At 49.6% G+C, this 71727-nt stretch overlaps 2 protein-coding genes across 3 annotated transcripts; one reads left to right on the top strand and one right to left on the bottom strand.

Annotated features, from left to right (window-relative positions):
- Nucleotides 1–42733: 42733 nt before the first annotated feature.
- LOC125537221 (xyloglucan O-acetyltransferase 3) lies at nucleotides 42734–45548 on the top strand. Its single transcript, XM_048700527.2, has 3 exons — nucleotides 42734–43238; nucleotides 43867–44159; nucleotides 44766–45548. The coding sequence occupies exons 1-3, from the start codon at nucleotides 43034–43036 to the stop codon at nucleotides 45546–45548; spliced, it is 1281 nt and encodes a 426-aa protein (XP_048556484.1). The 5' UTR covers nucleotides 42734–43033.
- LOC125538531 (GCN5-related N-acetyltransferase 5, chloroplastic-like) lies at nucleotides 45175–49585 on the bottom strand. 2 transcript variants are annotated; one of them, XM_087544268.1, is made up of 3 exons: nucleotides 48890–49585; nucleotides 46007–46286; nucleotides 45175–45639 (listed from the first exon to the last, which is right to left on the bottom strand). In XM_087544268.1, exons 1-2 carry the CDS (start codon nucleotides 49510–49512, stop codon nucleotides 46043–46045), a joined length of 867 nt encoding a protein of 288 aa, XP_087400394.1. In that variant the 5' UTR covers nucleotides 49513–49585; the 3' UTR covers nucleotides 45175–45639; nucleotides 46007–46042. The 2 variants fall into 2 exon arrangements, with proteins under 2 accessions (XP_087400394.1, XP_087400393.1); XM_087544267.1 differs by lacking the exon at nucleotides 45175–45639 and having other exon boundaries at nucleotides 45877–46286; nucleotides 48890–49584.
- Nucleotides 49586–71727: the final 22142 nt, after the last annotated feature.

The following is a 71727-nucleotide window of genomic DNA, read 5'->3' as shown; positions in this document are numbered from 1 at the left end:
TGTTGCAGGAGCAACCATGTTTACTTCCCTGTTAATAACCTTCAACCGACTTTTGCTTTCAACATCAGCAAAAATCATCGGTGTGGAATTGACATTGGGAAAACCATTATCATCTTCTTCCCTATCCTCACCTCCGTCCGACTCATTTTCCTTTTCCTTGGGTTGTTTCTCTCGGAACTGCTGGATCAGGAGACGACACTGTCGAGTGGTGTGTTTAGGGTAAATGATGTTTCCCTCTTCATCTGTTTTGGTATGAATATGGCATGGAAAATCCAACACATCATTCCCATCTTTATCCTTAACTTTTTTGGGAGTCCAGGGCCCTTTGGGCTTTCCTTTGAACTTTCCTTGGGCAACAGCTAAAGCTTCACCAGGAGCAGCTGGTTCGGCCTTTCGCTTCTGTTTCCGACTGGAATTCCCCCCTCCAGTTTCTTGGGCGACTGTTTTGTGTTTGCCACTCCGGAGTCGGTCTTCCTCTTCACCATTGGCATATTTGGTGGCAATCGCCATCATCCAAGTCAGAGTCGTATCTCCTGTCCGACCAAATTTCAGATTCAACTCCCAATACTTAATGCCTTTCTTGAAGGCATAAATTGCTTGGTGATCAGACACATTCTCCATTGTATGGTGCAACGTGATCCATCTCTGGATATAATCCCTCAAAGTGTCATTTGGTTTCTGGACACAACACTGCAATTCTGTCAACCCTGCCGGCCTTCTGCAAGTGCCTTCAAAGGTCCTAACAAACACTTGAGAAAGTTCCTCCCAACTATATATGTTGCCAGGAGCCAACTGATTCAACCACGCTCTGGAAGAGCCCTCCAACATTAAGGGGAGGTGCTTCATGGCCACATCATCATTGCCACCACCAATCTGCACAGCCACTCAGTAATCCTCAAGCCAAGTGTCTGGCTTGGATTCGCCGGTGAACTTGCTGACTCTAGTCGCCAACCTGAAGTTGGGAGGAATCACTGCTGCTCTGATGGCTCTGCTGAAACACTCGGGTCCTGAAACGTGTACCCTGCTTCCAGTCGGATGATCTCTATCGTGGCCTTCTCTGTGGGCTCTGTTTCTATCAACCAGACCTTGAACGAGGATAGACCTTTTATCAAAGCTTGACTCTCTGGGGTCAAATGGAATTCTTCATTCGCCGCTGTGGGGGCGCCTGTCATCTTGCCGCCGAGGCACGTATGACCCACTCCTCGGAGGAGGTGTGGGCACTCGACGACGGTCATCATGGTCGAGTCGATGATCATACTGCTCACGGTTCCTGTACTGATCTTGCTGGTACCCACGTCCCTCACGCCGCGGAGGCGATCTCGGGCTATGGGCAGACTAGACAGTATCCGCCACCACAGACCTGCTATGAATCCTATTCCGCGACTGAGATACTGCTGTATTCTGCTCCCCCGCTACTCGGAGTAAAGCCCGGATCTGCATCAAACCTTGGCCAGCTTCTGACTGGGAAGGTTGAATTGACTCTGCTATTCGAGCTACAGATGTGAGATTCTGGATTGGAGTTCGGTATACCTGAGTCGGAGGCGGAAAAATTTGTCGTCGACTGGACTCGGGAATCCGCTGCCGAGCATGCTCGTCGAGTGCACGCTGGAGGTTCTCCAGTCGAGTGCGCTCAGCCAAGTTGGCCAGGCGCGCCTCCTCCAAGGCCTGGGACTCAGGGGTTTCTCCAACGATAGGAGTGTGAAGTGCATCCATATTACGGCGATGAAGATCTTCCCTCCGCTGCAAAGAGAGGGGTTCGGGGAGGTACTCCTCGTGAACACGCGACGGATCACCGCCGCCATCGCCACCGCCTTCACGGGTGAAGCCAGGAGGACTGCGTGGTCCATTGACCATCAAGACTTCCGGCGCGGGGTCGCTGTTGTCGCATTCGGGCGCAGTCTCGATGGAGCCAGTCGAACAGGCCGTAGAGAGTTTCATCAGGCTCGATCGCCGCGATTTGTGGGGTGGCCGATTGGCGAGACACCGCATGCCTCACCCACCGCTGAAGTCGCGGCCGACCGGATCGCTGGTGCCGGCGAACAACGGAGAGGGAGGTTGCCGTAGGAGCTGACTGATACATAGTTGATGGTTGCCGAAGAAGGACGCCGCGAATGCATGCGCGGAAGTGCGTCGCCCCGCGGACGAGAAGCGCCTCAACGTAGAGTGGAGCCTTGTGGAGCCAAGCGGAGTCGTCGGCGATGAAGACGAGCGCGCCAAGACGGATCTCGCGGCCATCAGCCAATCCTCCGCCGGAAACCGTGATGATGGGAATCGGAAGAATCGCAACTTCTCCAATAAACTGCTAAGACACCTGCCCCATGGTGGGTGCCAACTGTCGTGGATCTAAGACTGACAGTAGAATGGGGGGTAGGTATGAGGAGGCAAGATCCTAGCTATGGAGCAGTTGTACACACAAGTTTTACGAGTTCAGGCCCTTCTCGGAAGAAGTAACAGCCCTACGTCTCGGTGCCATGAGGCGGTCGACTAGATTATATGTGTGTGAGTTTACAAAAGATGCGAACCCTTGTGCCAGTGAAGGGGGTGGCTTATATAGAGTGCGCCAGGACCCCAGCGAGCCCACGTTACAAGGGGTTTAAGGTACATTAAGATGGGGCATTACTGGTAACGCTAGTAATTAAATGACATAAATGCCTATTAAGTCTATGAAGTAAACGTCCGGCCGTTGTCGTGCAGAGTGACTTTAGGTCTTCTGTCTGTCGAGTGATAATTGTTGCGGTCGAGTGACCTTGAATCTTCCAAGTGGAACGACTTGTAGTTGGTGGATGATGACTCTTCTTTGAATGCTTCTGGTTTAAGGGTGACGTCCTAGGGGAGGGTGCCTAGGTCAGGCCTATGACCCTACCCTAGGTACATATCTTCATCACCACCCTAACTTCTGTTTAAGAGGCAGAAAACGGTAATTCTTCTCTAACATGAGGACTGTTGATCCGACATTGATGTTATCCGATGAATGTAGGATGGCTTTGAGCCGACGCACCCAATGGGTCGTTGATTCACCTTCCTCTTGGGCACAGGCATCTAAATCCACAATTGACATGGGTTGTTTGCATGTATCTTTAAAATTCTGGATGAACCGGGCTTTTAACTCATCCCATGACCCGATGGAGTTGGCAGACAGCCCCTTTAACCAAGTACGAGCCGTCCCATCCAGCATCATGGTGAAGTATTTGGCACATGCAGCATCGCTAACCTCTAGCAGCTCCATAGCCATATTGTAACTCTCAATCCACGCCTCAGGGGGTAAGTCGGCTATGTAGTTGGGCACCTTACGAGGTCCTTTGAAATCCTTGGGCAGACATTCATTACATAGAGCCAACACTAAACATGGTACACCCGTGCTTCTAGAGGTCACACCTGCCTGCACCGAAGTTGTCGGATGAACCGGAGATGGTTCATGAACCGCGTACTAAGCCACCAGCTTAGCCTCCCAACGTGCCCTATCCTGATCCATCAGGGCCTGAGTGTTATGGGGCGGGTCATGTCCATGGGGCGGGTTACGATGCTTCTCACTGCTTGACACTGTCGGGAGTCCATGTGTCTGCTATAGCTCCGGCTTGGGCGAGGAGTTGAATGGATTGTCTCACGACTGTAAGAATAAGCCTCCTGTTGCACCAATGCTGTCTGAAGAAGCTCTCTAGCCCTCCGTGTTTCAAACGCAGCTGGAGATTCACCTTCAATTGGGAGAGCCGCCAATCACGATGCCGTAGCAATCATGTTATCCAAAGGGTTAGAATAATGACCCGGTGGCGTTGGCACATGTTGTAGTAGGATATTATTCTGACATGGCGGGTCCGTCATGCGTGGTTGAGCCAGTGCTCCGGTCACAGGTGCAGCCATCACCCGGTTTACCCCTGGTGGGTCACTGGTCCCTGCACCAGGTGTGTTGAAGAGGTTCCTCGCCTCGTAAACCGGGGGTAGACGACTTCGGTGCCTTCTCCTCAAGACGTCGTTTGAAGCGTTCTGATCCAACAAGAGCTGGAAGGAATCATCCTGGATCTGTTGTGCCTGAGCATCCAGAGCGGCTCGCTCCGCAGTCATCCTTGCGTCCTCAGCTACCAAATCTTCCTTGGCCTGAGCTATCTCATCTTGTAGCTTTGCAACGTCCACGTTGTGCTAAGCTTGATTTGTCAGGTTTACCTCTGCTGTCAACAATGTTGTCAACGTGTCCAATAAGCTGGACATGACCTGAGCCGGCGGGCGCGCAGGGCCTCCTGCCCCGGCCGCTGTCACCATTGCTGCTGCAGTCGAAGAATTCTGCACTGATTGTGTACCGGCCATGAAGATCGCAACCTGGCTTGACGGCTCATAGGGGTCCGGAATACTGTCACCATCGGAACAGCCCCCAAGCCCGCCGTCTTGCAGCTGATATAATGAGGTAGTCTCGCCTGTGGACGACTCATCATTAGAATAGATGGTCGTCCCACCGCCAGACACGGATCCTTCCTCAAATTCCGCCCCATGGATGAATCCAACGAAGGCATGTTTCACGGCGGTTTGAACCCGGGCGGGTCGTGCATGCTGAGCCATCTTGATGATGTCGGTGCAGATGTCTGGCTCAGGGCCCGGTTCGCCGATCTTGCCGATGAAAACATGAATTCCGCTGAAGGGGACCCGATATCCGTACTCAATTGAGCCGGCCTCGGGGCCCCAGCCTGCATCATCGATGTAGAGCTTGCCGCGGCGACTCTTGGTCATCCGGCCCACAGCGTGTCCCTTGATCCCTTCAAAGTTTCCCTTTAAGAACTCGAAACCACCGTGCGTTGGCCCCACGGTGGGCGCCAACTATCGTGGAATTGTCATGGCAGATGCCCTAGTGTGAGGACTTATTCATGGAGCCATCACACTAGGTTAACTTAAAGGGGTTAAACGGGACAAAGGACACAAGAGTTTATACTGGTTCGGCCCCTTGCGGTGAAGGTAAAGGCCTACTCCAGTTGAGGTGGTATTGCTTATGTCTCGATTACCAGGGAGCGAATACGCTTGACCTAGCTTTCGATATGTTCTCTCTTTCCCTAAACCGTCGTTGGGTCATCCCTTTATATACACAGGTTGACGCCCAGCCGCTTTACAGAGTCACGGCCGATTCATATAACGTGTCCGGCTCGGTGACCTAATACGCATGCCTTACAATACAAGTCATACATATAAGGCAGTTTACGCTTTATGGGCTTTAAGCCGCCTCTGGGCCTAGGGCCTTTTAACGAATCTTCATAGTGAAACGCCATCTTCAGCGTCTTTATGGGCTTTATCTTGATAGATCGTTGTGGCTTAACCCGTCCCCTCCTGGGTGGGTTAACCCAACAGTTACATCCCCAACATGTAATGCTATAGCATCCTCATCCCCGTCATACGCACTAGGTAAGGTATTTGTCGGCGTTTTGGGAATGGGGGTCCCCAGACTTGCCTGCCTGCGGCCTGCGGCGTGGCTCAAAGGGGGCCCAGCACGGCCCATCTTCACCAACACAGACCCAAGACCCTCGCGAGGGGCCAAGCCTCGCGGGGCGGACGACGCGGAGCTTCCTCAGGCACGGCCTCATCAGGCTGGCTCGCGAGGAGGCGGAGAGATCAAGGCGGGGTACCTCACGAGGTGCCCGTGACGCAAGCCATGACGACTCAGGGCGCCAGGCGGGTGCCAGCCCGCACAGCGTCCTCCTTTCCACTTTGGTGCAAAGGGAACAAGCGCAGCCGCAGAGTACCGAGGCATCAGGCAAAGGTTGCCATTTCGTTGCAAAAAGACCAAGACCAGGAGGACTGCAAGACGGAGGTCACCGTGGAGCCCAAGACGGCGTCACCGCCAGAGCTTTGTGCAGGCGAAGACTACTTTTGTCAGGATAGCTGGTACCAGCTGTCCCCTTTCAAATTAGCCCGCCATTGTTGGCTCCCTTCCCGCTCGATATTTGGGAAGAGGACCAGGGCCTCTATAAATAGGACCAGCCACCCACCGAAGAAGAGGAGAGTTTTTCCGGGAAGCAACCAGAGAGAGAGAGAGAAGGGAGACCGAACTCCTCCCAGCAGTTCAGATCCCCAGCCAAGAACGAACCCTCGCGAGGCTGTTCTTCCTTGTATTGTTCATCATCATCAGCCCAAGAGGCAATCCACCACACACTGGAGTAGGGTATTACACCACAACGGTGGCCCGAACCAGTATAAACCCTGTGTCTCTCGTGTTGTTCTTTCCATAGCTTAGATCTTAGCGAGGCGGAGGGGTGCAGGTAGGTAAGAGGCGAAATCTCCGCGCGCACCCTAGTGTTCAAACCCCAAGGGTATGCCGGAACCCGAAATCCGACATTTGGCGCGCCAGGTAGGGGTGCACCGGAGTTTTCTCTTCCGCCACCGCCACGGCCGGCCTCGCGATGAGTAGCGCGTCGCCCGCTCCGGCCGCCGGCGCCAGCATGGGGGCCAGGGGGCTCCGCGCCCCGGCCCCAGCCCTGCAGCGGGTACGGTGGCCGGGCAAGTTCAAGCCAACGACGCTGCCGCGCTACGGCGGCGCGACAGATCCGCTGGCCCTCTTGCTGGCGAGCGAGGAGGCCTTCCTCGAAGCCGGAGATGACGATAGGGTCATGGCCAACTGGCTCCCCATGGCCCTCACCGGCGCTCCACGCACATGGCTGCCCCACCTGCCGGCAGCCTCCGGGGAAGAGCCCCGCGGCCTCTTCCCCGCCCGTCGCGCTACATCAACACCCCTGGTCGTCGCGGCCCTCCTGGGCGGCTCGCAGGCGCCGCCTACAAGTCACCACGTCGAGCCGTTCGTCCGCCGGGTCAGCGCCGCTTCCACGTGGCAGGGGGCTCTCCCGGACTAGGCGACGCCCAAGGCCGGCCTGACCTTCAGCTCCGAGGACCACCCCTCCAACTCAGCCTGCTCGGGTGCGATCCCCATGCTATGCACCCCCACCATATGCCAGGTGGCCGTCACCAGAACTCTCATCAATGGCGGTGCGGGCCTCAGCGTGCTCTCAGTCGAGGCCTTCGACCTCCTCTGCATACCCCTGGAACGGCTGCAGCCCAGCCGGCCCTTCTCAGGCGTTGGGGGCAGGTCATCCAGCTCCTTGGGACAGATCCGGCTCCCAGTAACCTTCGGCACCTACAACAACTTCCGCACGGAGCTGGTCGACTTCGACATCGCCCCCATCGGCCTCCCCTACAACACCATCCTCGGCTACCCAGCGCTGGCCCAGTTCATGGCCGCGACGCACCCGGCGTACAACCTCATGAAGATGCCCGGGAGCAGCGGTGTCCTCACCGTACACGGGGACACCGGAGACGCGTTGCGGGTGCTCAAGCTCGCCTTCAAGACGGCGGCGCCGGCACAGCCCGCCGACTTGGAGACCCCCGAGCCCAAGGGGGTTGCACCCGCCAAGAAGAAACGGTTGTTCACCCAAGACAAGGCAGAAACCAAGCAGATACCCGTCGATGAGGACGGGTCCACCAACGCCACTTTCACCATAGGCGCCAACCTCGAACCCGGGCAGGAGGAGGCCCTGGTCGGGTTCCTGCGCGCAAACAAGAAGGTATTCGCTTGGGAGCCTGACCAGTTGGCAGGGATCCCTAGGAGTGTAATCGAGCATCACCTCAACGTGTGCCCCAACGTGCGCCCTATGAAGCAGAAGGCCAGGCGGCAGTCCACAGAAAAGCAGGCCTTCACCGTCCAAGAGACCCGCAAATTAGAAGCCGCCGGGGTCATTCGCGAGGTCCGATACCCGGATTGGTTGGCCAACCCTGTCGTTGTGCCAAAGAAGGGAGGGAAGGAGCGCATGTGTGTCGACTTCACCAACCTCAACAAAGCATGCCCGCAAGGTCCATTCCCGCTCCCCCACATCGACCAGATCGTCGATTCCACCGCGGAATGCGACCTGCTATGCTCCTTGGATGCCTTCTCTGGGTATCACCAGATCAAGATGGCAGTAGAAGACGTCGAAAAGACAGCTTTCCTAACCCCGTGTGGGGTGTACGGCTACACATGCATGCCATTCGGGCTGCATAACGCAGGGGCGACCTTTCAGCGGCTGATGCACATCACCTTGGGCCCGCAGCTCGGGAAGAATGTTGAAGCTTACGTCGATGACATCATGGTAAAGTCTCGGGAGGCCAGGACCCTGATACAAGACCTGGAGGAAACATTCGCGAGTCTCAACACAGTGAACCTACGGCTCAACCCAGAGAAGTGTGTGTTTGGAGTCCCCTCGGGCAAGCTCTTGGGTTTCCTCGTGTCCCACCGAGGCATGGAGGCTAACCCGGAAAAGGTCAAGGCGGTGGAAGACATGAGCCCGCCAAAGACCCTCAGAGAAATGCAGAAGCTCACTGGGCGCGTGACCGCGTTGGGGCGCTTCATCTCCAAGTTGGGGGAACGAGCGCTGCCCTTCTTCCAGCTAATGAAGAAAAAGGGGCCCTTTGAGTGGACAGAAGAGGCCGACAAGGCATTCCAGGATCTCAAGAGATACCTGACCAGCCCACCGGTCATGGTGGCGCCGCGCCCTCAAGAGCCCCTGGTGCTTTACCTCGCCGCCACTCCCTACTCCGCCAGCGCAGCCCTGGTGGCGGTTAGAGAGGAGCGTCAAATCAAAACCGTGGCAGCAGCCCGGGACAAGGCAGAACAGGAACAAGGAAGGCCTGCAGAAACCGCCACCGCGGCTGAGGAGGATCAGCCGCCGCAGAGGAGTGCACTGGAGGCGGAAGAGGCCCCTCTCCCAGATGGCCAGCCTCAGGAGGCCTCATCGCCTTAAGAGGCGCCAGGGTCTCCGGAGGGAGCCGCCAGCACTGACGCACCCAACCTCATTGAGCACCCCGTGTACTTCATCAGCATGGTGTTGCGGGATGCGAGGGCACGGTACCCCATGCCTCAGAAACTCCTCGCGCTACTGGTGGCCTCGCGCAAGCTGCGGCATTAGTTTCAGGGTCACCCCATCAAGGTCGTCTCGTCATACCCCCTGGAGAGAGTGCTCAGGAGCCCTAACTCAGCTGGAAGGGTCGCTGAGTGGAACGTAGAACTACAAGCGTTTCAGCTCGAATTCAGCACGACCAGGGTCATCAAGGGAGCAGCGTTGGCAGATTTTGTGGCAGAATGGACGGATGCACCAGGCCTCAAGGCCGACGAGGATCGGTCCCTCTCCTCGGGAAGTGAGGCGCCAGAAGGCTGGGTCGTGCACTTCGATGGGGTGTTCTCCAGGCATGGCGCTGGGGCTGGGGCGGTGCTTATATCGCCTACTCAGGACAAGCTCTACTACGATGTGCAGCTTTGTTTCCAGCGAGGTGAAAAGGTCTCCAACAACATAGCGGAGTATGAAGGTTTAATAGTGGGCTTGAAGGCCGCTACTGCCTTGGGAGTGAAACGCCTCACCGTCAAGGGCGATTCGCAGCTCCTTGTCAATTTCTCCAACAAGGTGTACGAGCCAAAAGATGAGCACATGGAAGCCTACCTTGCGGAGGTCCGCAGGATGGAGAAGCAGTTCTGGGGGTTGGAGTTGCAGCATGTGCCCCGTGGCACCAATCAGGAGGCCGACGACATCGCCAAACGGGCGTCCAGGCGGTTACCTCAGGAGCCTGGCGTTTTCGAGGAGCGGCTCTTCAAGCCCTCGGCCCTGCCGTCAATGTCAAACACAGGTCAGCCTTGGGAGGAGCTCCCCCGGCCACCTGCCTCGGGAGCTCCGACCTGCGGCCCAGCCTCAGGAGCACGCCTGCTCCTAACAATGGAACCTCAGGAGGGATGCTGGATCACAGAGCTCCGGAGTTACCTAACGCAGGGGACCCTGCCGGAGAAGGAGGAGGCAGCGGAGCGAGTGGCACGCCAGGCCACGGCATACTGCATCAAGGATGGAGAGCTCTACCGGAAGCGACCAAACGATGTATCCCTGCGCTGCATATCCAGGGAGCAAGGGAAGGAACTGCTGGAAGATATACACGATGGAGACTGTGGACATCATTCATCATCACGGACCCTCGTCGGCAAGGCATTCCGCAGTGGGTTTTATTGTTCCACCGCGCTCAATGACGCCGTCGAATTAGTGAAAGCTTGTGAGGCCTGCCAGTTCCACGCCAAGCAAATCCATCAGCCAGCAGGAGGCTTGCAGACTATACCCCTTTCGTGCCCATTCGCAGTCTGGGGGCTGGACATCTTGGGCCCGTTTCCACGGGCGCCAGGGGGCTACCGCTACCTCTACCTCTACGTCGCCGTGGACAAGTTCACCAAGTGGGCTGAAGTAGAGGCCGTCTGCACCATTCCCGCGGGTTCCGCGGTCAAGTTCATCAAGGGCATCGTGAGCCGGTTCGGGGTGCCAAACCGCATCGTTACGGACAACGGTTCGTAGTTCACCAGTAACCTCTTCAAAACATACTGTGCTAATCTTGGAACGTAGATATGCTACGCTTCGGTGGCGCACCCCCGAAGCAACGGCCAGGCCGAACGGGCCAACGCGGAGGTCCTCAGGGGCCTCAAGACCAGGACGTTCAAGAAGAAGCTGGAAGCCTGCGGCAAAGGTTGGTACGACGAGCTTCAGTCCGTGTTGTGGTCCATCTACACAACCGCGACCAAGCCGACTGGGGAGACCCCGTTCTTCCTGGTCTACGGAGCCGAAGCGGTCCTCCCTCGCGAGGTCAGACGTCGCTCCGCGCGGGTCCTGGCGTTCGACGAGGCGCAGCAGGACGCCATGCGGGGGATGGACCTAGTGCTAGGGGAGGAACATCGCCGAGAAGCCGCGCTGCGAGCGGCGAGGTACCAACAAGCGCTGCGGCGATATCACTGCCGCAACATCCGCCCCAGAACTCTCGAGGTAGGAGACCTCGTGCTCAGGCGGGTTCTCTCCAGGGAGGGGCTGCACAAGCTCTCTCCCATGTGGGGGGGCCCGTTCAAAGTTGTTCATGTTTCCAGGCCCGGCTCCGCGCGCTTGGAGACCCAGGAGGGGGTGCCAGTCCAGAACGCATGGAACATCCAGCATCTCCGGAGGTTCTACCCCTAAAAAGGCCCAGAGCCTGTGAAGAAGGCGAATGCATGTGAAGCTATCGCGTTTTGGAAAAGGCCCGGAGCCTGTGAAGAAGGCGAATGCCTGTGAAGCTATCACGTTTTGGAAAAGGCCCGGAGCCTGTGAAGAAGGCGAATGCCTGTGAAGCTATCGCGTTTTGGAAAAGGCCCGGAGCCTGTGAAGAAGGTGAATGCCTGTGAAGCTATCGCGTTTTGGAAAAGGCCCGGAGCCTGTGAAGAAGGTGAATGCCTGTGAAGCTATCGCGTTTTGGAAAAGGCCCAGAGCCTGTGAAGAAGGCCAACGCCTGTGAAGCTCACCGCCCGTGACACTCTCACGTAATAATGAGTTGGAGCTGTACACACCCCGGAGTCTCAGGAGCGCCGGCCTCAGGCCCTGGGGCTCCCTCCCACGCCTAGTGGCAGCACTTAGCTCCGCGCTGGTGAGCAGACGTCGAAGACTAGATTAGGTGCCGGACGTGGCTTTTCATTTGCTTTCCGCAGTTGGCTTGTTCCTTCTCATTCGAGGTTTTATTGAAGATGTTGTCGTCTTTGGCTTGTGGTTCTTCGGCTTTTCGCTCTCCTGCCTCGATTTCTCTTATGCAAGGCCTCGCGAGGGAGGGGGCAGTCGGGCGCCCTCGCGAGTGTTCCTGTCCTAGTCGTCAAAGGGTTCTCAGCCTGGGTCCATCACAGGAGCACCCCTCCAGTCCGTGCCCCACGGGCACCGCGACACGAACACAGGGCCTAGGTCGGTCGCCCCCCATGGCTGGGGCCGGGAACTATCCATGCGCAGGCACGTAGCCGGAAGGCACAGTAACGGAAGCAAAACGATGATTAACAAAAATAACCCAAACATGCCCCCGCGGGGCTCCACACTACTGTCTTTTTGCGTAGGAAAAAGGAAAAGAGAGAACAAATCAGGCGCGGCTCGCCTCACACCGGCCTGCAGGGAAGACTCGAGCTGCCTCCGGGGCTCAGGCAGACTCCCTCTCACGCTTCACCAGGGCGCGACGGCGGGCGGACACGCTACCACCTCCCAAGCAGATACGGCGGCGTGGAGGCTGACCGCGGCCACCGCTGGAGGAGTCGCCGCCTGAAAAAGAACCGGAGAATCTTGGGGAACCCCGGACGCCGCCAGTCATGCGAGCGCTGTCCTCTTCGTCATCGCCGGATCTGGGTTCCCGGCCGCGGTCATCGTCCTCGGGGCAGCACCCTGCGCCGCGACCATCTTCCCCAAACACCCTCACGTAGAGGGTGGCATCACCGTCAAACTTGAAGTGCAGGGTGCACCGACGGCCCAGTCCATGTGCGCGGGCAAACGTCTGCCAACCGCGAGCCAGGGCCAGGCTCCCGGCTGCGAAGACCTCCAGTGAAGCCCATGAGGCCCGGCTGCAGCAACTGTCGGCCTGAAGCCAGAGGCCGCCCGGGGCGCCGGCTGGGAGCTCGCCGAGGAGGAAGCGAGGAAGTGGAAGCCGGGTGCTAGTCGGCCCCGCCGACCACACGACGAACTCCGGCAGCACCTCTGCAGCGCGAAAGCGCGGCCTAGGGGAACGCGCGACCGGAGCCCACCCCCCGGTCACAGCAATCCGCCCGTCACCGTGCTGGAAAGCGTCTCCGCGGCCGCGGGGAACTGCCGTGGTGGCCACAGGATGTTTGCGAGGGCGCCCTCGGCCGCGCTTGGGCGGGGGAGAAGCATGCTCAACCTGGCAAGCCTTCCCCTTCTCCATGGCCGAGAACCTCCTCGACGGGGCCATGAAGAAGAAGGAGAAGCAAGGGGAGATGAACTGGAAGGGCGCGCATTGATCAGTACTTATAGCTGGCGAGGGCCAACCGACGGCCCCCATGATCGCAGGTAATCATGACCCGCTTTGCATGCAGGGACTTGTCCAATCCGTGCAGTTGCCGAGGCGCCATGGGGAAGTGGAGGCGCCCACGTCCAGTCAACCGCCACGCGGCGCCCAAGGCCGCAGGCTGTTAGGGCCCGCGGCGCTTCGCTCTTGCCCTTTCGCCTCCCTACACAGCCAAGTCCGGGCGCGCCTTGGGCCCGAGGGCTACTGTCGACGTTCTGGGAACGGGGGTCCCCAGACTTGTCTGCCTGCGGCGTGGCTCAAAGGGGGCCCAGCACGGCCCATCTTCACCAACACAGACCCAACACCCTGGCGAGGGGCCAAGCCTCGCGGGGCGAACGACGCGGAGCTTCCTCAGGCACGGCCTCATCAGGCTGGCTCGCGAGGAGGCGGAGAGATCAAGGCGGGGTACCTCACGAGGTGCCCGTGACGCAAGCCATGACGACTCAGGGCACCAGGCGGGTGCCAGCCCGCGCAGCCGTGGAGTACCGAGGCATCAAGCAAAGGTTGCCATTTCGGTGCAACAAGACCAAGACCAGGAGGACTGCAAGACGGAGGTCACCGTGGAGCCCAAGACGGCGTCACCGCCAGAGCTTTGTGCAGGCGAAGACTACTTTTGTCAGGATAGCTGGTACCGGCTGTCCCCTTTCAAATTAGCCCGCCATTGTTGGCTCCCTTCCCGCTCGATATTTGGGAAGAGGACCAGGGCCTCTATAAACAGGACCAGCCACCACCAAAGAAGAGGAGAGTTTTTCCGGGAAGCAGCCAGAGAGAGAGAAAGAGAAGGGAGACCGAACTCCTCCCAGCAGTTCAGATCCCCAGCCAAGAACGGACCCTCGCGAGGCTGTTCTTCCTTGTATTGTTCATCATCATCAGCCCAAGAGGCAATCCACCACACACTGGAGTAGGGTATTACACCACAACGGTGGCCTGAACCAGTATAAACCCTGTGTCTCTCGTCTTGTTCTTTCCATAGCTTAGATCTTAGCGAGGCGGAGGGGTGCAGGTAGGTAGGAGGCGAAATCTCCACGCGCACCCCAGTGTTCGAACCCCAAGGGTCTGCCGGAACCCGAAATCCGACAGTATTTGACCCACTAGCTTCCTCATGGGCATTAAAGCTGGCACATCCCTGTCTCCTAGTAGAGTAATTACCCATAGGAACGCGAATAACGGTTAACCATTGCCAACTTGATGCACGATGCTATGGATCCAACCATGAAAGTGTCACGCGGCCGCTGGATGCACGATATTCATATGAGACTCCCAATACGGAAGGTCCATTGGATCATTGAAAAAAATCTTAAAAGGGACATCCTCGAAATCACTAATTAAGGAGTACTCTTTTCAAAGATCACTCTCATCTTTCTCAGGTTGTGACAAGTGCACAGAAAGTCTTTTCTTTTTTCATACATCTGTTTACTCAAAACGTTTTGTCTCTTAAACCGCGTCCAAATCTCGAACCGTTTTCAGCATAGGAGTCCTCGCGCCAAGATCTTCAAAATTAGATCCCATGTTAATAGCTTTTGGTGAACATTTTTTCACGAGAAAAACGGGTGGAAAAACCGAACCCGAAGCATTTTTTCCTTTCTGAAAGAGGCAGGCCGTGTCTCTCGCGAAAAGTACAATCGTGCCTCTCACAGAAGGAAAAAACATAAAACACATTTTTTTCGTTTCCGAGAGGCACGCCCGTGTCTCTCGCGGAAGGAAAAAACAGAAAAACTCATTTCCCCGTTTTCAAGAGGCATGGCCGTGCCTCTCGCAGAAGCAAAATTGTGCCTCTCACGGAAGCAAAAAAAGGAAAAAGAATGCGTTTTTCGCCCAAATTCTTTTTGTCCAAAAGTTAAGGAAGACTAGTGGGAAACCAAAAAGTCAAAAAAAACTCGAAAGAACCCGTCTAAAAAGCTAAAAACACGTGCGAAAAAAATTAGAACGCGCCAAGTGGCGCGCTCTCAACCCATCCCCAAGTGATCGTTGTGAGGCTCCCGAATGAGCGCTCATCAACTAGTTGCTCCCGGACATCTCAGGCCAAAGAGGCACCATGGCGTGAATGACCTTTGGGCCATCAAAAGAGAATCTTTGTGACATGTATGGGCCCAATGCTAGGCGCTCGTGTGGTTTTCAGCTTTCTACCATCCCAATCAAGGGCAAAAGGATGTCCGAGTATATCGTCGTGTCATTACCCTTCACACCATCACTAGAGTGGGGGTGACAATTCGCCCTTCTTTCTCATCTTCATCCTACCGATTATGAAGTAGTATCTGATAACAAAAGTTACAACTTAAAAAAGGCAAATCACTAGCATCGATCAAATGTTCAAACCAATTTGGTCTTAGAACTTGATGCCATGACTCAGTGTCGGAAAAAATGGTATATGTCCACAACAAAAGAGTATATCTCACTAAGAATGCGTGCACCAAATAATAGAAAACTAGTACCGTGTTGCTAGATGTGTGCAAAAATTTACTTACACAAATGCACCATCAAATGCATGTTTGCAACACATCAACAACTTCTGCAACAAATTTATCAATGCACTCAATGAAATTGATGCAACATGCATCTTGTTGTAACACATAGCAAACATCTTTTGCAATGGAAATCGCGAGCATATACATGTCCTGTTAACCGGCAACACATGAAAAGGAGATACATGCTTTGAAACTTTGTGATTGACCTCCCTAGACTAGTACTAGATTGGACGTCTATCTACGTTTCCATAAACCTACTCACTTTTCTTGCCGGTATTCGCAATAGGTAGGGCCTGTTTAATCCACAAATTTTCTACAACATGTTAACAGAAAAACACATTAATAAAGTATCATATCATATTGAATACTAAGTGATTGCATGAACATTTGCTTCAACACAAAAAAAATCATACTTTTATTCACAAGAGGTTAGAATGAAAGGCAATTTTTCTATAAAAATATGGTGCACATAAATCTTAAGACCCTCTTTGTTCAAAAGAAAAGTGGAGTAAAAACATAGGAATAGGAAACTTTTCTATGGTATACCTCTATTCATGTATTTGGTTCAAAGGAACGGAGCAAAGAAAATTGGAGGAATTTTTTCCTTTGGTCTCAGTTTGTAACAGCCCGAAAATTTGGTTATCAATTTTTGTGCTGTTATTCCTTCCTGTCACTCATATTCAAAATTTTCTCCTGAGTTTGCTGAATGACTCTCAGAAATTTTGTCATTTCCAACCTTTCAAAACCTCGCTCATGTCTTTTTCAATGGGCAAGACCTCATTTGCATCATCTCAAACCCTCTCAAACCCTAATTCCAAATTTTTGGAAATTGGGTATGCCCTTTGTGCTTACAAAGGAGCCATCATTTTCCTTGATCTGTTGATCATTCCAATTGTTCCCAGAGACCATTCTACCTTTATGAACCTTGGATATGTAAAACTATTGCTAAGTCCCATGCAATATTTTTGAATTGTGATTTATTCCTTTTCTTGCTTTTCTGAGGAATAAAATCCAAAGGCATAACTAGCCATCTCCTAAATTCATGAGAATTGGTGGAGTTGATACTTATGCCTAATCCAAGCTCTGGCAAAATATATTGGCCATAATAAAATAAGGAAAATTGCTTTTTCCTATTTAATGCCAATATTTCCTTTCTGCCAGTTTCCAAAGGAACTACTATTTTTATAGCAGGGAAAATTCCCACATAAGTTGTGGAGCTTGTCCTTGATATATAATCACTAGTTCCATCCTCATCTCATGTTCCTCAGGTCAAAAATTTTGCACATGATCCAATGCAAGTTTCTGCCTTCTCTGAAACTTTGCAAAGGAAGTGCTTTATTCCTAATTCCAATGGGGCTGCAATTTGTCAGGGTGATTAACCTTGATAAATTCCCATGTATGACAAATATGTGCTCAATCCATTCATCCTAGCTCCCTGTGCTATTTTTCAAAGTTTCTGACCAGAATGCAACTTTGTGAAGGAAGTACCTTCATAGAGTTTCCAAATGGGATGAACATTTTCCATCCTCTCAAATATCTCAAATCATTAGCCTCCACCAAAATTAAGTTCATTTCATTGAACTATGTCAGCACAGGAGCAATTCTTGATTTCTGTCCAATTTTTCAGATTGTGAAGAAAGTGCATTTTATCTTGCTCCATTATGGCTGAAAATATTCCCAGGGATTCTCAGATACATATAACCTATCTCCACAAGATTTTGGCTCATTTCACCTAGCCAATTGCCCTGAGAATTTTTCTGAAGTTTTTGGACAGAAATGATAACTATGAAGGAAGTACCATTTTGGCAAGTCCATTTGGTATGAAATTTTTACAGCATCATTAAATACCAAAATCATCAGGCTTTGCCAAGTCTTAGACCAATCCAACACTCCTAGTGAGTGCTTGTTCATCATTCAGTTTCTGGGTCAGATTTGGTAGTTGTACAACAACTATGGTAAATAATTGTCCAAATTACCTCAAAACTCCCAGGACCGTAGTCCTTTCTACCCTAAGCCTACCAAAGATCCATTTTACCTTTTACCCTCTCTGGTTTAATCTCTAGAGCGTGGTAAAGTTTACAGCAGCAAACTTGTGGAGCTTGTTTTACTCAGCTCCATTTGTCTCTGCCAAGATCCTTTATCGTAGTAACACTCAAGTTACGAAGGCCTACGCGGTAGACACGAGATTACCTAAGTAAAAACCCCGGAGTGCGCATTGTCCGTGGTGACCACGAGTGTAGCCAGCCAAAACGGTGGTCTAGCCACTGTTGTCGTCGGCAGCGCTGCTCCGACCAGCTGTGGCCTCGCCATTAATGTCCTACGGTTCCCCCTCACCGTCGGCTTCCCTCTGGACCTCTAGCCCGCTTCGTTTTCTTCTCCGGCGAGCCGTGCCAACAACCGAACAGTGCGCAACTATGGCCATCGTCATCCTCCTCACTTCTGTCTTCTTCTCCCTCTCGTCCGCAAGCGTTGCTCGTCTCCGTGAGCCTCTGGCGCTCGTCCGCTTCCCTCCTCATCGGCTTCCCGCGCCTCCCCATGACTGCTGCGGCCAGCAGAGCCGTGGCCGGACTTGCTCGGCGGTGACAGGCTTGGTGCTCCCTGCCTCATCTATATATAGCCCGTCCGCAACCCTCCCCGAGCAAGCCAGCCCCCTCCCCTCTCCCTCTGGAGCCCTCTCACACCCGTGCCCGGCCGAATCCCTCGCCGGAGCCCGGCAATTTAGCTGGAGTTCGCCCTCGGCCCCTGCACCCAACCCCCCTCTCAGGCCATCCCCTGCCCAGTCCGAGCCCATGGATGGACACGCCACTCTCCGGCGACCCTTCCCGACCCGCCGCCCCTCCATTTCCCTCACCAGAACCCCGTGTTCACCCGACGACCGAAGCCCTGCTCCGCCGCAAGCCCTGCTGCGGCCGCTGTGAACCTCTCCGGCAGCATTAACCCCCACCCCGAGATGCGCCTCTCCCTCCTGTGCATTTTGGTAGGTCGCACACCACGAGCGGTGGCCGGAGTCGCCGGCGCTCCTCGTCGGGGCGATCCCCTGCCTCGGCTCGTCGCGCCCCCGAGCGGGAGGAAGAAGAAGGCCAGGCGGGCCCCGCCCGGCATTGACCCTGCCTCTAGGCCCCGCCTGTTGGTCTCTGCACGCAGGCCGGGCCGGCTCGCTAAGCTGGCATAAGTGGAGACGCCCCGCGCGAATGCGCTTTCATTTCTCGAAAGCGTACTTTGTCGCGGCTTCGGAGAGAAATGTGTTTTCGTTTTCTGAAAACGTACTTTCTGTCGCCTGCGGTCAGTAATGCGCTTTCCCTTCTCTGAAAACATATTCTCCTTAGTGCGCTTTCTGTTTTAACCGACAAGGGCCTGTCTGTGAATATTTATTTTATAGATTAGTCCCTATCATTCAAACGGCCGTAAATATCCAACCACAACTCCGATTGAGGTGATTCCAGCGCTCGCGTTCTCTGTTTGTCGAGCTCTTTCCGTTGGTGTCATTTTCATAATGTTTTCACATAGTGAAAATGACCATTTTTCCCTTGCATGTAAACAGCCCCCTCCGAGAGAGAACTGTTTCCGGCAAATCATTTCGCGATCGTTTTACACTTCTCCCTGGAGTATTTGTCGACCCTAAGCAAGCCAACCTCTTATCATGAGCCCCGAACTTGCATGTTGACTTTTCTTGCACCTTGTGTGTGTGTAGTTGCAGTTGGTTCATATCGTTTTCGTCTGTAGTTATTCCGTTATGAGTATCATGCATGCTTGTGTTTTCATGATATCTTTGCCATGCTAATTAGAATGTATTTATTATTAGTAATGCCATGTCACTACTCTACTTTATTTGCATGTCATCGTTATAAAATGTTATGAGGATTGTAATGCACCGTTGATATGCTATTACTTGGTATTGTCATGTTCTTTATGCTATAGTTGTGCACTTAAGAAGTTCAATATTTTGTTCATGCATTTGTATGCTTCATGCTCATTGCTGCATTAATGTTCATGATGATGGAGAAGGTAATAAAATGACTCAATAATAACAAACCTCCTCCGTCATCGATGGGATCGAGTCATAGTGCCACCAAATCGAACTTTTTCAGTGCAACCACATTTGCCTTTACAGGAAGGCCTTAATGCGATCTATTGTCATGCCTCTCGTCGGTGCCTCCAGCTAGGGAAGGTTATGGGCATGCTTACCCAGATCAGGTAGGCGAACATAACCTTGTGTGCCCGTTGTTGAGATTTTTGGTACCGGTCCCCGTGAGGGACATTTTGGCCATGACGGTGGCCGTTGTGTCTTTGGTAGACACGGGGCCACCCAAGACTAGCCCAGTTGGGAGTGGGCCAGAGTGGCTGGGAGAGTGTCATGGTAGTAGGTCAGTTTCGTCGGAATGCCGTTGGTTCACCCGAATGGGATGACGAGGCCATGGGTTCCGTGGTGTGGGTACAGTGTGCTACCTCTGCAGAGTGTATATGAAGTCTATCGATAACAACATAGTTCGTAGTAGATCCTACTATCAGGTCTTGGTCAAAATGGAGGATAAACCTGAAATAATTAAGTTGGTATATAAATATGTGATAACAAGAATATGGTGATTTGGACTATGAGATAGTTGTGAGAAGTCACGGCGATGTTTTGGTAGTGATCGTCGGAAGGATCACGGTTTGAGGCCAAGTGTTGGTCGTGGTTGTGATCGCCGGAAAGATCACTGTTGGAGACCAAGTGTTGGTCGTGGTTGTGATCACCGGAAAGATCACCCTTTGGTTACAAGGCCACCCGTTGGCAAGAGAGTCCGAGGGACTCGGTACACAAGTTTGATTGCATTGCATGAGTAATATGTTGCATTTAAAAACCAAGGCAGAACAGAAGATTGTTGCATAAAGTTAACATGCTATGTCTGCATTGAATATGATCGGTAATTTATTTTCAGCATAGTTTCATGATGCCATGCCATGCTTTGATTGACATGTTAAATTATGCCATGATTACTGCCATGTTAGTAGATGCTATGATGTTGTTCATGCTTAGTTGATCTTTATCATGCCATCTTCAGTAATTGATATGAGATAAATTGTTGCATGCGCCTGGTTCTTGCCTTGTCTTCTGCTTGTTTGGATGCTATATAATTGGTTGTCTTGCAAGTACATTCAATGTACTGACCTGGCGTGTCATGCCAGTTTTGTAGGTCATACCCGAGTTGTTCGCTTGATCCGTCGTGCTAGGCCGTAACCTTGCCAGTCCTGTGAGTTGTGGAGCCCAGCCAGAGTTGTTATGCTGCCAAACCAAGACTTTCGCCGCCATTTTAAATAAGCTTTCGTTGCCATTTAAATAGCCGTAGGGCTATGCCAGATGATTGTATTCATCAATGATGTAATCTTATGCACATGTATTTGATGAATATTATTGTACCTGGAATGCTGTATTATGGACCTGTCATGCGTTAGGTGTTATCCTGGGCTGACGTGCGAAGGCCCCCCTGCTCCATGTGGATCGGGTGCCACAGGGCATGGTATCAGAGCAACCAGGCTGGCATAGGCTATCCTAGCATTAGATCACCGCTACCATTAAACCGTAATTACCCTAAGGGATTTGACTCATCTGTGGCATCCGGCATGGCCACTGTTAATCCACAGGTGGCGCGGTCGGGACCGACACGTCCTCACCCCGCTGTCCCCGCCTAGTTATCCGTGGAGCAACTAGCAACCACATCCTTTCTGGTCGGCCGCACCGCTTGCCCTTCGCCATTAAGGGAAAGGGGCCACATCATGTGGGCATGTCCCGCATAGCTGCCTATAAAAACCCCCTTTCCGCTAGCCGCATCGCTCACTCCTCATTCAGCCATATCCCTACAGAGAAGCCTAGCTAGTAACACTCCAGTCATGGCTAGCACCCTCAAAAGTACCAAGTTCCACAGCCGCACAAGCGCCGTCAACCTTGCTGGATTTCCACCCCTTCTTGCTGAGATGCTCACCCAAGCCTTTGGCTATGATGCTAGCCCCGACTATCTGGTGTTCCAGTCAACACTCGTTCCTCACCTTCATCACTATGATGCAAGGGTGAACATCAGCCCCGGTCCCGCAGCAGATGGCCAGTCGTTGGTTTTTCAGGGTAGAGCCATGCCTACCACCGAATTGGCCATCCAGGCCGCTGCTGTGGAGGCAATCCTATACCTCCGAACCAAGTTCCCGCAAGTGGCAGATCGAAGGGAGTTTTGTTTCTTCCCCATTGCTACAGCGTCAGGAATTCAACCATCCCCCTCTATCCAAGGGAATGACCTCGCAATCGCTTGCCTGGTGCAGTATATCACTGCCCAGGGAATGATGATTTCAAAGATGCTTGCCGAATTCAGAACCTTGGACAACGATGCGGTGCGAGTTTTCAAGGAAGCTTACCGTGAGGCTTGTAAGTTCGCATCTCAAGTGGTTCACCCAACGCTATCCGAGCCAGTGCTACCCTCTCAGTCGGTGTTGTGTCCTCGGCCAAACATCATCACCCTCAACAAGACTCTTTTCCGGATCCACAAGCAACATATGCTTGGATCAATTTTAGCCACACCCCCAGTAGCTGAACCCCAACCCATAGTGATCTCAGATGATGAAGATGGAGATTGGCTCAGTCTTTGTCCTCCCGGAGAGCCCCAGCAAGGCAAGTCCTCTGCATGACCTCAGTCAAGAAGTGAGATGAGCAGTCTATCGGTTCATCCCCAGTATGAGGATAGAGCTATGTATCCCGGTATGAGTTGTTTCGCATAGAGCGTTCATGCTTTGTTGTATGCTGGTACTGTTGTGATCCGTATGTTGTGTTCTATGTATGTTTTTGTGCGTTTGTTTTGGTGTTTGCTTGTCTCTCTGTCAAGCAGAAATGTTTGACAGGGTTGACACCGTGTTGCTAACAAAATTTTAATCAGTAGAGCACCTACACTAAAAACAACATTGACTCGTCCCGAGTCTTTAATAAAATGCGTGCTGGTTTAGGTATATATATACCAGGATTATATATATACCCACTAGCATTCAAACACCTTAGAATGATTTGTCTGTTGTGTTTTTCATTGCATGATTTTTGTCTCTGTCTGTATGTTAGCTTAGATTACTACATAATACACGCATACCCGTGTAACGCCCCAGACATACTTTCCATATTTGTATCCAACTCTTGCCGTTTCCGGCGTTAAGTTATATTTATTTCTCGGGTTCGGGTCTTTGTCTCCGTGTGTTGTTTTTCATTTTCATGCATCTCATATCATGTCATCATGTGCATTGCATTCGCATACATGTTCATCTCATGCATCCGAGCATTTCCCCGTTGTTCGTTTTGCATTCCGGCGCTTCGTTCTCCTCCGGTGGCCAAGCCGTACGAGGTCTTTTGTGATGCCTCTCTCCAAGGTCTCGGTGCAGTTTTGATGCAAGAGAAGAAAGTTGTTGCTTATACCTCTCGCCAGTTGAAGCCAAATGAGAAGAACTACCCCACTCATGATCTCGAGTTGGCGGCAGTTGTGCACGCTTTGTTGACTTGGAGACATCTTCTATTGGGAAGAAAAGTGGACATTTTCACTGATCACAAGAGTCTCAAGTACATCTTCACTCAGCCTAATCTCAACCTCAGGCAGACTCGATGGGTCGAAATGATTCAAGAGTATAATCCGAGCATCGAGTATACTCCAGGCAAGGCAAATGTGATCGCTGACGCTTTGAGCAGAAAAGCATATTGCAACAGTCTGATTCTGAAGCCTTATCAACCCGAGCTTTGTGAAGCCTTCCGCAAACTGAATCTGCAAGTTGTTCCTCAAGGTTTCCTCGCCAACCTTCAAGTCTCTCCTACCTTAGAAGACTAGATTCGCCAAGCCCAGCTTCTTGATGCTATGGTGAAGAAGGTGAAGATTGGTATTGCCAAGAGTCAGTCCAAGTACAAGTGCTACCGCCTTGATGACAAGGACACTCTCTTCTTCGAGGATCGAATTGTTGTACCCAAAGGTGAGCTTCGTAAAGTGATCTTGAACGAGGCTCACAATTCTCTCCTCTCCATCCACCCTGGGAGTACGAAGATGTATCAGGATCTCAAGCAAGCTTTTTGGTGGACTCGAATGAAGCGCGAGATCGCTCAATTCGTGAACGAGTGTGATGTCTGCAGAAGAGTGAAGGCAGAACACCAAAGGCCAGCAGGTCTCCTCCAACCTCTTGACATTCCAGAATGGAAGTTTGACCACATTGAAATGGACTTCGTGACTGGGTTTCCAAAGTCCAAGCGTGGCAATGATGCTATATTCGTTGTCATCGACAAGCTCACCAAAGTGGCTCATTTTCTGCCTATCAAAGAGTCGATCACTGCAGCTCAATTGGCAGAACTCTATACCTCTCGCATTGTCTCTCTGCACGGTATTCCTCAAGTGATATCTTCAGACCGTGGCAGCATCTTTACCTCCAAGTTTTGGGATTCTTTTCAGAAGGCCATGGGCACCAACATCCGCTTCAGCACTGCTTTCCATCCTCAAACAAGCGGTCAAGTCGAGCGTGTCAACCAGATTCTTGAAGATATGCTCAGGGCTTGTGTGATATCCTTCAGCATGAAGTGGGAAGATTGTCTTCCTTATGCTGAATTCTCATACAACAACAGTTTTCAAGCAAGTTCGGGCAAGGCCCCTTTTGAAATTATGTATGGCAGGAAGTGTCGTACCCCTCTCAACTGGTCTGAAACCGGTGAACGTCAGCTGCTGGGTAATGACTTAACCACAGAGGCAGAAGAAATGTGCAAAGTCATTCGTGATAACCTCAAAGCAGCCCAATCCCACAAGAAGAGCTACTATGATAGTAAGCACCGTGATTTGGCTTTCGAGATCGGAGATCATGTTTACCTCCGCGTCTCTCCTATGAAAGTTACTCGTCGCTTCGGTATCAAAGGGAAGCTTGCCCCTAGATACGTGGGACCTTTCAAGATTGTCAGCAAGAGAGGCGACCTCGCCTATCAGCTCGAGCTCCCTTCAAACTTTGCCAATGTTCATGATGTGTTCCATGTCTCTCAGCTTCGAAAGTGCTTCAAGACGCCTGACCGCACAGTCAACTTCGAGGACATTGAGCTCCAAGAAGATCTCTCCTATCGTGAGCACCCAGTTGCTATTCTTGAAGAGACAGAACGCAAGACCCGCAACAAGTCGATCAAATTTCTCAAAGTCAAGTGGTCTCACCATTCCGACCGTGAAGCTACCTGGGAACGCGAGGATCACCTCTGTTCTAAGTACCCGGCGTTCTTTCAGTCCTAGATCTCGGGACGAGATCTTTTCGTAGTGGTGGAGTGTTGTAACGCCCCAGACATACTTTCCATATTTGTATCCCACTCTTGCCGTTTCCGGCGTTAAGTTATATTTATTTCTCGGGTTCGGGTCTTTGTCTCCGTGTGTTGTTTTTCGTTTTCATGCATCTCATATCATGTCATCATGTGCATTGCATTCGCATACATGTTCATCTCATGCATCCGAGCATTTCCCCGTTGTCCGTTTTGCATTCCGGCGCTTCGTTCTCCTCCGGTGGTCAATTCTAGCTTTCTTTCGTGTGTGGGGGTTAAACATTTCCGGATTGGACCGAGACTTTTCATGCGGCCTTGGTTTACTACCGGTAGACCACCTGTCAAGTTTCGTACCATTTGGACTTCGTTTGATACTCCTACGGTTAACCGAGGGACCGAAAAGGCCTCGTGTGTGTTGCAGCCCAACACCCCTCAAATTTGGCCCAAAACCTACCAAACTCTGTTCCATGTCCTAGAGCGTTCGATCACGATCGCGTGGCCGAAAACCGTGCTCAATTTGGAGTCTCCTAGCTCCACTTATGCCTATTTAAACCCCCCCCCCTGTTTTTCGGATCTCGTCTTCCTCCTCGAAACCCTTCTCCAAAAAAAAATCCCACCGCGTGCCGCCGGACACATTCCCGCCGACGGACACGTCCGGCCTGCCTGTCCGCCGCCACATGGCGCTCCGCCATTGGCCCGTCCGCCGCGCCCACTTCGCCTGTCCCCGCGCGCCGCCGCGGCCCGGAGGGCCCGGATCCGGCCCCCGCGGCCCGGACACCTAGCGCCGCCCGACCCCGCCATCTCGCCCTTCTCCAGTGGCCGGGGCTCCCGCGCCGCCGCCGCGCGCCATAGCCGGCCGGCAAGCCTCGCCGACCCCGCCGCCTCCACGCCGCCGGCTCGCCTCGCCGCCCGCGGACGGCCACCAGCGCCGGCGACGCCCGCGGCTCCTCCACGGCCGCACCTCCTCCGACCGGCCTCGGAACCCGATGACTCCGGCGACCCCGACAAACTCCGGTGAACAGGAGCACGTCTCCAGTGGACCTCGGCGTCCGTGCCCCGACGAGCCCGATCCAGATCTGAACCGCCGCTAAAGTAAACCCTAGATCGGGGTTGACTTTCCCTCTCTCCCTTTAATTTTTATGCAAACTTTGACTGTTGATATCTCCGCGTCCGTAGCTCCGATTTGGGCATATAATATATCAAAATCTTCGTCTCGACGAGTACATCATTTCATTCCATTGCATCATTTTCATTTGAGTTCATCTTGATGCCCGAAATGCTGTTAGAAGAAGGCATCGTGAGTTAAATGTCAGATCCGTTAGTTCATCCTAGACTTTTGTCATTTTTGCCATGTTTAATCCGTGCATGTTATGCCTGTGAGTCTTTGGGATGAATTGTTAAGCATTTTGTCTTCTTTCCAGAGGTGCAACCCATGCATTTTTAGGATGTGTGTGGTGTCTTGTGCAAGCTTGCAAAGAGGGGTACCTGAGAAATCAGTTTTCAGGGACTTAGTGATTTTCACTAAGTCTGGGATTTTTTAGTTCATGATGCCATATGTTCAGCTTGTTTCCTAATGATCCGTGCCTCTTTTGAGCATGATCCTTTAGGGACATTTGTTAATCTTGTTATGCTATATCCATCCATGTCTTTACTTGCTAGTTCGGTGCAGCCTAGCTTATCGCCATCGAGCTCTACTTTTGCATAGTTGTGTATTTGGGCAGATCGCTAACTCTTTTGCGATTTTGCCGGTGCTATTGCTAGTGATCCATGCATGCTATGCCATTGTTCTTGCCATTTCTAGCTAGCATTTTGCGCCTTCTTAACGGATGTATGATTGCCTTGCCATGACTTGCACCGTAGTGAGTGCATCGAGCTCGTTTACATGCCTTCGTGAGTTAAGTTTCAGCATGTCTCAGTTTTCACTAAGTCTGAAAACTGATTGTGTTTCATCTATGTTCGTGTGCTCGTTAGAGTATTTTGTGAACCCTTTTGGCCCCAGGTCATTTTGGGTCTTTTGTTAAGCTTGTTGAGTATCTCCATGCCATGTTCTTACTTGTCATGTTCAGGTTATGTTTCATGTTGTTTTGCTGCTCCGAAGAGAGCATCATGGTCTGAAATTTCAGGCTAGTGTTAATTTCACGAAGTCTGAAATCTGTTTTGCTTATTTGTTTTTGCCATGCTTGTTGGAACCTCATAATGGATGATTTGGCCGTGGCTTAGGTTTAGTCTTTTGATAAGCATCTTGAGTACATCCCTTCCATGTCTTTTTTTGTCATGTTTGGTGGCTGTAGCATGTTTATTTCGTTGCGTTTATATGCCTACTTGCTGTAAATCGCAGATCGGTTCGTTTCGTAAAACGCTTGCCATTTCCAAACCGTAGCTCCGATTCCAATGATCTTTATATCATTTTCAAGTGATTTCATCCCCTCTATCCAGTGGCACACTTGGTTTTCCAAGTTGAGGCCAGGTTCATGCATTTCCTGTAACGTCTTGCTTTTGCATCCCGCATCGCATCCCGCATAGCATACCATCTTTGCATCTTATTGTTGGAGTTTGCTCGTGGTTGATTGTATCCTTGTTGCTTGTTTGTGTTGTTGGGTAGAGCCGGGAGACGAGTTCGCTAACGAGGAGCCCGTTGAGTTTGCTTTTGAGGATCCAGTCAACTCTGACAGCTTTGCAGGCAAGATGATCATACCCTCGAAATCACTACTATCTTTGCTATGCTAGTTTTGCTCGCTCTTGCTATGCCATTGCTACGATGCCTGCCTTTTGATTGTCAGCCTCCCAATTGCCATGTTGAACCTCTAACCCACCATGTCCTAGCAAACCGTTGATTGGCTATGTTCCCGCTTTGCTCAGCCCTCTTCTTATAGCGTTGCTAGTTGCAGGTGAAGATTGGAGCCGTTCCTTGTTGGAACATTTATTTACTTGTTGGGATATCATTATGTTGCTATGTTATCTTAATGCATCTATATACTTGGTAAAGGGTGGAAGGCTTGGCCTCTCGCCTAGTGTTTTGTTCCACTCTTGCCGCCCTAGTTTCCGTCATATCGGTGTTATGTTCCCGGATTTTTGCGTCCCTCACGCGGTTGGGTTATAATGGGAACCCCTTGATAGTTCGTCTTGATTAAAGCTTTTCCAGCAATGCCCAACATTGGTTTTACCATTTGCCACCTACCCTCTTTTTCCCTTGGGTTTCCGGAGCCCGAGGGTCATCTTTATTTTAGCCCCCCACGGGCCAGTGCTCCTCTGAGTGTTGGTCCGAACTAGAGTCCCGTGCAGCTCCCCCTCGGGGAAACTCGAGGTTTGGTTTTTAGTTGTATGGAGAGCTCATCTGAGTGTGCCCTGAGAACGAGATATGTGCAGCTCCTATCGGGATTTGTCGGCACATTCGGGCGGTGTTGCTGGACTTGTTTTGACCTGTCGAATTGTCTTGTTGTACCGGGATACCGAGTCTGATCGGTGTGTCTTGGGTGGAGGTCTATTCCTTCGTTGACCGTGAGAGCTTGTTATGGGCTAAGTTGGGACTCCCCTGCAGGGATTGAACTTTCGAAAGCCGTGCCCGCGGTTATGGGCAGATGGGAATTTGTTAATGTCCGGTTGTAGATAACTTTAACTAAACTTAACTAAAATGAATCAACCGTGTGTGGTACCGTGATGGCCCCTTCTCGGCGGAGTCCGGGAAGTGGACACGGTGTTGGAGTTATGATTGCGCAGGTTGCTCTTCTAGATTCTCGCTCGCGCTTTGCCTCCTCTTCTCGCTCTCTTTTGCGTATAAGTTAGCCACCATATATGCTAGTCGCTTGCTGCAGCTCCACATATACTTGCCTTATCCTTCCTATAAGCTTAAATAGTTTTGATCGCGTGGGTGTGAGATTGCTGAGTCCCTGTGGCTCACAGATACTATAACTCCAGATGCAGGTCCAGGTGTTTCCGCTCCAGGTGATGAGTACGAACTGAAGTGGGAGTTCGACGAGGACTCTCAGCGATACTACGTGTCTTTTCCTGATGATCAGTAGTGGTGCCTAGTTGGGGTTATCGATTCAGGGCCTTGTCGCATGTTGGGTTCTTTTCCATTTTGGCGCCGTAGTCGGGCCATGAGTGTTTGTCTGATGGATGTTATTTATGTACTTTGATGTGACGTGGCGAGTGTAAGCCAACTATGTATCTCCCCTTTATTATTTATTACATGGGATGTTTGTGATGATTTCCTAACTTGCGACATTGCTTTCAGTGCGGTTATGTCTCTAAGTCGTGCCTCGACACGTGGGAGCTATAGCCGCATCGAGGGCGTTACAACCCGGTTCACCCACGAGTACCTTCGGGCAGTACTCGGGGGGATGCAAAGTCACATATCCCTATCTATCTGTGCATACTCCGTGTGCCGGATTTTCAAATCCAGAACCTCGCAGAGGAATTTCTGCCTGGAAATTCCTCGTCTCTAATTCTTTCTCCCAATTCCATTTCTGGGGGAAACACTACCCACTTTATTTCATTCAATCCAGTGCAACTACCCCGATACAGATTTCAACTCCGATCCCACCTCGACACCTACTTTTCGTGGAGCAATCTGTGAAATTTTTCCCGTACCCCAGTGTGCTTCCGGAGCTGGCGCAGCCACCTCTCCTACACCTGGACCCCACCCCCACCTTCTTCGGTGCCTTCCGTGGCGCGGGCGAGTGGTCACCCCGCTCCACCGCCGCCCACAATTACTCCGCCGGCGCAAAGCGGCAGAGGATCAAGCGTGGCGGAGGACCACGCAGTGCACCATCTTCTCTCGCATCTCGAGCACCCGCATCCAGCCTCGCATTCTCCCGAGCCCGATCATTCCTGATGAGTATCAGCAGGAGGATCGACGAGCCAATAAGCGTTCCCAGCAGCGCCGCGAGGAACAACCGCAGCGCCGCCAAGAACATTTCTTCGCCGAAGGAGCTTCACTCAATCTCGGCCAAACCAAAGAGGTAGTAGAGTGGCATTGTGTTGGTGTGCTGGAGGAGAGCCGCGCTGCCATTTTGTAGCCCAACCCCGGTGTATGGTGAGCGAGGTCTAGGAGAACCGCTCGTCGCTCGATCACCGACGTCCAGGAGGCGAATCCGCGAGCAGTGCCGACAAGGTGCTGGCCCGCGACGTGAGTGCTCGCTGCAACAGCGCCGTGCACGCCGCGCACTACGGCACTAGGGTCCTCGTCGCCCTAGAAGCTAGATGCGCGCTGCGCTACGCTGCACGCGAAGCAACGACGAAGAAGAAGCAGCAAGCTGGAGGTAGAAGAAGGAGGCTGCCAGTGGACCCCAGACCCACGTGTCAGCAGGTGAAACCACTGTTCATTGGGTGCATCCAGTATTTTTCGGGAGTCTGATCTCGAGTGCCCCTAGCGGTGGATATATCCAGGTTTGCCATATCCCTCCCCGGGTGCACCAATTATCGGTGCCTCCATCCCGTTTGAATTTGACCTAAGGGGTTAAAATTAACCCCAGGTTTTCTCCCGAAATGGTTATTCTTTCATTTGTGTTGTAACCCTAGAAATCTCGAGGACGAGATTCTTTTTAAGGGGGGAAGAGTTGTAACAACCCCAAAATTTGGTTATCAATTTTTGTGATGTTATTCCTTCGTGGCACTCATCTTCAAAATTTTCTCTGGAGTTTGCTGAATGACTCTAAGAAATTTTGTCATGTCCAACCTTTCAAAACCTTGCTCATGTCTTTTTCAGTGGGCAAGACCTCATTTGCATCATCTCAAACCCTCTCAAACCCTAATTCCAATTTTTTGGAAATTGGATATGCCCTTTGTGCTTACAAAGGAGCCATCATTTTCCTTGATCTTGAAGGAAATATGCCCTAGAGGCAATAATAAAGTTATTATTTATTTCCTTATATCATGATAAATGTTTATTATTCATGCTAGAATTGTATTAACCGGAAACATAATACATGTGTGAATACATAGACAAACAGTATGTCACTAGTATGCCTCTACTTGACTAGCTCGTTGATCAAATATGGTTATGTTTCCTAACCATAGACATGAGTTGTCATTTGATTAACGGGATCACATCATTAGGAGAATGATGTGATTGACTTGACCCATTCCGTTAGCTTAGCACTTGATCGTTTAGTTTGTTGCTATTGCTTTCTTCATGACTTATACATGTTCCTATGACTATGAGATTATGCAACCCCCGTTTACCGGAGGAATACTTTGTGTGCTACCAAACGTCACAACGTAACTGGGTGATTATAAAGGTGCTCTACAGGTGTCTCCAAAGGTACTTGTTGGGTTGGCGTATTTCGAGATTAGGATTTGTCACTCTGATTGTCGGAGAGGTATCTCTGGGCCCTCTCGGTAATGCACATCACTTAAGCCTTGCAAGCATTGCAACTAATGAGTTAGTTGCGGGATGATGTATTATGGAATGAGTAAAGAGACTTGCCGGTAACGAGATTAAACTAGGTATTGACATACCGACGATCGAATCTCGGACAAGTAACATACCGATGACAAAGGGAACAACATATGTAGTTATGCGGTCTGACCGATAAAGATCTTCGTAGAATATGTGGGAGCCAATATGAGCATCCAGGTTCCGCTATTGGTTATTGACCGGAGACGTGTCTCGGTCATGTCTACATAGTTCTCGAACCCGCAGGGTCCGCACGCTTAAAGTTTGATGACGGTTATATTATGAGTTTATGTGTTTTGATGTACTGAAGGAGTTCGGAGTCCCATATGAGATCGGGGACATGACGAGGAGTCTCGAAATGATCGAGACGTAAAGATCGATATATTGGACGACTATATTCGGACATCGGAAAGGTTCCGAGTGATTCGGGTATTTTCGGGAGTACCGGGGAGTTACGGGAATTCGTATTGGGCCTTAATGGGCCATACGGGAAAGGAGAGAAAGGCCTCAAAGGGTGGCCGCACCCCTCCCCATGGGCTGGTCCGAATTGGACTAGGGAGGGGGGCGCCCCCTTCCTTCCTTCTCCTTTTCCCTTCCCTTTCCTTCTCTCCTACTCCTACTACTTGGAAGGGATTCTAGTTCTACTAGGAAAGGGGGAATCCTACTCCCAATGGGAGTAGGACTCCCCTAGGGCGCGCCGTAGAGAGGGCCGGCCCCTCCCCTCCTCCACTCCTTTATATACGTGGCTAGGGGGCACCCCGTAGACAGAACAATTGATCTCTTGATCTCTTAGCCGTGTGCGGTGCCCCCCTCCACCATAATCCACCTCGATCATATCGTAGCGGTGCTTAGGCGAAGCCCTGCATCGGTAGAACATCATCATCGTCACCACGCCGTCGTGCTGATGAAACTCTCCCTCAACACTCGGCTGGATCGGTGTTCGAGGGACGTCATCGAGTTGAACGTGTGCAGAACTCGGAGGTGCCGTGCTTCGGTACTTGATCGGTCGGATCGTGAAGACGTACGACTACATCAACCGCGTTGTGCTAACGCTTCTGCTTTCGGTCTACGAGGGTACGTGAACAACACTCTCCCCTCTCGTTGTTATGCATCACCATGATCTTGCGTGTGCGTAGGAAATTTTTGAAATTACTACATTCCCCAACAGATCTGTTGATCATTCCAATTGTTCCCAGAGACCATTCTACATTTCTGAACCTTGGATATGCAAAAATATTGCTAAGTCCCATGCAATATTTTTGAATTGTGATTTATTCCTTTTCTTGCTTTTCTGAGGAATAAAATCCAAAGGCATAACTAACCATCTCCTAAATTCATGAGAATTGGTAGAATTGATACTTATGCCTAATCCAAGCTCTGTCAAAATATATTGGCCATAATTAAATAAGGAAAATTGCTTTTTCCTATTTAATGCCAATATTGCCTTTCTGCCAGTTTCCAAAGGAACTACTATTTTTATAGCAGGGAAATTCCCACATAAATTGTGAAGCTTGTCCTTGATATATAATAACTAGTTCCATCCTCATCTCATGTTCCTCAGTTCAAAAATTTGGCACATGATCCAATGCAAGTTTCTGCCTTCTCTGAAATTTTGCAAAGGAAGTGCTTCATTCCTAATTCCAATGGGGCTGAAATTTGGCAGGGTGATTAACCTTGATAAATTACCCATGTATGCCAAATATGAGAACAATCCATTCATCCTAGCTCCCTGTGCTATTTTTCAAAGTTTCTTACCTGAATGCAACTTTGTGAAGGAAGTACCTTCATAGAGTTTCCAAATGGGATGAAACTTTTCCATCCTCTCAAGTATATCAAATAATTATCCTCCACCCAAATTTAGTTCATTCCATTGAACTATGTGAGCACAGGAGCAATTCTTGGTTTCTGTCCAATTTTTCAGTTTGTGAAGCAAGTGCATTTTAACTTGCTCCATTATGGCTGAAAATATTCCCAGGGATTCTAAGATCCATATAACCTATCTCCACAATATTTTGGCTCATTTCATCTAGCCAATTGCCCTGAGGATTTTTCTGAAGTTTTTGGACAGAAATGATAGCTGTGAAGGAAGTACCATTTTGGCAAGTCCATTTGGTATGAACTATTTACAGCACCATTATATACCAAAATCATCAGGCTTTGCCAAGTCTTAGCCCAATCCAACACTCCTAGTGAGTGCTTGTTCATCATTCAGTTTCTGGGTCAGATTTGGTAGTTGTACAGCAACTATGGTAAATAGTTGTCCAAATTACCTCAAAACTGCCAGGACCGTAGTCCTTTCTACCCTAAGCCTACCAGACATCCATTTTACCTTTTACCCTCTCTGGTATAATCTCTAGAGCGTGGTAAAGTTTGCAGCAGCAAACTTGTGGAGCTTGTTTTACTCAGCTCCATTTGTCTCTGCCAAGATCCTTTACCGTATTAACACTCAAGTTACGAAGGCCTGCGCGGTAGACATGAGATTACCTCAGTAAAAACCCCAGAGCGCGCATTGTCCATGGTGACCACGAGTGTAGCCAGCCAAAATGGCGGTCTAGCCACTGTTGTCGTCGGCAGCGCTGCTCCGACCAGCTCTGGCCTCGCCATTAATGTCCTACAGTTCCCCCTCGCCGTCGGCTTCCCTCTGGACCTCTGGCCCCCTTCGTTTTCTTCTCCGGCGAGCCGTGCCAACGACCGAACAGTGTGCAATTGTGGCCATCGTCATCCTCCTCACTTCTGTCTTCTTCTCCCTCTCGTCCGCAAGCGTTGCTCGTATCCATGAGCCTCTGGCGCTCGTCCGCTTCCCTCCTCGTCGGCTTCCCGCGCCTCCCCGTGACTGCTGCGGCCGGCAGAGCCGTGGCCGGACTCGCTTGGCGGTGACAGGCTCGATGCTCCCCGCCTCGGCTATATATAGCCCGTCCGCAACCCTCCCCGAGCAAGCCAGCCCCCTCCCCTCTCCCTCTGGAGCCCTCTCACACCCGTGCCCGGCCGAATCCCTCGCTGGAGCCCGGCAATTTAGCCGGAGTTCGCCCTCGGCCCCCGCACTCAACCCCCCTCTCAGGCCGTCCTATGCCCAGTCCGAGCCCATGGATGGACGCGCCACTCTCCGGCGACCCTTCCCGACCAGCCACCCGTCCATTTCTCTCACCAGAACCCCGTGTTGACCCGGCGACTGAAGCCCTGCTCCGCCGCATGCCCTGCTGCGGCCGCTGCGAAGCTCTCCGACGGCAGTAACCCCCACCCCGAGATGCGCCTCTCCGTCCTGCGCATTTTGGAAGGTCGCACGCCGCGAGCGGTGGCCGGAGTCGCCGGCGCTCCTCGTCAGGGCGATCCCCTGCCTCGGCTCGTCGCGCCCCCGAGCGAGAGGAAGAAGAAGGCCAGGCGGGCCCCGCCCAGCATTGACCCTGCCTCTGGGCCCCGCTTGTCGGTCTCTACACGCTGACCGGGCCGGCTCGCTGAGCTGGCGTAAGTGGAGACGCCCCGCGCGAAGACGCTTTCATTTCTCGAAAGCGTACTTCTTCGCGGCTTCAAAGATAAATGCGTTTTCGTTTTCTGAAAACGTACTTTCTGTCGCCTGCGGTCAGTAATGCGTTTTCCCTTCTCTGAAAACGTATTCTCCTTAGTGCGCTTTCTGTTTTAACCGACAAGGGCCTCTCTGTGAATATTTATTTTACAGATTAGTCCCTATCATTCAAACGGCCGTAACTTTGAAACCACAACTCCGATTGAGGTGATTCCAGCGCTCACGTTCTTTGTTCGTAGAGCTCTTTCCGTTGGTATCATTTTCATAATGTTTTCACATAGTGAAAATGACCATTTTGCCCTTGCACATAAACAGCCCCCTCCGAGAGAGAACTGTTTCCGGCAAATCTTTTCGCGATCGTTTTACACTTCTCCCCGGAGTATTTGTCGACCCCAGGCAAGCCAACCTCTTATCATGAGAACTTGCATGTTGACTTTGCTTGCACCTTGTGTGTGTGTAGTTGCAGTTTGTTCATATCGTTTTCGTCTGTAGTTATTCCGTTATGCTTATCATGCATGCTTGTGTTTTCATGATATCTTTGCCATGCTAATTAGAATGTTTTTATTATTAATAATGCCATGTCACTACTCTACTTTATTTGCATGTCATCGTTATAAAATGTTATGAGGATTGTAATGCACCGTTGATATGCTATTACTTGGTATTGTCATGTTCTTTATGCTATAGTTGTGCACTTAAGAAGTTCAATATTTTGTTCATGCATTTGTATGCTTCATGCTCATTGCTGCATTCATGTTCATGATGGTGGAGAAGGTAATAAAATGACTCAATAATAACAAACCTCCTCCGTCATCGATGGGATCGAGTCATAGTGCCACCAAATCGAACTTTTTTAGTGCAGCCACATTTTCCTTTACGGGAAGGCCTTAATGCGATCTTTTGGCATGCCTCTCACCGGTGCCTCCAACTAGGGAAGGTTATGGGCATGCTTACCCTGATCAGGTAGGCGGACATAACTTTGTGTGCCCGTTGTTGAGATTTTTGGTACCGGTCCCCGTGAGGGATGTTTTGGCCACGACGGTGGTCGTTGTGTTTTTGGTAGACACGGGGCCACCCAGGACTAGCCCAGTTGGGAGTGGGTCGGAGTGGCCGGGAGAGTATCATGGCAGTAGACCGGTTTCGTCGAAATGCCGTTGGTCCACCCGAATGGGATGACGAGGCCATGGGTTCCGTGGTGTGGGTACAGTGTGCTACCTCTGCAGAGTGTATATAAAGTCTATCGATAGCTACACAGTTCGTAGTAGGTCCCACTATCAGGTCTTGGTCGAAATGGAGGATAAACCTGAAATAATTAAGTTGGTATATAAATATGTGATAACAAGAATATGGTGACTTGGACTATGAGATAGTCGTGAGAAGTCATGGCAATGTTTTGGTAGTGATCGCCGGAAGGATCACGGTTTGAGGCCAAGTGTTGGTCGTGGTTGTGATCGCCGGAAAGATCATTGTTGGAGACCAAGTGTTGGTCGTGGTTGTGATCGCCGAAAAGATCACCGTTTGGTTACAAGGCCACCCGTTGGTAAGAGAGTCTGAGGGACTCGGTACACAAGTTTGATTGCATTGCATGAGTAATATGTTGCATTTAAAAACCAAGGCAGAACAGAAGATTGTTGCATAAAGTTAACATGCTATGTCTGCATTGAATATGATCGGTAATTTATTTTCAGCATAGTTTCATGATGCCATGCCATGCTTTGATTGACATGTTAAATTATGCCATGATTACTGCCATGTTAGTAGATGCTATGATGTTGTTCATGCTTAGTTGATCTTTATCATGCCATCTTCAGTAATTGATGTGCGATAAGTTGTTGCATGCGTCTGGTTCTTGCCTTGTCTTCTGCTTGTTTGGATGCTATATAATTGGTTGTCTTGCAAGTACATTCAATGTACTGACCTGGCGTGTCATGCCAGTTTTGTAGGTCATACCAGAGTTGTTCGCTTGATCCGTCGTGCTAGGCCGTAACCTTGTCAGTCATGTGAGTTGTGGAGCCCAGCCAGAGTTGTTATGCTGCCAAACCAAGACTTTCGCTGTCATTTTAAATAAGCTTCCGCTGCCATTTAAATAGCCGTAGGGCTATGCCAGATGATTGTATTCATCAATGATGTAAGCTTATGCACATGTATTTGATGAATATTATTGTATCTGGAATGCTGTATTATGGACCTGTCGTGCGTCAGGTGTTATCCTGAGCTGACGTGCGAAGGCCCCCTGCTCCATGCGGATTGGGGTGCCACACAGTTCCATAGGGAAAACATAGGAATTATATCATCCACTTGAACCTCCTTTTCAAATTTCTATGTACGATGAAAGGGACTAATAGGCTTAGTGGCACAATAACATTTTTACTATATTTCATGTGATTTGACTTCAGTTTGACAATATTTATTGATATTCATGTGTGTGTTTTCAATTCCTAAGAACCAAACAACCAATTAAAAGAATTCATATGTGTGTTGATTATCTGCTTTGCGCCTGCATTCCCATCATATTTTTTGTGGGTTTTCTATTCTTGTGTTTTTAGAAGGGCATCGCTAGGCACCGGTCGACCAGCCCAAGCTTTTGGCCGTTCGCATCCTAGTCGTCGAATAAGGCTCCGCTTTCATCTCCACACGCAGTCTTTGCTTCGCCCCCAAATCCTACGAGCACACAAGGACGAGTTGATAATCGAGTGTCGATGACCTCATCGCAGGTTGTAGCTTGTTGTCCTCGTCGTCGGGTATCAGCCGGCCGCCCTCCGCCTTTAGTTGAACTCGTTGTCAAGTCATTTGTGACCTTGCAGCAAAAATCACCTCGTGCAGCATGCCTCCGCCTGATCGTCGCCGCAACATACCCAACTCCAGCAATATCCCCCTCTCCCCCTCCAGTATCACGTGCTCCCTCTCGTAGCCATGGTTGTAGCATAACACACTCGGCTCAAGCAAATTTAGGTCGTGGTTGTAGCATATGCGCAGAACGATTCCAGTATCTTAGGTCACTGTTGTATCGTGTCGCAGCCGGCTCCAGGAAATTTAAGCCGTGTAGCATCCACGCAGAATGGTTCCGGTATCTCAGGCCATGATTGTAGCATACCACAGCCGGCTCCAGCAAATTTAGGTTGTGGTCGAATCCTCCACCAGAATGGTTACACCATCTCAAGCCATGGTTGTAGTTCCTCCGTTAGCCGGTGGCAGCTTCGTCAAGCACGGTTGCAGCTTTGTCGTCGGAAAAAAAGAAAGTAGCATGGCCACAGCTGGTTGTAGCTTTTTCATGGTCGGTTGCAGCTCCACCGTCGTCAGTGCCCACTGGCTCCAACGCTGCCCAACGACAATTGCAGCTCCACCAACTGCGGTTGCAGCTCCTGCCACTGTCGGTTGCAGCACTCCCACTCACCGCTCATAGCTTCCCTTGTCGTCGTGCCCATGGTACGAGGCAGCCATGGCCGGTCGCGGCACCGCCTGTCGCTTGTGGTGCGGCCACGGTCACTACAGAGCAGGGGGTGTGGAAGCGGTGAGCTCGTGCACAGAGGAGAGGCTATGCGGGGTGGGTGACGGCAGCTAAGGGATGTGGGGAGCTGAGCTTGCGAGCGGAAACGAGATGAAGCAAGGTGCAGGGGAATAGAGAAGATGGAAGGAGAGAGGATCTGAGAAAATAGAGAGGCTCGCATCTTTCCGAAGGAATAAGGGCATCTCCAGCCGCGCCCCCAGGAAGGCCTCCCCAGGCGATTTTTTCGCGCCGGCGCCGGAAAAACGGCCCAGTCGCGCCCACAGGAGCACGATTTTCGCCGGCTTGGGCCGAAAACAGCGCCGGCGGACCCAGGCCGAACCCGGCGCGCTGGGGGGCGCCCGGGGGCGCCGGGGCGAGCTGTTTTGGCGCGAAAAAGACGCGGGCCAGCCGCGTCAGCGACTCGGCGCCTCGTCTTCCTCCAACGGCCTCGGTTCCGGCGGGGAATCAATGGCAAGGCTGCCGCCGGTCAGCCTTGCCATTGATTCCTCACGGGCGGCGCGTTCACGGGACGGCGCGCCGACGCCTCCACTCCCTCGCACGCGTACACACGGGCGCGGCCCGGCTATAAAAGCCGGCGGCCTCCGCTCACCTGCGCCCACACCAGCCCCGCCCCTCGCCGCCGTCCAGCCCTTCCTCTCTCCCCGAGCGCCGCCGCCCAGCCCCTCCCTCTACCTCTCCCGAGCCCGCCCAGCCCCACCTTCGCCATGGCAGAGCGCTTCCCCGGAGATACGGCGGCGACCAACGGCTTCGGCCGCCGTTCGCTGCGCAAACAGGAGTCGTGGCTCCTGTTCCAGGCGAACATCCCGACGCCGCCGGACATGCGCGCCGGGCCGACGGGGTGGAGACTTAGCGCCGGGGGAGTGCCCATTCCCCCGTTGCCCGACGCCGCGGCGGACCCGAGGTACTTCGCCGAGGAGGTCGACATCGTGCGCGCGTCCCTCACCGACGCCGAGCTCTCCCTCCCCCAGTACACCACTGACAACCACGCGACCTGGGCGGCGTATTTCGAGCGCCGCCAACAGCAGCGCTTGGCGTCCACCAACGGCGCGCCGGTGGTCGGCAGCCGGCGGAACAGCGAGGGACGCTACCTCTGGTGGGGCGTCCTCGGCCGCACACTCGAGGGCGTGCTCACGTACCTCGAGGGCGGCAACGACCCGCCGTTGGCGTACCCCCCGGCGAGGGTGGCCGCCCCGGCGCAGCACCGACGCGCCGGGCCATGGGCTCCAAGAAGGTTCGGCGCATCCTCTTCTTCCTCCTCGTCGTCCCGTTCTTCTTCCCACTCCTCCGGCTCTCCGGCGCTGCTCGGCGTCAAGGCCGAGCCCGCGGCGGAGACGCCGCTCGGCCGGCGCACTCGCAGCGCCGGCATCGTCATCAACGAGGGCGGCCGGCGCGCCCCCTCGTCGGCTCCTTCACGCTTCGTCAAGCCGAAGACGGAGCCTGGTCTGGTGCCGGTGAAGACGGAGCCGGGTCTGGCGCCGGTGAAGGCCGAGTTCGCCGACGACGACGACACCGCCCTCGAATGGGCGCGCCAGGACTCCATTGCGATGGAGAAGGCGCGCCGCGAGAAGGAGAAGGAGCGCCAGCGCGCCGCCCTACGCCGCTTCGAGGAGCGCCGACGCGGCCGCGAGGAAGGCGGGGTCGTCGTCTTGTGCGACAGCGACGACGACGACTACGCGCCGCCGCCTGTTCGCCATGGCGACGCCGGGCAGGGGTCCAGCAGGGGCGTCCGCGTCAAGGAGGAGAAGGCCGACGACGACGATGGCGGCGACGGCGGCGACGACTTCCCCCTTTCTTTTTTTTAGATTAGGTTAATGTAATGTTTGAACGAATTTCGCCGAAATTTGCCATGTTTGGCCCAAATTTAACTAGTTTTATCATAACTTCGCCGAACTTTTTTTTTGTTTTTTAATACGCGCATGGGGACGGCCCTGGGGGCCGACGGCTGGGGACCGACTCGCCCCCAGGGCCATTTTTTGCGCCGGCTCACCCCCAGGCGGCGCTTTTAGACGCCCCCTGAGGGGCCAACGGCTAGAGATGCCCTAGGGGAGAGAGGGTGGTGAGTGGGCCCAACATGAGACGTGCGTGTGTGTGTGTGTGAGAGAGAGAGAGAGAGAGATGTGCAGGCGTCTGACGCAGTTTCCAGCCGGTCGCCTGAAGGGAATTGTTTCCCTTTTTATAATCCTGCGAAACAACGCAGTTTTCAGCCGGTCGCCTGGAGGGAATTGTTTCCCATTTTATAATCCTGCGACCGAAGGAGCCCTAAGGTAAAGTTTCTATAAATCACAATCCTATGAATCAAACAATGCACACAGAAAAATCCTAAGGATTAGAATCCCTAAAAAATATATTTTGAAATACTCAGATAGCGTCACCTAATCCTCCTCTCGATGGTCGCATTTGTCTTTCCGTCCCCGGTCGGCCAGGGAAGCTCTGTGCTGAGTGCCCCATCGCCTGAACAGGAGCCCAGAGGAGGACAGCAAGCACATACTGTTGCAAGGCTTTCCTTGACTTTTTACCAAAAAATGGTTTCATCTTGAGCGGAGCCATGGATCTCAACCGTCCTCATCGAATCCAACTGCTCTAGACCAACTAAAGCAAGGAACTGTTCAACGCAGTGTTTAAACAAGGCATGAACCTCTGGATATCATGTGAGCGTAGCTCTAAAAAAGTCCCCACCATCATCAAGGAAGTGGCATAAAAAGATCACCCAAACACAATAAAAGCACAACAGGCAGTCTAAACTCTAAACTCCGATTATCACATAAGAAAACCAGATCAGTAAAGGGAAAAACAATGAAGCATAAGGCCAACTCCACCGCACGACCCCAAATCGTCCGGGTCTGTCCGTTTGGATCTAAACGGACAAATAAAGCGGCCCAATGCGCAAACCCATCCGCAAAAAGCGTCCGTTTCTGATCCGCTTTGCCCCATCCCGAGCGCAAATTTGATTTGGCTTTGCGGTCAAGCGAACATCGAACGGACGCTTTCTGCTCCTCCCTGGCCGTTCTTGTCCGGGCCTGGACCCACTTGTCACCCACTCATCACCTCCCATCGGTCTCTCTCTCTCTCTCCTCGTCACAGCAGCAACAACGGCGGCGGCTCCTCGGCAAAACGCGACAGGGCTGGCGCGGCACGGGCGCGCTAGCGGGCGCGGCCCTGGCGAGAGAGCGCAGGCGAGCACGGGAGGTGGGGGCGCGTGCCGGCGCTGCTGCGGGCGCGAGCGGGGCGAGGCGGGCGCGCGCGGGGCGGCTGGTGGTGAGCGACGGGCCCGTGGCCCCGCCGCGACGGGAGCAGCGGAGGAGCGGCTAGGAGCGGACGCGACGCGGCAGGCGGGGTGAAGGGCGCGGTGCGGCGGCCGGGATGGGGGCGCGCGGGGCAGAGCTCGCTCGCGGCAGCTGGGGAGCGGCGGAGGGCACGGGCGCGGCCGAGCTCGTTCATGGCGGCCGGGGTGCGGGGCCGAGGGCACGGGCGGCGGAGCTTGCGGCAGCCGGCGGCCGGGGCCGGGGCGCGGCGCGGCGGGCGAGCAGGGTTGGCTGCTGCTACCGCCGGCGAGGCAACGGCTAGCGGCGACTAGGCGGCGAATGCTCTGGGGCGACAGGCGTGTGGCCGGGGATCGGGACGTGGCGTGCGTAGTATAGACGAACAAGATGGGATCATTTGCTGCGTTGGACGCCTTCAACAAAAGCCAGACACCCATGTCCGTTTTCGCACCCATTGCCATCCCAAACGAACAAAATCCAAATAAAACGGGCGTCCATTTGGGATCATGCGGTGGAGTTGGCCTAACCGCTCGTACCTCGGCTCATCTCCAAGATCACAGCAACCAAGGAGCATGCACCTGGCTTCACTTCTTTTTTTTTAAAGAAGGATGTACCCCCGACCTCTGCATCTGGACGATGCATGAAGCCATATTATTAATTATTCACAAATACCATACGAGATGATACATCAATAAGCCTGAAGCCACCATCTTAGCAATACCGGTGCTACTCCTATCCCCATGATGAAGGCGTGCCGAACGTCCGAGCCTAATGCCAAACAGACATCGCATCAAAACCTAACATCTAAAGCCTCACGTCCAAGCCACTATCTGGATTGGGTCCCACACCGGTCTGGCACACTCCCAGTGAGCACCACACGCTGCAAGGGTTGTCACCTCCATCTTCCCTCGGTCCATCCTCAGAGCATAACTGATGCACCAACCTTGTCAGGCCTCTCTGTCATCAACGTCACCATGACGCCAGACAGCTTCCTCCTCCTGCGCGAGTCCATCTCCTCGCATCAGACGCCGAGACTCCACAGCTCCACAACGTTGAGAACCGCCACCATCAATGTGGAAAATGAAGCAACGCTCCACCAAAGACGTCGTCCTCCGGTCCCTCGAGCCTGTGTGCATCTCCAGGAATGACGCCCCCAAGAGAGAAACGACATCAGAGAGCCGCCGTCATCTGATCTACCGATCTAGAGTTTCCCCCGAAGATAGCAGAGAGTGGCCTTAAACTTCTCCACGGCGATGCCTTCAGGAAGGGAACGACGCAGACAGCGTCGTCATCGCCAGCCTGGGCAATAGCCAATAGCATGTTTTCACCCGCAAAAAAAAAGTTTTCACCCAGATCTGATCGGAGACCTTCATCTCTCGTGCACAGGCCGCCGCCATCCCTACCGTGATCTCAACGAAGACTTCAAGGAGTGGATTGGCGCCGGGGCGTCGTTGTGACCTAGCTTCACTTCTAAGCAAGGCTAGCAGTTTTCTGGAGTCAGAGCTGCGGTCTAGCTGTGCCCAGAGGATTTCCAGTGCTCAATCTCCTAGTACAATGACTATAAAATGGCATCGAGATTGCTTTCATACCACACTTCATTAAGATCGGGGAACCTGGGGCATCCTTAAATACTGTCATTCCTAGAAGAAGAACGAAGACTTGTCACAAAGGAAGTAAACAAAGTAAGCGCAGTTGTCTATGCGATGCAAGCACCGCACCAGCCCCCTACCCCAGTCCTCCATATGAAAGGGTTGTGACTTCGTAGTTCATACAGTGATGCAACCATAGACCTACCAATGGCCAAGGAAAGCATTCCTCCTCCAAATCTCCATGGCATAAACCCCATCAGAAACTCAAGCAAAAAATTTCCTTGTGGAAGAAAACTTGCGCTGATACTAAGCGCAGTCGTATTCGTCGTTATTTCCTCGACATATTATCCTGAGCATGTTTTCTATGGCGCTAGAGAGCCAGCTCATAATTCTCAGCAGACGGCCATCGCTGGTACACCTCTTGCTCTCTAGCATATACTCCCTCCGTCCCGAATTACTTGTCGCCATCCATTTCTGCGACAAGTAATTCGGGGCGGAGGGAGTATTTATTTACTCGTTATGTTTCATGTAATACCATCAGTTACATTTATGTGCCAGATTTCTCTAGCACTTGTTGGTTATTTTCCATTTTCAGTTTGGAATATGAATGCAGTGAATATAAGATACGAGCTCAATGTCTATATCAAGCTCAAATAGTAGAGTTGGAAGGTTGTGTACATGATTACCAAGCCTGTTTGGTACTACATATATATATACAAATATCAGTTACCAGTTGCAGCGTATATCATGGGATCTTTTTCTCAGTTCTTGCAATGCCCTCCACATCAGATTAGTTTATACATATAAAACAAAATGCAAGATAAATAAACCTTCAAAACATAAGAAGACAAAGTACAGATACAAATAAACAACAGAAAGGAGACCTTTTGCCTCCGAAAAATCAACCCTTTAAAGAGTCTGGGTACTATCAAAAATGCCATACAAGTAGAGGATACATGTAGGGTCCAATTGTCCAAACAGTATGAAGCACAGCGAGCTTTTCTCTCCAACAAATTCATAGTGATTTCACTATTTTTCAGGTGACGAAGATAATGAAATGGACTGCAATCTATTCAATGGAACATGGATCAGGGATTTGGGAGGCCCAATCTACACTAACATGACATGCCCGACGATACCAGATTCAAAGAACTGCGCAAAGTATGGAAAACAAATGGATTATGTAAACTGGAGGTGGAAGCCACACGGCTGTGATATGGCAAGGTTTCAACCTCAGCTATTCTTAAATATTGTCCAAGGGAAGACATTGGCTTTCGTCGGGGATTCAATTGGACGGAACCAGATGGAGTCACTCCTCTGTTTATTGTCTCAGGTGAGTAAGCAGTGTTTAGTTCCGATACATGTTATGAACAATAGCAATGTCCATATTACTTATCGTCACTGATCCTGACATTAACATGCGTATTGTTTAGTTTCACTTTTAAAGTTCTGAACACATATATAGACCCGGTAGGCAGGAACAGGAACAGGAAGTCCAAGAAATGTTCCCGGTTACAGTTGCCAAGAGAGAAAACAAAAGGCTATTGGTTGAGATAATAAAGATCTTAACTGGGCATCATAACTCTGCTGGAGCCTTCACCATGTCAATGGGGTAACCTAAATATTCACATATTTTTATGTAGCTTCATTGATTTGCTCTGAATGTTTAGAACCTACAGTGAGCCATAGTGGTTCAAGGTGCTAATTTATTTACAAGCTAAGCTGAAACCGTGTAACATTTAGTACGTCGGACCTCCATACCTTCATGGGTTTTATGCAACAGTTATTGAGTCATCAACCACTTAGTCTACCTTAATAGTTAATGCTATAGAAATGTACCATAGATACTTACAATATTGTAGCACTTCTACTTCATCTACTTTAAATCTAGAAACACTTCCTATTAGAGTGAGTAATCTGACTGTACAAACTAATGCAGGTAGAAGCTCCAACAAAAGTTCACAGCGACACTAAAGATAAATTTATCACATGGAACTTCAGATCTTATAACTTCACTCTCATGGCACTCTGGACAAAATTTCTAGTAGAAGATTCTCAAAGAGAGATCAACGGGACATTAGTTGAATCGCATGATATGCACTTAGATAAACTTGATGCAAGATTAGCTGCAAACTTGCATGAGATCAATATCTTAGTTGTATCTAGTTCACATTGGTTCTTCAGAACAAATTATCTCTATGAAGATGGGGAACTAATCGGCTGCATATACTGCTCAGAGGATAACATCACAAGTTTCAGCGTCATTTCAGCTATTCAGAGGGTGTTTAGGACGGCTATCAGTAACTTGAATAGCCGCCGAGAATCCAGATTGAAGTTAACAGTGGTGAGGACAGCAACAACGGCACATTTTGAAAATGGCCAGTGGAATACTGGAGGAGCATGCAACAGAACTGAACCAGTGGGAGAAGGAACAGCAATGACCAGTACAATTGAAAGGGAAATAAGAGATGTCCAGGTTGAGGAAGCCAACAGAGCACAAAAGGAGAAAAAACAAAAGGGCGGGATGAATATAGAGATCCTAGATATAACCAAGCTTATGTCTATGAGACCTGATGCACACCCAGGGATTCATTGGAATAATGAGTGGATGAGGGGTTACAGTGATTGTTCGCATTGGTGCCTGCCAGGACCAATTGATATGTGGAATGAGCTATTACTTGCTGTGCTTAACAAATATAAGAAAAACATGGAAGACCAATGATGCAGGAACTTCTGCTAATCCATAAGATCCCGGAGAGTCCCTCTTTTCCTTCTTTTTACTATGCCAAAGTCAAACCTCATTTCTCCGTTTTCTGCAACAGTTTTAGATTCAGAAAAATGATAGATGTGTACTGTGATGACCTGTACACATGATCACTAGTCATGTATGTGGAAAGTTTACGAAGGATAGAACCACAAAATCTACTTACTCCAACATTAATTAATTTTCTTCATCAATTTTTGAAACCACCAGAGTTACGATGTTCAAACATCAATTCTGATCAGTGAGCATATTAGCTATACAATAGGTCAAGATATATTACAAGTACTTAAATTCATCTCCACAAAAACCATTTTTCATAGCCAGTTGACAAGGAGAATACAGTAGTAAATATGCACATGTCAATTAGGGCTAACTAGAAGCATAAGATTTACACACAAGATTCAACTTATGTTTACCTGATGGTGCTATGGCATGTTCAGCCCCTCAAAATTCTAAGGTTGTACATCACTACCAACAGAAACTTGCGGTAATTCCTTGCGCATCAAGTGCTTGCGCTTCTGGAGGCTCAGCCAAACAAGGATACTGTCAGTCTGAACAATGTCGTATCCTGCTTTTATGTACATGTTGAACGGCACTTCATCAATTATTCTACAATGAAGATATACACGCGTTTTGGCATCCATCTTGACAACCAGATCCTCACATGCCTTAAGAAGTTGTTTTCCAATTCCTCTCCTGGTGAGCAAAACAAGATTTTTAGTTTTAGAACAACTATAGAATCCAATATCGCAAACATAATATACTACTCCATATGGCATTAAACCAATCAATTTTGCAATCAACTCATCTATATCTTTAAACAACAAGTGAGATTCAAGGTACCACATTCATTTGGAGGCATATAAATTCCAACATTAATCTAGAAATATAGAAATCTCAAAATATTTGAGAGAAAGATTAAAAAAATCTACTCCGCTTATTTTGGTTGGGCTAGATGTATAGATTAGATTTAGAGAAAACGAAAGATCTAGACCCTTTTTCTGGTGGGACCAGATTACAGTTGAGCTATTATTTGGTAAAAGGAAAATATATACACCGCTTATTTTGGCGGGACTAGATAATAACGATGTAAGCTTTTAGAAAATATTATAAGAATCCAATACAAGAAAAACAAATCTAGCTATCAAATTGCGCAGGCCACTCCAATAGTTATATAAACAAAACTGCTTTTAAATGATTTCTCGCCTAATTGTTCTACTTTGGTGAATTACAATAAATTTGTATCATGTTTCAAAGCAAAACTAACTAACATTATTGATTAAACAAAGATAGTATAAGAGCACCAAGTAATTTGAAAAGAACGAAAACAAGCAATGGGCTCCTTGATAAAAACAAAATTTTCATCAAGATACTATGAACGTGTCTTCAAACCCGCCCTTCGTGCCTGTGTCTGTGTTTCTCCAATCCTCCAGTAAAAAGGTTGCAGAAGACCAAGACAGGACAAGCACTTGAAGGTTCCGAAGAGACGCATCAGCTGCCCACACTAACAGGTGAGAACCAAAATTCATTGAAAACATTGTGGCCGGGAACATGCCCTTTGTTGGGCAGGACAGGATGCCGAACCACTGCTTCGTGCGAGATTGCCCAGGAAAAGACGAAGAGCACAGAAAGACAAAACCGGAGCATCACTAACTAAAAGAGCTCATAACATACATCGCCATCACCACTGCCAAGTCAGGCAGTAACGCTGGATGACAAACTGCGGAATCAGGAATCGATCCATGGGAGCAGATTAGAAAATACCACTGGCTCTCCGACATTAAGGTGTGTAGCTACACCAGGACAAGGATAGAGTCAGGACAATTTTATTCCATACAGCATCACATCCACAGACAAGATGCCCCTTCTAAGAACACACAAACCTAACATACGAGGAACCGAATCTGTACCCAGAGGCGGAGGACGAAAAAAAAATAAGGTGTGGCGAACTGTCAACTAAAAAAATTTGATGCACAAACATAATAGTCAATTCACACTGCACTGAAGCTTTCAATGGCATCTAGAAGATGCATGCAATGGCAGTGCCATATCCTCCTTCTCAAGGTCTTCCTTAATTATAGCAATATATCAACTTTTGAATATCATTTTTTTCAATGTAATACACCATCAAATTATTTAGCTGTCCGGCACACCTCATACTCATCCCATATATTAAACTGAACACCGGGTCATGTTGTGTTGGTAGCGAAGTCCGTGACGCGTTGGCACGGGTAGTCAGTCTTTTCTTTTTTTGGTGAAAGGGCACCGCTAGTCAGTCATGTACTCTTATATATACTCTCTCCGTCCGAAAAAGCTTGTCCCACAAATGGATATGTCTAGCACCAAGTTAGTGTTAGATACATCCATTTAAGGGACAAACTTTTTTGAACGGAGGGAGTACATATCAAGGAAAAGAATAACCCAAAAAATGCAAATTACACGCACCAGCAAAATTTTCTCCATTCTGTTTTTTTATCGCCAAGTTATGAGAGATCCATCAAGAGCGAGACGCCGAGAGAGTCGATCCGATTGTTGTTCAGCAGAAGCGAGCCAGTTCGAGCACGTCTACGTGTGCATGTGCTAGGCAGCACATCAATCAAGCTGTCTGCTTGTGTGCTTCCATCTAGGTTTGCTTGGGCGAATCGATCTACTGTGGTCTAAAACCAACAAGCAGTACTATATGCTTAAGTATTACCGCCAAGAAAACGTGCATGCTTATATGTATAAAAAAATTTGGTGCTGAATCAAGGTGTGGCGGCCGCCACACCTTGCCCACTGGGCTCCTCCGCCAGTGTCTGTACCCATGCATTCATCCAGGGTTCCAGCAATGAGGGGAATCGGCGGAAATTAGCCAGAGAATTGCGGTCTCTTCTTGCTCCCAGAAGCTAGGATTTCAATTCATTCGAATCAGGATAGCTGATCAAATGTGTAGGGGACTATGTTATACTAGTAAAATTGTATCATTGGTCATGTTGAACATAAAAAGAGGACGGTAATTCCAATCTGAAGGATGCACATGTCACAATTGGCTGAAATCTTTTACTCAGATGATCCATAGTCCATACTTTTAAGGAATCCCTTAACTCTACCCAAATCTTTAATTTGCACATGTGACAATTGGCAACAAATAGCAATCCCAAACAAAAAATGGTTTACTCGAGTCCTCCATAGGTCATAATTCCAGGGAATCCCCTTTCACAATCAACTCAATGTCCAACATGTATGTACAGATTTATCCTATTTTACAAAAATAAACAGGTGGGCAAAATGGTGGTTGGAAAGAGAGCATTATCCGTTACCTCCTCAACGAGGTCTTCACGGTCATGTTGCAGATGTAAGGGAACTCGAGCGGCGGCGTTGGCGTGGGCGGTGCCCCCGGGGCGCCCACCGCGTCCAGCGACACCTCGGCGGTGCACGCCATCTCTCCCTCATCCCCGTCGACCTCGCCCTCCCCCCCTTCTTCCGCGGCGGCGGGCTTGTAGAAACCCACTAGGGCGGCAGCGTGGGGCGCGAGGCCGCGGCGCTCGTAGAGGTAGCGGCGGATGACGAAGGCGAGGAGCTGGGCGTAGCGCTGCGCGGGGGCCCATCTGACGTCCTCGGAGAAGGAGGAAGCGAGGAGGCGGACGAGCACCTCGGCCTCGGCGTCGTCGGTCGGGGTGAGGGCCCGCACTGTGAGGCTGCCGTGGGGGAAGGTGTGCTCGTAGCGGAAGGCGGCGAGCGCGTCGAGCTGCGAGAGCGCGCTCGGCGAGAGGAAGACGCCGCCGCCGCCGGCGGCCGGCGAGGGGGAGGGGGAGGGGGAGGGGGAGGAGGAGGCGGCGAGAGGGGTGAGGCGGAGGTGGCGAGGCGAGTGGGTGTGGGAGAAGAGGAGGTGGGTGTGCCTGGAGACGGCGGGGGAGAGGGAGAGGAGGGCGGGCGCGGCCATGGGAGGGAGAGGGAGACGGTGGTTTAGCGGGCAGCGTCGAGAGGAGCGGAAGGTGGGAGGGAGTTTGAGTGATTTTTCTGGTACGTTTTGAACGGCTTTACGTGGATGAACGTCTACTGTGCCGTACTCCCGGCCAGGCTCGCTGGCTAGCCGGTAGCCGCCTGCTCGCGCCAGAGTACATATCCATGCTCCCACACTCCATGCTCCCAACATTTCAATTTTCAACAAATTAATCTAAAATTGAAAAAAGAACAAATTAACATTCACAAGAGATGTCAATATTACCCCTAAATTTTTCAAATCAATTTCAAAACACACATGGAGAAACAAAAAAGTATACAAATCTGGATGTGAATAGTGTGTTTTCTGGTTTTGTCTTTATGTGGCACTTTTTTTACACTATTCATGCAGATTTGTTTTTTTTTCCTCCATGTGTGTTTTGAGTTTAGATTTGCAGATTTTAGGGGTTGTAGAAACATGCCTCATGAACATTCACATTTATTTCTGAAAATTTGTGAAACACTGAAATTTGTTTTTGAATGTTGAGAGCATGGGGGCATTAAAGGTGTAGGAGCACCTGATATATTTCAGTTACAAATTTAACTTGCAGCTAACATAACAAAAAATATTCCATCTGATCCAAAATAAATGGCGTGGTTTTAGTTCAAAATACAAATTCATCATGGCATTAACGAGACCAATTCATAGCACGGTTAAATTAACTGTCATTCATAGCATGATTTGTCTTTTTTCAATCTGTAAGTTGAATTTATAACTACAACATGATTGATATATATATATATATATTATGTTAATATACTCAATTATTTTCAAAAGAAATTAACTTGTAGCATAGATTTTCTATGTTAGTTGTACCGGTTGAAGCATCTCTAACAATGACACTATAACAGGGCATTGAAAACTGCTTTAGGGCACAAAAGATGAGTTTTACGGCATCAATTTTTCTTCTTCTTCAATAGTAGCCCTAAAATAGGGCACCAGTGCTCCAACAGCCGTCCTAAAATAGGGCACTACAATTGCATACATATTGAAACATGTGATATCAAACTCATCCCAAATGAATCGGAAACAAATAATACAAACATAACATCAAATTCATCAATCCACAAAATCAAAATTATTACATAGTTCATCAATCCACAACATCGAATTTAATACACATAACAACAAAGTTCATCATCTATGACATAGTGGTCTTGTTGCCCATGCCATGCCCACAACTCTTCGATGAGATACTTTTGAAGATCTACGTGCCTATCAGAATCTGGAATGCCATGGTACACCTCAAGAAAGCGTCGAATTTGGTCTTCTCTTCTACGCGGCTGCACCGGTTGTCCGATGGTTTCATAGAAGGTGTAATCAAAATCTTTCCCACTCTCATTCTCAATAATAATGTTGTGCATGATCACATAGATTGTGATGATGCACCAAAGAATTTCTTGATCCCCAAACCTAGCCGATCCTCGCACAATAGCAAATTGGGCTTGCAAAATCCCAAAAGTCCTTTCCACATATTTCCTAGCGGGCGCTTAAGCATTATGGAAGTAGAGTCTTTCTTACCTTGGGGGGTGGGGGTGGGCGTTCACAAAAGTAGTCCATTGTGGTTGAAGCATCTCTAACAACGACACTATAACAGGGCATTGAAAACTGCTTTAGGGCACAAAAGATGAGTTCTACGGCATCAATTTTTCTTCTTCTCCTATAGTAGCCCTAAAATAGGGCACCAGTGCTCCAACAGCCGTCCTAAAATAGGGCACTACAATTGCATACATATTGAAACGTGTGATATCAAACTCATCCCAAATGAATCGGAAACAAATAATACAAACATAACATCAAATTCATCAATCCACAAAATCAAAATTATTACATAGTTCATCAATCCACAACATCGAATTTAATACACATAACAACAAAGTTCATCATCTATGACATAGTGGTCTTGTTGCCCATGCCATGCCCACAACTCTTCGATGAGATACTTTTGAAGATCTGCGTGCCTATCAGAATCTGGAATGCCATGGTACACCTCAAGAAAGCGTCGAATTTGGTCTTCTCTTCTACGCGGCTGCACCGGTTGTCCGATGGTTTCATAGAAGGTGTAATCAAAATCTTTCCCACTCTCATTCTCAATAATAATGTTGTGCATGATCACATAGATTGTGATGATGCACCAAAGAATTTCTTGATCCCCAAACCTAGTCGATCCTCGCAAAATAGCAAATTGGGCTTACGAAATCCCAAAAGTCCTTTCCACATCTTTCCTAGCGGTCGCTTAAGCATTATGGAAGTAGAGTCTTTCTTACCTTGGGAAGGGGGGTGGGGGTGGGCAGGAAATTGGCTTCACAAAAGTAGTCCACTATGGATATATCTCATTTGCAAGGTAATAGTCCATGTTGTATGTGCGGTCATTTGATTGGAAATCCATTGTTGGTGATTCCCCATTGACTAACTTTGCGAAGAGAGGTGGTCGTTGGAGCACATTGATGTCAATGCAAGATCCAGACATCCCAAAAATATGCATGTAAAATCCATGTCTTCTGATGGACCACGGTCTCAAGAATGATGGCTGGATACTTCGTGTCCTTCAAATTGTCCATGCTATGCTGCAAGGTAGTTCTTCCACTTCCAATGCATGCAATCAATGGAGCCAAGCATACTTGAAAATCCACGGGCTTTGTTCATCTCCAAAAGCTTCATCGTGTCCTGAGCATTGGATGCTCTCAAATACTCTGGCCCAAACACTTCAACCACTGCCATTACAAATTTCTTAATGTAAAAGATTGAAGTGCTCTCTCCCATTACCAAGTTATCATAAGTGAAACATGTGGGGGACACCATATGCCATCATGTGCAATGCGAAAGTCACCTTTTTGGATGGTGCTATGTCCAAGATTTCTGGTGTAAATCCCCCTCTACTTAAAGGACCAATCATGTTGCTTCACACATTTGGCAATGTTAAGGAACAAATTTGGAGACATCCTAAATCGCCAGCGAAAGTATCGCTCTGGATACACCAGAGACGAACTAAAATAGTTTTTCATTAATCTAGTGTGCGCCTATTTCCTATCCCTCTGAATCAACTCCTCCCCAAAAACGGAACCACCATGATTCGGCCTGCTTTTCTTGTGAATCATAAAGATAAAAGCAATGTCCTCCTCTTCCTTCATGCCCTATTCCTCTTCAAACGAGCAATCCTCCCACTGAGGGGATTCAAATGAACGCATCTTCAATACAATAATTTCCATTAAAATATACCATTTGGTGCATTTGGAGGTTGCCTTGGTGGGATGCGAGTGTAGCACGGGGTTGCACAAAGAGCATTTGCTCAGAGCCGCATGGTTGGATCGAGGCGGACTACAACCAACGGTCGGCTTCATGTAGCCTTTTTGGAGATTATGTCAGATGCATGTGGCATGGAGGTCGCTCCATAGCAACGTGAGTGGATTTGGCTAGGCCTCTCGCGTCTGGATCCGGACGGGTGTGTAACCTTCGGGTGGAACTAAGCGGCACAACAGAGCCATTTGATAGTGGTGTTGCAGGTTGTAGTGGCACCGGAGCTCGTGCTCGGCACAACATCGAATGCACATCGGGCGAGTGGAAGGCGCCACGTGGATGGACGACCTGTAGCCCGACCAGGTGTCTCCAAGGGAATCTCTATTGTCAGAGGGTGACCAACGCATGCAAATTTGACACTCATGTGTGTGGATTGGTTGCAGTAGAAGGATGATTTCCAGGTCTGGTGGATCTTTTTTTAAAAGGAGGATTTACCCCTGGCCTCTGCATCAATAGATGCACACAACCATTTTATTATTATTCAACAGAGTCTGACAACATGCATACATAGATCTGGTGAACAAAGTCACAACACCTACACTCATGATAATGTGCCTGAACCGCATGAACAAGCACTACCTAATCCAGTGGCATCATGCAACTGCCCGCATAGGGTCGGGAGCACCCCTCGGTCTGACCGACCCACAATGCGCATCGCATGCGCAAGCTCTGGAACTATCGCCGCCATGTTCTGTCGTTCCATCTTCAGGAGTGATCAACCCACTCACCTTGTCAGACCATACTACCATCGATGCTAGACGTTGTCACTCTCCTACACGTGTCCATCCAAACGCACCCACCGCCAAGAATCCGCATCTTTATGAGAATATTCCTAATGCATATATGAGATTATGCCATGAATGATCATATTCATAAATATTGCAATCTTTTCAATTGCCCAACTATAATTTGTTTACCATGTCATTCGCCTGTTTTCGATAGAGAGATGCCACTAGTGAAGCTATGGGCCCCGGTTCTATTTTCCATTAATAAACTCTTATACAAAAATTGCTCTTTTATTTGCCTTACTATTTTACCACTACATATCTCTATTTTCTTTTAATCTTGTAGCTAGCAAGATAAGAGGCTTGACAACCCTCTTGCCATGTTGGGTGCAAGTCTTTTGTTTGTTTGTGCACATGTGTTGTTTATCCTGTTAGCTTAGAAGCTCTTATTGGTTCGATAAACCTTGATTCTTAACTGAGGCAAAACCTTTTTGTTGTTCTATTTCACCATTCCTCTTTGGGGAAACCCAACGACTCCTACAGGAGTAGCAATTGGTAACACCTGCAGTATCGCAATTTTGTTTATTTAACTTCTAGTAATATGTTTAGAGATGACAATATCAACTTTACTCTCTCTCTCTCTCAATTCCTAGATTTAACAACAGTGCAAGTTTCCTCATGTATATCTCCGTCATTAATCCTATTAGTGCTAAGAAGAGATTATTCCCCACCCACTTTAGTTAGAAGCAACACATTATCTTGTTTTTGTTCCAAATAGTCACTTTTTCCAGCTAGTTGTTCTCGATTTTTCTGAAAACATTTATGGCAATAAAATTATCACCAGAAATTTCAATACCCATTCTAAATTATCACAATGTAGAAAAGTATTTAGAGAAGACATATTATCGGTACCTTGCGGTTTCCTCTTCCTGCTGAGATCGACAACTCTGGCTTCTGTATTTTCCATGTTAGTGCATGTATAGCAGTAGTAGGAATGATTTCCACCCGTTCAACAGAAGTAGTGGGAGATTGCACAACATAAACAGAGGAAATTTATGCGTAGAAAACATCACAGGGTCCACCTCAATAATTGTAGGCTCGCTAAGCATAGCGGCAACATAGGAAGTATATTGAGGTACAACCACTTGATCAGGAATCAATTACATGATATTAGCCACCATCTCCTCATAAGGAAATTGTTGTGATTTATCACCTCATAGCCCTCAACTTACATATCTTGTTCATTTTGCTTTTCACACGCAAATGTATCAACGAAAAGTTAATTATATTCCTCTCCACTCTCTAGATCAGAGTTATTTTCCTCATTGTCTTCCTTTTCCTCATTCCTGTCTCTCATGGGAGCACTATTTTTACCACAAAAAAAATCTAGGAGGAGCAAAAAACCACCAACAACAATTGATCCTCCAATGTATATATCAATAATTCACCAGTTCTAGATCTCTTAGGAGAAGGAGCACCATCCTTATTAGGAGCATGAATAGATAAATTACCATTATTATTTTCACAAGGATCTTATCAACAAAGTAGAAAAAATCATAAAAATGTTCTCCTAGAAATCCCTCGGCCACATTAGGAATATTCTCATCATCTCTACATCCAATTTGAAGTCCCAGGATTCAAGCCTATGTAAGGTAGCCATGTCAATTTCTAAGTAGCACCCACTAGGATTTTAAGTCTCAAGATTCAAGCCTATGTAAGGTAGCCATGTCTCAGGATTTCTGAGTCTCACGCTGCCACAAATAGTTGTGATGGCCGACATCGTGATCTCGCCCTGCATTGTGACGCCCTACGCTGAAACCATACCATCCGATGGTTGTGGTTGAATTGTGCACCCTGTTCCACCATGGTAGGTGACGTAGCATGAGGTCAGGGAGGAGAGGTGTCTACCTGAGCGAGGGATGAATCTATGGAGAGGGGCGCCGCACACGGCTAACAGATTGTCATGGCCTTGTGTGGCGCCCCCTCCCACATATATATAGGTGGGTTAGAGGGGAGGCATCCAGGAGGCACCCCAAGGGTGGCTGAATCCCCCTTGGGCTCCTGCCCTTGGCCGCCCCTGTCAGCGTTCTAGGAATGGGGGTATGCAGACTTGTCTGCCTGCGCCCCACGGCGTGGCTCCATCAACGGCCTGGTACGGCCCACCTTCATCTTCGACAACCCAAGACCCTTGCGAGGGGCCGAGCCTCGCGAGGTGGATGACACCAAGACCTCCAGGAGGAGCGGCCTCCTCAGGCTGGCTCCTGAGAAGCAGAGATCTCTATGCAAGCCTCCACCTCGTGAGGTTCGGATGACGCAAGCCATGACGACCAAGGACAGGCGGGCGCCGACGGGCGCAGTACAACAGTTTCCTCTTTGGTGCTAAGGAGGCAAGCACAGGCGCGGAGTCCCAAGGAATCAGCCAAAGGTTTCCATTTCCATGCAGCAAGACCAAGACCGACAGGACGGAGGTCATCGCCGGGCCCACCACGGCGTCACGACCAGAAGCTTTGCACGCGAAGACCACCTTTCGTCAGGATAAGATGTACTAGTTATGTCCCTTCGAATTTGGCCGTTGTGGGATCCCTTCCCGCCTACATTTTGGGGGAAGAGGACCAAGGCCACTATAAATATAGCCTAGCCACCACCATATAAGGGGATGGATCATTCAGATCATCCTCTCCCTCACCAACTCAAGAACACACCTCCTGAGGTTGTTCTTCCACTATACAAGTTCATTCTCAGCCCACCTCGAGGCTAATCCACCACAAAGCAGGAGTAGGGTTTTACACCGCAAGGTGGCCCGAACCTGGGTAAACTGCCTTGTCCCGTTCCTTTCCAGTTCATCGAGCTAGGCCATGAGAGCGGCAAGTAGGCAGACTGAGGAGGTTGAGTTCTTATCATGCACCCCAGAATTTGAATCTATCTAGAGTCTGTGGAGCCCGGAATCCAACATTTGGCGCGCTAGGTAGGGGTGCGTCGAAGATCCGCCTCTCCGCTCGCCGCACTCCACCGCGTCGTTCGGCTCTCATGGCGAGCGCCACTCCACCAACCGGACCAGGGGTGTGTTCAGGGGCGCCGTGGGTTGATACGTCTCCAACGTATCTACAATTTTTGATTGTTCCATGCTGTTATATTATCATTCTTGGATGTTTTATAATCATTTTATATCATTTTTTGCTACTAACCTATTGACATAGTGCCAAGTGTCAGTAGCTGTTTTCTGCATGTTTTTTACATCGCAGGAAATCAATACTAAATGGAATCCAAATGCAGCGAAACTTTTTGTGGATTTTTTTGGACCAGAAGACATCCAATGGGCCGGAGAGCGCCTAGGGGTGCTCTGAGGGGAGCACAACCCACCAGGGGGCGCCTAGAGGCCCAGGCACGCCCTGGTGGGTTGTTCCCACCTTGGGTGCCTCCCGGACCGACTCTTTGCTCTATAAATACCCCAATATTCCAGAAACCCTAGGGGAGTCGACGAAAATCAATTCCAGCCGCCGCAGAGTCCAGAACCACCAGATCCAATCTAGACACCATCACGGAGGGGTTCATCATGTCCATTGGTGCCTCTCCGATGATGTGTGAGTAGTCTTTTGTAGACCTCTGGGTCTGTAGTTAGTAGCTAGATGGCTTCCTCTCTCTCGTTTGATTCTCAATACAATGGTCTCTTGGAGATCCATATGATGTAATTCTTTTGCGGTGTGTTTGTTGGGATCCAATGAACTTTGAGTTTATGATCAGATCTATGTTTTTATCTATGAAAGTTATTTGAGTCTTCTTTGATCTCTTATATGCATGATTGCTTATAGCCTCGTATTTCTTCTCCGATATTTGGGTTTTGTTTGGCCAACTTGATCTATTTATCTTGCAATGGGAAGAGGTGCTTTGTGATGGGTTCGATCTTACGGTGCTTGATCCCAGTGACAGAAAGGGAACCGACACATATGTATCGTTGCTATTAAGGATAACAAGATGCGGTCTATTTCTACATAAATCGATCTTGTCTACATCATGTCATCGTTCTTATTGCATTACTCTGTTTCTCCATGAACTTAATACACTAGATGCATGCTGGATAGCAGTCGATGTGTGGAGTAATAGTAGTAGATGCAGGCAGGAGTCGGTCTACCAATCTTGGACATGGTGCCTATATAATGATCATTGCCTGGATATCGCCATGATTATTTGAAGTTCTAATTTCCCAACAGTAATTCGTTTACCCACCGTTTGCTATTTTTCTCGAGAGAAGCCACTAGTGAAACCTACGGCCCCCGGGTCTCTTCTTTAATATATTTGCCTTTGCGTTCTATTTTCCTTTGCTTTTATTTTCAGATCTATTAAACCAAAAATACTAAAAAATACCTTGCTGCAATTTATTTTATCTGAGATCTATTTATCCCATCTATCATATTTTTATCACGTCCATTTGCCAATTTGTGGCACCGTTACCCAAAAGGGATTGACAACCCCTTTAACACGTCGGGTTGCGAGTATTTGTTATTTGTGTGCAGGTGCTGTTTACATAGTGTTGCTTGGTTCTCCTACTGGTTCGATAACCTTGGTCTCATCACTGAGGTAAATACCTATAGTCGTTGTGCTGCATCATCCCTTCCTCTTTGGGGAAATACTGACGTAGTCTAGCAGACATCATGGGTCTTAGAGCTTTTACCCCCACCTTGCAGCGGGTGCAGTGGCCGCCCAAGTTCAGGCCGGAGCTGCCGCCTCATTACGACGGCACAGCGGACCCGGTGGGGTTTCTCCAGGAATATGTGGAGGCTTTTTTGGTGGCCGGTGGAGACGACAAGGCCATGGAGAACTGGCTACCCATGGCCCTTACAGGTGTGCCGCGCGCCTGGCTCATGGGCTTGCCAGAGTCTTCAGTGGCCTCCTCGGAGGAGTTGTGCGGTCTCTTTATCGCGCGCTTCGCGGCGCCAGTGCCTCATGCCATCGCGGCCCTCCTCGGCGGCTCACAGGCGCCGGCCTCGGACCGCCACATCAAGCAGTTCTTTCGCCAAGTGGGTGCCGCCCATGTACAACGAGGGACGCCACCAGGATGGGCGGTGCCTATGGCCAACCTCACCTTCGACTCAAGGGACCACCCCGCAACCACGTTCGGCGCCGGCGCGCTCCCGATGCTCTGTACTCCCACCATCTGCAACGTCGCCATCACCAGGACCCTCGTTGATGGTGGCGCCGGCCTCAATGTCCTCTCCGTGGAAGCATTCGGCTTGCTTCATGTGCCCCACAACTGGCTCTGCCCCACCAAGCTTTTCTTTGGAGTTGTTGATGGCTCCACCTGTCCCCTGGGGCAGATCCGCCTCCCCGTCACCTTCGGCACCCGCAACAACTACCGCATCGAGCTCATCGACTTTGACATCGCTTGCATCGGCCTGCCGTACAACGCCATCCTTGGGTAACCGGCCTTGGACAAGTTCATGGCGGTGACCCACCTTGGCTACAATCTCATGAAGATGCCAGGAAGCAGCCACTACAAAAAAAGACACATCCGTGACATTTTGGGCCGAACAAATTTTTTTCTGTCATACCTATGACACTTCTACGACGATAATTGTGACAAAACTCGGTATCATCATAGATGTGGTGGGGTCCTACTTCTATGACAAAAAATCATGACAGAAAATGGGCTTTTCGTCCTGGGCAGGCCGGAGACGCAGTTGCATGACATTCTTTAGGCCATCCATGACGGAAAAAACCATGGTAGAAGCGAGGGCGAGGAAAATATCGGGGTGTTCCCAGTTATGGTGGGTGGTCGGGGCCGAGCGATGCGCGTTTCTCTCGTACACGCACGCGCGTGGGTGCGAGGAGTTGGGCTCTAATTGAACCCAAGCGAGGCGTTGGGCTCTAACTGAACCCGAGCGATTGCACTGCAGGCTACGCGTTACTGAACCCGAGCGATCGATCGATGGCTGTTAACTGAACCCGATCGAGTGATTCCTTTGCTACTGCTGCTAACTGAAGCCGACCGATGTTGCCTCTGGATGAACAGTGAGCATTGCGGGAAGGGGGGGGTTGGATGAACAGTTCCCGGTGGGGGTGGATGAACAGGACCCCGTGGTTTTGCCTCTGGATGAACAGTACCCCGATCGATCGAGCCGGTTGGGGCTGGATGAACAGGACCCTGTGGAGGGAGGGATGAACAGTAGATGGTGGAGGGCAGGATGAACAGTAGCCCATGGAGGGGTGGTTGAACAGGAGCCCATGGAGAGGACTGGTTGAACAGTAGCCGGTGGAGTAGCGCACGATGGAGGCTGGATGAACAGGAGCTCGTGGATGAACAGTCGTAGGTGGAGGCTGGAGGAGGTCGACGGTGGATGAATAGTAGCCCGTGGAGGCTGGAGGGGGTCGACGGTGGAGATGAACAGTATCCCGTGGAGTCCCGTTTTGCGGTACGCCACACCCCTCCCGATGAACAGGACCCCCGTTTCGACCGTAGCGCTCCAACACAAGTCCGTTTCCTCCGTTTTGCGGTACGCCACACCCCTCCCGATCAACAGGACCCCCGTTTCGACCGTAAGAGGTCCGTTTCATCCATTTTGCGGTATGCCAGACCCCTCCTGATGAACAAGATCCCGTTTCGAACGTGGTTGGTCGAACATAAGGCCGTTTCCTCCGTTCTGCGGTACTCCAGGCCTCGTTTCCATCGGCTGTTCCGTCCAAGCCCTCCCGATGAACAGACGACGCATTCCGTTCCGACCCAGCCGGTTGGCTCTCCATGAACACGACGACGACGCTATTTCTCCGTTCTGACCCAGCCATGTACACAAGCCCTGGCCGTACGTATGTGCGAGTAGGCGTTTGAGACCCTGCCCGTATGTACATACGTGGCCGTATTTTCTTTCTTGCACACTGGTCGTTGTACGTACGTGTACATGCTACATGTGCGCCTCTACTATGACACGTGCGCGCCTCTACTACGACACGTGCGCGCCTCTACATCGACCAGTATATACATACACATTCGCGACCAGAATGACAACGCTATGTACGCTTCGACCAGATGGGTCCCGACTGTCAGACACTTCCTTGCGTGCGAAGATGTAGCTGGTGGGTCTTAGCAGTCAAGGGGCGAATCATTTTTTTTCCCGGACGCACTTCCTTGCATGCGAAGATGTAGCTGTGGGTCCTAGCAGTCAGGGGAAACATTTTTTTCATGAAATACGGTGGCCCGTCCGGTGGGTCCACGCTGTCAGGTGGAGGAATAATTATTTTGCGCGTAATAAGGAGGCACTTCCTTGCTGTGGTCGTGGACCCAGTTGTCAGCCTCTCCACGTACAGTCCACGTCCGATGGAAGCCGTTCCTTGACCACGTTGACCACGCCGCGCCGAGAGCACTAGGGCGGTGGATGACAGCGAGGCATAGGAAGGGGACAACGCGGAGCTGGGGAAGACGCGGTAGTGGAAGCCCACGCGGAGAGGAGTACGAGGGTTCACTGGTTCGACTGCGGTGTGAGGCTGCCTTCGCCGCAGGGCCTGGCCAGCAGTGGGAATAGTAGGGGGCGGTGAGGCCTTCGCGGCAGCACAGCCGGCCACAGGAGGCAGGAGCATGCAGCACGACCGGCATTGCTTTGGGCGGCTGGAGCAAGAAGACCAGAGGTTGAAGAAGCACAACGGCCGTTGGATGGACATCGTACGGTCACTGGAGCTAGAATCGTTCATGTTGACTAAGTTGACAAAGCACTCCTCCCCGTCAACTTAGTAGGCCCACAAGTCAGCCACCCACCAAGCTGGGTCCCAACTAGCAAGGGGAGTATTCATTTTTGTGTGCGTAATAAGGCGACACTTCCGGTGGGTCCGAGCTGACAGCGGGGGGAACGTTTTTTCATGAAATACTGTGGCACGTCCGGTGGGTCCCAACAGTCAGGGGGGAACGTTCTTTTCGCCAAATACAGTGGTCCATCCGGTGGGTCCCTGCTGTCAGGTGGAGGAATAATTATTTTCCGCGTAATAAGGAGGCACTTCCTTGCGGCTGCCGTGGACCCAGATGTCAGGCTCTCCACGTACAGTACTCTTCCGATGGAAGTCGTTCCTTGACCACGTTGACCACGCCGCGCTGAGAGCACCTAGGCGGTGGACGACGGCGAGGCCTAGGAAGGGGACGACGCGGAGCCGGGGAAGATGCGGTAGTGGATGCCCACGCGTAGAGGAGTATGAGGGTTCACTGGTTCGCTGCGGTGTGAGGCTGCCGTCGCCGCAGAATAACAGGGGGTGTGGGTGAGTAGAGGGATGGCCTGGCCAGCGGTGGGAGTAGTAGGGGGTGGTGAGGCCTCCGCCGCATCGCAGCCGGCCATGGGAGGCAGGAGCACGAGGCACGATCGGCGCTGGTTTGGGCGGCTGGAGCAAGAAGACCAGAGGTTGAAGAAGCACTACGGCCATTGGATGGACATCGTACAGTCACTGGAGCTAGAATGGTGCATATTGACTAAGCTGACAAAGCCCTCCGTCCCCTTCAAATTAGTAGGCCCACAAGTCAGCCTGCCACTATACTGGGTCCCAGCTAGCAGGGGGAGTATTCATTTTTGTGCGTAATAAGGACACACTTCCTTGCGTGCGAAGATATAGCTGGTGGGTCCGAGCTGTCAGCGGCGGTAACATTTTTTCACGAAATACAGAGGCCCTTTCGGTGGATCCCAGATGTCAGGTGGAGGAAACATTATTTTGCGCGTAATAAGGAGGCATTTCCTTGCGTGCGGCCGTGGACCCAACTGTCAGCCTCTCCACGTACAGTCCACTTTAGATGCATGTCGGTCGTTGACCACGTTGTCCAGGCCGCGCCGAGAGCACCAGGGCGGTGGAAGACAGCGAGGCCTAGGAAGGGAACGACACGGAGGCAGGGAAGACTCGACAGTTGTTTCCCATGCGGAGGGGAGTACGACTATACGAGGGTTTACTGGTTCGTCTGCCGTCGCCGGAGAATACAACAGGTGTGGGTGAGTAGAGGGATGGCTAGGCCAGTGATGGGAGTACGGTGGGGCGTTGAGGCCTGCGCGGTAGCATAGGCAACCACGGGGAGGAGGGAGCAGGCAGTCCCGCTGGTGCTTGTTTGAGCGGCTGGAGCAGGAAGAGCAGAGATTGAAGAAGCATGACGGCCGTTGGATGGACATCCAACAGTCACTGCTTGTGCGTCAACCTTTTTTTAGGAAAGCCTCAAATCTGTGAAAACAACATACAACTCATCTGCCATTATTTCTAATAATTTACATCCCATTTGCTAATTCTTAAGGTTTTTTGGAGCCCATATTCTTTTTGTTAGCATTACATCCCATATTGTGGCCACGATTAAAAAATTATACGGAATGTTGCATATTTCGGTGCGGTCCGAACTGTTTTTAATCCCGAAATTTCGAGTCACATTCAAACTGATTTTAAAAATAAATGTATATCAATATAAAATCCAAATAATTGTCCACGCATAAAAATTAATGCAATTTAAAATCTTGAAATGAAAAAAATTGAAAGTAATTGCCGCTTTGATGTGTTTAAAAATGTACAACCCATTTCTCATTACTGATAGGCCATTTTATCGTCCAGCTGAATGAAGCTCTCCTCGTCTTGAAAGATTTGCAGCCCAATAGGCCTGACAAAGCGACTTACTTGGCAAATCACAAAAAACTGGGCTAGCCATTTTCAGAAAGAAAAAAAAACTACTAGGCTGGGTCTGTGGTAAACATAAAAGAGAAGGCTGTCTAGACAGGCCAGAGTGCCCCGCACAACCCAGTTGACACCCTGCTTCCGTCTCAAAAACAAATTAGATAAATGCCACAACAAATATGGCGATTCATAAAAATGCCACTGCAATTTCCAAACTTTAAAAAATTCCACTGCAATTTTTGCAAACTTTGGAAAATGCCACTGCAATTTGCAAACTTTGAAAAGCGCCACTCCAGACTTCGAAAAATGCCACTGGAAATGGCATGGAGTGGCATTTTTCAAAGTTTGGAAATTTCAGTGGCATTTCTTAGAAACACCAGATTTGGAGTGGCATTTATCTGGGTCCCTGGTGTCAGCCACTCGTTGTGCAACTCTCTCGTTTATTGACTATGTTGACAATGGCATGGGACCCAGATGTCAGAAATCCATTAGGAGGAGCCATTTTTTATTGGATTGAAATAAGGAGGCACTTGCTTGCGTACTGCCATGACCTTGGCGGGTCCCTGCTATCATCCTCTTCACGTACAATCATCTCCTGATTGTGTACGCCTCAACTTGGTAGGCCCACAAGTCGGCCTCTAAACCCGTGGAGGACAAATACAACCCATTTAAAAAATAACATCCCATTCCATACATTCAAACGGAAAGCTCAACATTCAGAGCAAAGTAACAGGTCTGTTCCACATATAGAGTATTGAACTTCCACGTTGACAACCATCATAGCCAAGTTAACTATCTACTCCCACTAATACTCTAGTAGCGTACAAGTAATAACTTACTCTTAGCTAACTAGACGATGCCGGCCGCCATCTGTGGTACACGCTAAACACCGGCACCGGTGTCCTCCGCCTCGCCTCGGACTTGCCAGAGGTGCGATAGGGCATGCTGCTCGCGTGCATTGGCCCTTTCCATGCCGGCGTGGTCCACCGAAGCTTTGGCTTCTAAGCGGGAAACCCACTTGACGAGCTGGTAGTAAAAATCGGTGTCGCGAACGCGTGCGTGCCCGACAGCCTCTAGGGCTATTTGCCGGGCGCCAGCCTCCATGTAGTCGGCCCAGGTGCAGGCGCTCTGCTCGCGACTCAGAGCATCTGTGCACTGCTGCTCCATGTCCCGCTGGCGGCGCAAATCGGCGATACGCTGCTCCTCCGCCAAGCGGTCGCGCTCCAACAACTCCTGCTCCTTCGCCAGGCGGTCGTGCTCCAACAAGTCCTCGATCTCCGCATTGCCATCTAAAGACCGATAGAATGCCTCCTCCCCCGTCTGCCTTCCGGTGAAAAACCAAACACTAGTTCCGGCGGTGACCGCCTCCGGCCTCGCCTATCATGGACGGGCGGGGGCATGGAGGACGTGGAGAGTGAGGATAAGTGGCGAGCAACGTCGGGCCGGTGGGGGCTTATGAGGATAGGGCGAGTTGTGTCATGGTGCCACCATAGAAGGCCAGGAAACAGTACTTATAGGTGGAAGGTAGCATGACAGTCATCGGAATTCAATGCATAATTAAGCAGGCATGGCTTAGCGTGCCAGCTTGCCGTGGAAAACTAGAGAAACTGAAATTCTGACTGTGCCATCCCGTCCCGTCCGTGCTGGGTTGCACGCCGGCATGACGGTCAAACAAGTGCACTCGAATCATCTCCCTCCTTGTCATTAATGATTCCACAGATTTAAAAGGCCCACAACAATTAAAGCGCATCTTTTTCGCATCAGTTAGCTGCCTTAATTACGACCGGCTGCATGCAGGCACTCAAAATCGCTCGCAGCCAGTACGCGGAGCAGCATGCAACGAGTCGCAGCCGAGGGCATTAGTTGATGAACTTTAGCTGGGAGATAAGGCATTTGCGAACGTTTTCGCTGGCAGTTTCTTCAGATTCGCATGGCATTTTCTTCAGAGTAGCTTGTCAGTTTCTTCAGAGGTAGGCATTTTTATTCAAAAAACTGCCACTTCGGATCTTGCGTCGCAACTAAAATAGCAGGAGTGCATTAGTAGGCTAGCTAGTGATCGATCAGTAACTTGTAAACACTGAGCGAACATATATAAGGAACTGTTAATGCATCTCAATGATTCACAGATCATATACAAATATGTAGCTCCAAAAGCAAAGATCAGCCACAACTAAAACCAACTAGTATGATTCCCATACATAAGATCAACATGTTAATGCATATCAATGATTCACAGATCATATAGAAATATGTAGCTCCAAAAGCAAAGATCTAGAAAAAACATATGTTCTTCCTACTAACATAGATGCTTCTCTTGGCCAACATTCATTACAGACTGAAAGACAAATTTGTTTGTGAAGTCCACAATTCCTCTTGCAAATGTAAGTGGTTTCACCAATAGCTGGAACCATGAGAATGAACCACACATGATGGAGGAACATCCACTGCAGTATGATTTGGTCTTCTCTTGATCACACGGCGAGACTATTTTTGGAATACAAACTTTAACTTAGGCAAAATGATGCCCATTGTATAATCAGACCAAAGCAATGAAGCACCTAGTGTTGGCCAATAAATAGTACAGTACTACTTTTCTGAAGTCCATGAAGTGACTATCCAATCTTTCTGTGTCTATTTTCAAATGGCACTGCATGCAGTGACTATACTATTCTCTTGTGCAGTTCAACCAAAATTGCAGTCACTTTGTGTGTTTTCCAAATAGCAACGGGTAGACATCTCTGTCTGCACAAATATCAACCAGCTAGTAAACATATACCCACCTTGTATTTTCGGTTTAAACATGTCTCTTTCGCTTAGCATCTGTCATGTTTTGCACTGGACAATTTGATACAGTCATGTTTTGCCCTGGACAATTTCATACTGAATTGATTTGCTTGTTCAGAGTAGAAATATAGTGCCTATTCTTCATCAGACCAAGGATATCCATGTTCGCAGTGATGGAAGAGGTGAAATCGATACAGCCGAAATTGAGCATCCAATCATTGAATCCTGTCATGCACCTCCAATGTAGGTCCACCCTGCCAATAAATTCACATGCAAACCACTAGTATTACTATCTAATGACATTACAAAAAGAGTAGCAAGATAGTAGCAAACCATGTACCTTCTTAATGAACAGCTCATAGTGCCACCAATTGGATATAAAGGTTTGGAAGAAAACATGCTCCTAATGTTGAAGCAGTTGGACTTTTTGTGCAGTTCCACTAAAATTAAGCATCCCTATTTGCATAGATATTGAAAGTGTGATTACTATAAAAGTGGCACTAGTTGAAGCATAGACTCACAAATATAATCATTCCAATTTCTTAATGGGAAAAGGTAGCAAGACTGTTTCTAACCACCTGTTTGAAGGAATAAACAAGGTAACAGCGGCTGATGTCAGAAAGGCATATATAGTTCTTTCTGAAAGAATGATCGATTCCTTAACTTTCCTCTTATTTTAAGCATATTTTGTGCAGTTCAACTAAAATAAAATGCCATCACCGCCTTGACAATTTAGTGACACTATGCAAAAGGAAATGGCTTACATTACGTCATGATGTCAGGTATGTAGTCGACAGGCATTAGAGACAAACTTACAGCCCTCCTCCGATAACATAATGAACATTAATTTTAACAAAGGTATGACTAGCTTTACCGGGATAATTTGAGTGAACTCTACACCCTCTGTTCCTTAATATAAGATGTTTTCGCGGTTCAGTTTAAAGTACCCAAACGTCTAGTATTTAGAAAAACAGGTAGTAGTTTTCTTGAGCACATATCTAGGAAAGCTTGCCACACTTTATTTATGTCCATACGCTAATGCAACACCATTCGAAATTTCGAATACTACAAATATACACTAATCCAGTGGCTAGTGGAATAGTAGAGTAGTTATTTTATTATAGGGTACACTACAATGGTTTTACTGAACAAATTTTAATAAACTCTGGCACTTGAAGATTTCTATAAGAATTAACAATACAAAATGTAAAGGTAACACGTTTCAGCATTGGTATACTAGTTGTGCATGAGCATTAAACCAAATACAAAAGTCTGAAGGTAACTAGCATTATTAACTAATGACAGTATAAAAAAATTGCAAACCATGTACCTCCAAGGTAAATATCATTTCGAACTCAGGGGGACCTTAAAAATTGCTATCCCAATCTTGATAATCGATCAAACATAAAAACTTGATCGAACGAATCAAGAGAACAACCGGAGGAGGAGGTGCCCACTCTTGACCTTTCCTCTTGTCTTCATAATTTTTTGTGCGGTTTAACCAAAATAAAGTGACATCAGCACCTTGGCATTTTGGTGACACCGTACAAAAAAATTAACAAGTTTATTGGCTGTGCAACAACATTAGAATGCCTTAGCTGAAAAATCTTTAATACATCCACAATCAACAGCTAACCCTGAAATAATCCAGTGACATTAAATGGCATTGCTTAAATTTATCGGTGGCATTAGACCGAGTGCGGCATTAGTTAAATGTGGCATCACTTTAGCAGTAGCATTGCTTGACTTGACTGTTGGCGTTATACGAACAACAAAAAAGTGACAATAAGAGCATGGGAGGCCCATTCGGACAGTGAGCGCACCAGTACGATGTACCTTCATGGACGCATAGAGTGGTGAGGGAGGTATGGTTGCCCAGAGCAACAAATATCCAGGCATCATATGTGGATTACATCCCATTTTTGTTATGTTTAGCCACCTTTTTCCTATGTGAGGACAACAAACCGATCGACCTGGTCATTCTCTATTGCGTTGTCATGCCTTTCTACCCTTCTTCAATCAAGAGACACGAGACTCGTTCCTTATCTACTGATTTTCCCCTTTTCAACCTAGATGCGGGTTTGATGCCTACTCTCTTGGACAGTACAGTCTCCCTTCCTTTCCTTATTCAATCCAGACATGGGTTAGTCTGCATGAAGTAGGGTTTCCTTTAATAATGCAAATTAAGGTTTTCGTCTGCGTGACCAGCAAAGCAGAGGATAGAAAATTGGGAAGATGGTGGAGTGGAAAAAGATCCACATGCAGCGACATGGAAGATGGGGCAATAGAACAAGGGTATGGTTCGAAAAGAGGTAGCATACCTGAGGGTCTACAGGAAGTGGCTTCGCTCGTGGTCGTCGTCCTCCGCACACACTACGACAGCAAGCTTGGGGACGGAGGCCATCCCACGCGGGCGCTAGGTCTGAGAGGACATCCTTGTCGTCAGTGCGTGACCTCGCTCGCCGACGACGAGTGCGTCAACGCTGCACGTCCTTTTCTTCCCCCGGCGGATCTGTGACCACCGGTGAGGAGGGAGAAAGAGGCCGTCTTTTTAGATCTGGAGAGAGGGTGATAGTGTGAGAAGCAAGTGGGCAACCCTTCGCAAGAAAGCTCTAAAGCTCCAGCCTATATATGTTTTTTATACTACTAGTACTAGAGGTGGAGTAGTGGTAGAGTACTTTATATTTTCTCTGTAAACAGTACTAGTTAGTCGTGCTTCAAAACTGAACGACACGCCATTAAAAAAATAAAGTCAAGAAATAATATGGCACTTCGGGCCAACGCGGCCAAATCGCATTTTGCACGAGAAATTACACACCATGTTTCGTTGACATGTGGTCCCGTTCCAACATGTCAGTGAGACGACATCGAGTCCTTTTGTACAATTTCGGAAAGGGACGTGTAGGCTGGGGTGCCTCTTCGTGTACCATGGAAAACTGGCAACCGTCCACCGACTCTTCGCCTTTCCCTCTCGATTTGGAACTGCTGTCGCATGCTCTTCCTCCCTCCTCCATTTGTCTTCACCCTTCCTTCTGCCATTGTTCGGTCATCTTCTCCATGGAGGGAACAAGCCAGAAACGACCCCGTTATTCTTGCCCCGATCTGAAAGATGACGTGGTGGGGGAACTCATTGATCGGTGCGATGTCATCACCTCGGCTAGCATGGCAGGTTCTTTCAAGAACATTCTCGACTCAACTAATAACATCATTATAAGGAACCCAAGGTCCGGGAGCAGTTTGATCTCCCTTATCTTCTTCGCTATAAGCCTGTTCGCATGGGCACGGACGACGGAGGCCTCGCCTTGTGCAAGTTGATGCCGCTTGATAACGATACGTGTGATGTCAAGATGCCATCGCTTCAGGGTAAGGCCTGGGCTAGCGCAAATGGAGATTGGGTTGTTTATATTGGGTACAATTGCGAGTGGGAACTTGTGAATGTGTACACTCATCAGCGGATTCCACTTCCAAAAATCTTACACTGCCCTGAGGTTGAGCACACAGATGATCTACGTACGTTCAAATACGATCATGGTGACTGTCGTCTACGGAAGATAGCAATTTGTCGAGTTCCCAACCACTCTTGGAATTACAAGAACTATCAAGTTGTTGCTATCTTCGACAAGCTTGTTGCCTTCCTTACTGATTCCACGGTTCTTCCATGGATATTGCTCAAAAACCAGTTTTTGTACACGAATGAGTACTGTGATGCAATTGAATACGAGGATCTTGTGTTTGTTGCCACCACTCGTGGCACTGTTTTTGCATGGGATCCTCGTAGTTTCGGTACGTTTGTCTTCCACCGTAATTATAATTGTTTCAGCCACATGCATGCGGAATAGCAAGTTTCCCTTTGCTAATTAACCTTCTTGTGTTTCCAAGGTCCTATGAACATTCCACCACCTATACTTGAAAAATTTTATAACCAAGGGGGGGATGACGATGGTGATGATCACGAGCATGAGGACGAACAGAATTTATATACTCAGTGGTTGCTGGCAACTAATTCCGATGGATCACCTCTTCTTGTCTGTATACAGTGCACTGAGATTGCTACTACTGAGGGAGCACGTGTTGTCTCCCATGGTCGCCCTCTCCGGACCTATTCCAACACCCGTTGCAGGGTATTCAGGATGGATACTGGTGTGCTAGCGCCAACACCTTCTCCCTGGTATAGTATTGATAGTCTTGGAGCAAACTCGCTCTTCCTTGGACCAAACTATCCAATGATGGTTAAAGGCGATCCAGCTGCTGTTGACACAACATTACTACCATTTATGAGAAGCAACTGTATCTATACCTCGGACATTGCGGTGGTTCCCTATCCTGCTCCTGATATATGCCGCTTCAGCCTGGATGATTAGTCATGCGTTGCTCTCGATATTAACAATAGCTGGACCCTCCCAGAGCACCTATGGTTCAAAGCAAGTGTTTCCAACGCCAAGGATTGGTTGAGTTGAAGTTCATTTCATTGCTTGTTATTTGTTGTGTGATGAAAACTTCAGTATTTACTAGAATGTTTTGTTGGAAATAATCTATAATCCAACATGTATCATCGTTGTTGTTGTGTGTTGATGACTTGTTGTATGTAATGAATGGTACATTTGCAAATGCGTGTCATAGACTCAATTTATGAATGGTTTTCGAGTCACTTCTTGGAGTTTGAGTAACTTAGTAGTATAGCCAGCATCCGGTTAGTATATGAAGTTGCCACACCACATAGAGCCAACCTAATATTGGAGTACCAGATCTGAGATGCCACGTGTACCAAATGAATGACTCCAAGTTCGACTACCGTGATGCTAGGTGCGAGCCGAGGAACACTGTTGGAGAGACCCCCCTCATAGTTGCCGACATTGGTCGTTTGATTCATAGGATAGAATGCTATAGGATTTTTTCCCTATGTAATCATGTTTTAATTGGCAATCTAGCATCCACTCCAACTTTTGTTTCACTTCCTTTGATCCTACGAACAAAGTACTTGCTCTAAATGATGTGCCGCTGCAAGAGCCGCCTATATTAATTAACCATGCTCTAAAAAGGTGAAAGCACAAGTGCTCCCTGGGTGGTTTTGGTAATTAATGTCAACATATCTCTTGTTGGACTAACACTTTTACCTAGTATGTTTCAGATAAGTTCAACAATGGAGTGGCATGGACTAGAGGATGTGGAACCCCTTCAAGATGCTAACGACAAAGGATTGGCTCAAGCTTCAAGATCAAGACTCTGCATTTTCTATTTTAGTGATCCAAGATCACATTGAGTCTATAGGAAAGCCAATACTATTAAGAAGGGATTAGGTGTTGCTTAATGGCTTGCTTGCTCAAAGTGCTTAGTGATATGCTCCAAAGCCCTCAACCACTTTCTCACTTCCAAATATGTCCCACACCAAATAACCAACTTGGACCCACCGATTATTTCTATCCGGAGCCACCGAGTTCAGTTGACATAGCCACTGCCAGAAACCCTAATCAGTTCGGTCTCACTGATAGGGATCTCGGTCTCACCGAGATGGGATTGTAATCTCTCTGTTTACCTTCATAACGTTTTGGTCTTACTGAGATGAGCGATCGGTCCCACCGAGATTGCAATGTAAACTCTCTGTTTCCCTTTTGTAACATTTCGGTCTCACCGAGATGAGCGAATCGGTCCCACCGAGTTTACATGACCAACTCTCTGGTTAGCTTATTACCAAAATCGGTCCCACCAAGTGTGTGTAATCGGTCGCACCGAGATTACGTTA

Source organism: Triticum urartu, chromosome 2A, assembly GCF_056163025.1.
Source record: "Triticum urartu cultivar PI428250 chromosome 2A, HENAU_Tu73, whole genome shotgun sequence".
In the NCBI taxonomy this organism is placed as follows: Eukaryota; Viridiplantae; Streptophyta; class Magnoliopsida; order Poales; family Poaceae; genus Triticum; species Triticum urartu.
This window is presented reverse-complemented; position numbering and strand designations above follow the sequence as displayed.

Bases quoted from the DNA above. Each gene is read 5' to 3' on its own strand.
- LOC125537221 (XM_048700527.2), top strand. From the start codon at position 43,034: ATGGCCAAGGAAAGCATTCCTCCTCCAAATCTCCATGGCATAAACCCC. The intron at 43,239-43,866 runs GTACACCTCTTG...ACTATTTTTCAG, and splicing joins TCAGCAGACGGCCATCGCTG to GTGACGAAGATAATGAAATG. The intron at 44,160-44,765 runs GTGAGTAAGCAG...AAACTAATGCAG, and splicing joins TCCTCTGTTTATTGTCTCAG to GTAGAAGCTCCAACAAAAGT.
- LOC125538531 (XM_087544268.1), bottom strand. From the start codon at position 49,512: ATGGCCGCGCCCGCCCTCCTCTCCCTCTCCCCCGCCGTCTCCAGGCAC. The intron at 46,287-48,889 runs GTAACGGATAAT...TTTGCTCACCAG, and splicing joins GTGAAGACCTCGTTGAGGAG to GAGAGGAATTGGAAAACAAC.